Source organism: Gorilla gorilla, chromosome 2 (assembly GCF_029281585.2).
Source record: "Gorilla gorilla gorilla isolate KB3781 chromosome 2, NHGRI_mGorGor1-v2.1_pri, whole genome shotgun sequence".
NCBI classification, from domain to species: Eukaryota; Metazoa; Chordata; class Mammalia; order Primates; family Hominidae; genus Gorilla; species Gorilla gorilla.
In genome coordinates this window covers 76,800,431-76,872,519 of record NC_086017.1, presented here as the reverse complement: position 1 = coordinate 76,872,519, position 72,089 = coordinate 76,800,431, and the positions used below count along the sequence as shown (strand labels likewise).

At 38.1% G+C, this 72,089-nt stretch overlaps 1 protein-coding gene across 2 annotated transcripts; it reads right to left on the bottom strand.

The window, feature by feature from the left end:
• Positions 1–20,199: 20,199 nt before the first annotated feature.
• On the bottom strand, positions 20,200–33,202 carry KBTBD8 (kelch repeat and BTB domain containing 8). 2 transcript variants are annotated; one of them, XM_004035858.5, is made up of 4 exons: positions 33,063–33,202; positions 32,243–32,453; positions 27,127–28,241; positions 20,200–23,486 (listed from the first exon to the last, which is right to left on the bottom strand). In XM_004035858.5, the coding sequence occupies exons 1-4, from the start codon at positions 33,076–33,078 to the stop codon at positions 23,023–23,025; spliced, it is 1,806 nt and encodes a 601-aa protein (XP_004035906.2). In that variant the 5' UTR covers positions 33,079–33,202; the 3' UTR covers positions 20,200–23,022. The 2 variants fall into 2 exon arrangements, with proteins under 2 accessions (XP_004035906.2, XP_055237195.1); XM_055381220.2 differs by lacking the exon at positions 32,243–32,453 and having other exon boundaries at positions 33,063–33,135.
• Between the last annotated feature and the right edge of the window lie 38,887 nt (positions 33,203–72,089).

The following is a 72,089-nucleotide window of genomic DNA, read 5'->3' as shown; positions in this document are numbered from 1 at the left end:
TGATTGTTCCCATCTTTGTGTATGTAAGACATATTTTGATAACAATAAGCAGAGTATGGAAGTATTTGGAAGTAAGGGCTAGAATGGTTGGTGACTTACATATCACAGTGAAGAACATGTTTTCACCTTGGCTGAAAGGAGCCATATTTCAACACTTTTTGTCTCTACCCACTAGTGTTCAGTAAAATGCTTGTACCTCCTTTGGTAATGGTGGTGGTAGGAGAGCATGTGCGAGGGAAGGCAAGCGAGGAAGGAAGACAGAGAGGAGGAAAAGAAGGGAAGGGGAGAGGAAGGGAAAGAAAAGGGGTCTATTATTGATAGTGTTGTGTAGGACCAAGGGCATTGTTCACAGTAATTATCTAGGCACTATTTCTCATTTTAAAGGATATTCAATATAATGTAAACCACGGTAACCTGTCAAAATGATTTACTCTATGCAAATGCTATGCAAATGCTAGCATTGATAACAAGAAGTAACTGAGACACGGCACTTGCCTGGAGAATATATATAGGGGACTGTATTAGATTCACTAATAAGGAGCCACTGAAGATTTTAAAATCGGAATACTATAATTTCAGCTCTACTGTATAATCATCTGACCATGGGCATAGAATATACTGTGAGGAAAGAGGCATGTGGTAAGTTACCAGCTGAAACTACCTAGATAAGAGACATTGAGGCCCTGACTCTGGGGTTAACCGTGGGGATAAAAAGGAAGAGATCAGTGAGATATTTCCTAAGAAGGATTTCAGGGACATGATAAGCACTGAATTAGGTACAAGCAAGAAAGACTTGATACCACTCTGAAGTTTCATGACTAAACAACTTAGCAATTAAAGAAGCTATTAATAGAAATGGAGAAGGGAAGAAAAGGAAACGTTCAGTTCTCAGAAGGTAGAACTGTCACATGCTTGCAGGCCTCTGGGCAGAGATAATTTCTCTTGGGCCTCAGAAGAAAGCCTCAGTCAAGGTTATGCCTTTGAGAGTCTCTAGCATGGAGGAGAAGACAGAGAAGCCACTGGCATGGATGAGATGGTCTACTGAGTGGGGAAAGGAGATAGACTAAGGACATTTGGTTAGACCTATATTTAGAATATCTAAGTGATAAGGAGGAAATCAACCAAGGTCATGCTCTGTGAGAAAATTCAAGGCAGGCGATTTAAAAGAGAATGCAGGGAAAGCAAAACTCCTCTCTCCCTAAGAGTGAGCTGCACTTAGTGACTTGCTTCCAAAGAGGACAGTATAAAAAAAGGAAGGGAGGCCAGGCATGGTGGCTCAGGCCTGTAATCCCAGCACTTTGGGAGGCCGAGGTGGGCGGATCACAAGGTCAAGAGATCGAGACCATCCTGGCCAACATAGTGAAACCCCATCTCTACTAAAGCCACAAAAAAAAAAAAAAAAATTAGCTGGGCGTGGTGGTGTGTGCCTGTAATCCCAGCTACTCAGGAGGCTGAGGCAGGAGAATTGCTTGAACCTGGGAGGTGGAGGCTGCAGTGAGCCAAGATTGCGCCACTGCACTCCAGCCTGGCTACAGAGGAAGACGCCGTCTCACAAAAAAAGTAGGGGGGTGGGAGGGGAAAGAGGAGCTTGACAGAACAGTAACCTGGCAAACACTGCCTCAGCCAGGTAGGGGCAAGTTTTTTAATCTTCCAGCAAGTCTGTCCTTATCTGTAATGATAATAATAATACTACCTACCCCATAGGGTTGTTGTAAAACTTAGATGAATTCATGCTTTAAGGTCTTAAAATAGCATCTGGCACATGGTGTTCAGTAAATGTTAGATATTAGGTTTGTTTGTTTGTTTTTGAGACGGAGTGTCGCTCTGTCGCCCAGGCTGGAGTGCAGTGGCGCAATCTCGGCTCACTGCAAGCTCCTCCTCCTGGGTTCACGCCATTCTCCTGCCTCAGCCTCCAGAGTAGCTGGGACTACAGGCTCCCGCCACCACGCCCGGCTAATATTTTGTATTTTTAGTAGAGACGGGGTTTCACCATTTTAGCCAGGATGGTCTCGATCTCCTGACCTCGTGATCCGCCCGCCTCAGCCTCCCAAAGTGCTGGGATTACAGGCATGAGCCACCGCGCCCGGCCTATTCATTCTTACGTGTTTCAGGCATAAACTGAATGAAACAAATCAGGATGTGTAGTTTGTAAATGACATCAAACTAATGTGAATTACAATGCTCTGAATAACAGTAATACATTTTAAAATTCTCTTAATTTCTTTCCACAAATATTGTCATTGTTTTTTAGAGCTAGGGTCTCACTCTGTCTGGCAAGCTGGAGTGCAGTGGTGTGATCATAGCTCACTGCAGCCTTAAACTCCTGGGCTTAACTGATCATCCTGCCTCAGCCTCTAGAAAAGCTAGGATTACAGGTGCATGCCATCATACCTGGATACTTATTAAAAAAACCTTTTTTAAGAGAGGATCTCACGATGTTGCCCAGGCTGGTCTCAAACTCCTGGCCTCAAATGATCCTCCCCCCTCAGCCTCCCAAAACACTAAGATTACAGGCATGAGCCACTGTGCCCAGCCTCACAAACATTTTTGACACCCAACTATGTAATGAGGTGCTAGAAGTTGTAAGCAGAGATAGGAGTAGGTCATAGTCACTACCCACAAAGTGGTCTTTATCACTGTCCTTAGATGTCACAGAAATGGACTCATAAACTAACAAGGGGTAAGATAGAGGATCCATACGGTGTTCTATGGGAGCACAAAGGGATGGTGCTTACACTAGGGAGGATATGGGGAAGGCTTCCTAAATACAGTGACCTTTGGAGTTTGCTTAAATGACAAGCACAAGTACCCAGGTAGAGAAGAGGAAGGAGGATGCTTAGGTATTCAGGCATGAAAAAGCATAACAGGTTTGCAGGAATGTGAGTCATTTCTTGTGGCTGGAACTTAGAGTGTTGTGTGGAACTTGGTGGGCAAAGGCACTAGAAACTATGAAAAGAAAAGATTGCCTATAAAAATAAAATGAAATGCAATAGGAACAAGTGTAGAATACACTTACTTTTAGGGAAAAATTAAAGGAAGTAGAAGTGCTAAAAGTTAGCTAGAGAAGAAAAAATATATAAGTGAATAGAAATTCATACAGTCGTCTCATAAACAGGAAAGACCAAAATGATACCAGGCTTTATTAAAAGACATAAAAATACTGATGAGCTCTCCTTCTGTGGTCTATGATATTTGGCATGTGGTCTAAGAATTTCTCAGAATTCTTACCCTGTTAAACACTCAGTTTAAGATTAGCACACTTTTCAATCAATTTGGAGACGATCCAGCATGAGTTGGAAATTATTCAAAGGGGTCAAATATAGGAAAAGAACAAAGAAATGGCATAGTTATCCTTTTCAATTATGTGAAGGGGTCATAGAAAAGATATACTTATTAGATATTCTCCATGTCCACAAAGTCATCAATGAGAGGAAGCAGTCTTTTTGTCAAGGAGACCAGAATGTCACGCACATAGAGGGGACTTGGGTTCCAGGTGACGAGGCTTAGGAATGGACTGCCAGGGCATGACTATGCACTGGCCTTCCCCAGAGACCTTCAGCAGGAGAGGGCAGCCCTCTTTCTCCTAATTAGATATTAATTTACCTGAAGACTTTGAGCACCTCTCTCAAAGATTATACAAACAGCCATGATTTGCTGATCAAAGACCAAAATACAATTTCAAAATCATGCCTTTGTCACTAATGTAAAATCTGGTAAGAAATAGAAAAAGTAGTAGAAACTTTATCATCCAATTTTAAATGAATATAGGGCAACTGCTATATAATTGCAACAAAAAGGTTTGAAAGGCATCTCTGAAACAAAGTTCACAGGGGGAAAAAGTGAGAAGCCATTAACCAGAATTCTTCACATATTTTACTCAATTTTTTAACATTTTCTAACTCTAAACAATTCCAATTAGAGTAAGTTTGATTCTGCGCTAAGTATTTCTGAAATAGAGATATTTAATAAAATTCCCTGTTCTATTCATGCAGCTAGAATGGCTTCATTTTAGCCTGACCTCCTGGCACAGAAAGAACATAGATCACATATATATACTTCTAAGTTAGAAAAAAATTAAAGATTGTTTTAAAAACCTCTTCAGGATATATAGTACATTCTGCAAATACGAGACATTCATTTGCCAATGAGCTTTCCATCTGCTACCAAATTAGTTATGAATTATAATCACTAGAGTTATATCCAATTCTACCAAAAAGCTAATTGTAGAATTTCAATATGTTTAGGCCCTGAAAGAGGAGAATGATAACCTAGATGAACTAAAATAACCAAGAAGGGATACCTATCACAGAGTTGTTGACAAAGTTTTATTTCCTAATTAAAACAAGCATCTCAAATCCTCTTGAGATTCCACAATATAGTTACCCAAACAAAAGATTTAAAGTGATACTAAGATCTAACTTGAAAAGAGCTATTAGAGTATTCATGCACACTAACTTGCGTTTTCTCAGAATTCTTACCCTGTAATGTGATGAAAACACAGCATTTTTTTCTAACCTAGATAGAAAGCACCTGCTAGAAGGACCCAAATTCAATCTATACAATTTCAGGTTCACACCATCCTGGAGATAGTGGAGAAACTGTTTTGTTTCTGTTTTTGTTTTAAGCTACCATCTAACACGGTGATAAAAATATAACCACAAAATATGTTACTTTCTCTACTTAGATGTATGCATAAGAAGTTCAAAGTAAGTTTTTGATTTTTTTGTTTTGTTTAGTTTTTGTTTTTCATTTCTTGTTTTTTTGTTTGTTTGTTTGTTTGTTTGTTTTTTGAGACAGAGTGTCTCTCTGTCACCAGGCTGGAGTGCAGTGGCACGATCTCGGCTCACTGCAACCTCTGCCTCCTGGGTTCAAGCAATTCTCCTGCCTCAGCCTCCTGAGAAGCTGGGACTACAGGCGCACACCACCATGCCCAGCTAATTTTTGTATTTTTAGTAGAGGCGGGGTTTCAGCGTGTTGGCCAGGATGGTCTCAATCTCTTAACCTCGTCATCTGCCCACCTCAGCCTCCCAAAGTGCTGAGAATTACAGGTGTGAGCCACCACACTCGGCCTAGTATTTTTTTAATAAAAGATAAATGTACTCTTTTCTTACTATGGTCTCCTGAAAGAATTTGTTGAACGTTCTGCAGCCTTCTGGCAGTGACAGACTGTATAAAATTAAAAAGCAATGAAATTTGAAGGGGTGGGGGTGGGAGGGGATAAAATGGATAAAAAGCTAAAAGTGAGATAAAAGTTCTATATTTATTTTTTAAAAACAAGGCCAGGCATGGTGGCTCACACCTGTAATCCCAGCATTTTGGGAGACCGAAGTGGGAGGATCACTTGAGCCCAGGAGCTTGAGACCAGCCTGGGCAACATGGTGAAACCCATCTCCACAAAAAATACAAAAGGTTAGTTGGGTGTGGTGCTGTTTGCCTGTAGTCTCAGCTAATAGGGAGGCTGAGGTGGGAGGATCACCTGAACCCAGGAGGTCAAGGCTACAGTAAGGCTACAGTAACTGTGATCCCGCCACTGCACTCCAGTGACAGTGAAATCCTGTCTAAAAAAAAAAAAAAAAAAAAAAACAGATTAGTATGTCAGTACACCACAGTTTCTTCATTAAATTTGAAGGAAAGGAAAGATGATAAAATTGATATGGAAATAAATTTATTCATTTGAGTAGTAGAGAAGTATAATTTTATAAAACATAAGTTGGTAACCACTTATAAAAATATATCAAAGTTTATTTAATGTGATATTCCTAAAAATTAACTAGCAATAATAAAGTAACCTAGGGCAAATAATTTGCAACTATTCAACATGCACTTCTAAACTATAGCTAACACTTACAGAGTACTTGCTACGTGCCAGAAACTTTTTAAATGTTTTACATGTATTATCTTATTAATTATCTAACAGCACTATGTGGCAGCTACTATTATTAGCCCCATGTTAAAACTGTGGAAACCAAAACACTGGAAACTCAAGTAATTTGCCAAAGATCACACAAGCCAGTGAGTAGGAGAGCTGAGGTTCAAATTCAGGGACTTTGGGTGTTAGCTTCATTTAATTTATGTAATAAGTCATATATTATCTTAGCTTAAAACAAACAAAAATGAGTCCGAGCATAGTGGCTCACACCTGTAATCCCAGCACTTTGGGAGACGGAGGTAGGTGGATCATGAGGTCAAGAGTTCAAGATCAGCCTGGCCAGCATGGTGAAACCCTGTCTCTACTAAAAATACAGAAAATTAGCCAGGCATGGTGGTGCACACCTGTAATCCCAGCTACTCAAGAGGCTGAAGCAGGAGAATTGCTTGAACCTGGGAGGCGAAGGTTGCAGTGAGCCGAGATCATGCCACTGCACTCCAGCCTGGGTGACAGAGCAAGACTTCATCTCAAAAAATAAAAATTTTTTTAAAAATTAAAAAATTAAAAAACCCACTCAGAAACAAACAAAGCCATATAAAATGAAGAAATGAAGCAATAACAGCACTTGTCTAGCCTAGGCTCTGCAAGTAAACAGTATTGAGAATTTAGTGTAGGTACACAGATAGACTTAAGATACACGTGTGAACACAGCATTTCTATAAAAATGGGATACACTTATACAATGCATATTTTTTCTTAATATCAAAAATACATGTTTAAAACACATCTTTCTATGTACTATTTAAACACATCTTCCTATGTACTATTACAAATAATACAACAGTTATTTGTATTTTAAACACATCTTTCTATATACTGTTTAAAATAATCTTTCTATTTAAAACACATATTTCTATGTACTATTACAAATAATACAACAGTTACTATTCGTATGCCCATAAATGTTTTTATATGTACTGAATTTCTCCAGGACAAATTCTAGGACAAGTGATAGACTATCCTCCAAAAGGATTAATTAATTTGTTAACTGTCACTGGGAGTATGACTTTAAAATGAGATATTTTGTTGGCATGCCCAAGTTTTGATTCCTGTATTAACAATCATCTACTGTCTCTGCCTAACTCACAGAACTGTATAATTAGTTCTACCCTTTTCCGTTTGATTCTTTTAGATTTCTAGGTAGACAAACCAATTATTCACACATACACTTGTCTCTTTTTTGTCCACAAAAATCTATTCTCATTTTGCTAACTTGTCTAATTTTTCAATCATTAGCATTACCAGAGCAGGGATAAATAACAGTACCCCTTCTTCTGATTTTAATAGGAATACCATACAGTTATTCCAATACATATGCTTGGATACGTTTCCACTAAGATATTGTTCATTAATAGAGCAAATTTAGTTATGTTTCTGGCTTATTGAGTGATTTTATTCACTTTAGTTGTTGAAATTTATGTCTAACAGAATGAGACTATAGCTTTTGCTCTGGTGTAATTTTTTTTCAGAAGTCTTTCTTATTCCCCTGGCTCTGTTTTCAGCTGTCATTTCTACTTGAGCTTCTATTAATAAATACTGATTTCTGCAATGAATTGATTAGTTCCCATTTCTTTAGAGAGTTCTCCAGATCCATCTTGATCTTCTTTTTTGTCTCCTTATCACTTGTTGGATCTCTTTTTTCTATATAGTATTTATCTTCTTTGATATGAGAATGTCAGCTGTGTGCTCCTGAATAATACCTAACACAGAGAGTGTACTATTATGTGCCAAAAGCTTTACAAATGTTTTACATATATTATCTTACCAATCCTCTCACAAACCTATGACGAAGGCACTATTATCATTTCTTGTTAAAAATGTGGAGACACTGAAAATTCAAGTAATTTGCCAAAGATCCACAAGCCAGGGAGTGGTAGATCAAGGGTTCAAATTTAGGGAGCTTCAGTAATTAGTGTTGTTTAGTATGTGTCTGAAATTTTCTTTTGCTTCCTGGAGTAATTCTTTTAACATGTTTCTCTCTCTCTCTCTCTCTCTCTCTCTCTCTCTCTCTCTCTTCCCCACTCCCCACCTCTGTCTCTCTCCTTATATTATCAATGTATAGATCCTATGGATGTTTCTTTCTGCATGTTACTCTTTCATGTATATGTACAGTTTATCCTGGCAACTGTTTGACTCAAGAACACAGTAGGAATGGATTTGGGGGAGCAATTATCTGTTACTAGCTTTAATCTGGATAACTTGTTTTAAAGTACTTTCTCATCAAATCAGCTGTATCTTCTGACCTGGAGGAAACATCATCCCTCAGTTTCTGGCATTTTTCACTTCGGAGTAAGCATGACGTTAGAGTAGCTTCCTGTGTTACAAGCCCTTCTGTAATTGAGTGTTTACCTCTGCTCAGCTGACTTGGTCAACACATACAAAGATGATCATTGCTTCTCTTCTCCCCCACCAATCCTCTAGCAATTTTAGACATTTTTCCTAGGAAAGGCATCTAGTTCAGAATAAATACAAATGGCAAGCCATGCATTTTCTTTTCTTTTTTTTTAATTTAATTTAATATGAAGTTTCAGGATACATGTGCAGGACGTGCAGGTTTGTTACATAGGTAAACGTATCCCATGGTGGTTTGCTGCACCTATCAACCTATCACCTAGGTATTAAGCCCTGAATGCATTAGCTATTTATCCTGATGTTCTCCCTCCCCTTGCCCCGCTGACAGGCCCTAGTGTGAGTTGTTCCCCTCCCTGTGACCATGCACTCTCATTGTTCAGCTCCCACTTATAAGTGACAACATGTGGTGTTTGGTTTTCTGTTCCTGTGTTAGTTAAGCCTATGCATTTTCTTTCCCTACCTTTCATTCTCTATCTGCAATGGGGGTCCCATGATGATGTTTCCTTCTTATATCCCACCTGGCTTCCTTCTTATATCCCACCCTACACATCATCACCCCTTTAGAGGATCTTTCAAGCTACTTTCACTTACTGTTGAAGAAAATGTAGATATATCCAGCTAATCTTAGCATGGGATATTTGCTTGACTTCACATTTCTGGCATTTACCTGGGAACCATCCAAAGCTTCCCCTTCAAACCTGAGATGAAAGCTATATATTAGTGGCACATAGTCTGTATTCAGCCATTCAACTGCTGAGCTGAGAGAAAAGTGATCTGGGCTATGCATATCCACAGTCACTCAGTGATCTTGGCTACTCTGTACTTTGTCTTCGAATGTTTGGATCCCTTGTTCTACAAGTCAGCACTGCCAGATTGGATACTGTTTAGAACCTGTGCTAGGGAAACTCCGGAAATTTGAGGGTCGGGAGGCCACTTTGGTAAGAAGTTGGATTCGAATGGCAACTCATGTGTCTTAGATGGATTGACAACTATTTTATTCTACATATGTCTCTATACAGCGGTGTCCTGCAGCTAAAACACAGACAGACCCCCATATGATGCTCTCAGGCCTCACTTTCTCTGGCAAGGTGAGACCCAGAAGACATTTTCTGGCACACAAGGATTCAAAGAGTATACTATCCACAAACCTGTATGAACATATTGCTTGAAGACACAGTTGTCCCTTGGTATCCATTGGGGAATGGTTCTAAGACCCCACGGATACCAAAATCCACTAATGCTCAAGTCCCTTAGTAGTAGCATATGAGCTATGTACACCATCCTGTATACTTTAAATCATCTCTAGGTTACTTATTATATCTAATACAATGTGAATGCTATGTAAGTAGTTATACTGTATTGTTTAGGGAAGAATGACAAGAAAAAAAAGTCTGGATATGTTCAGCACATATGCAACCATCCAAGTTTTTTCAAAAATTTTTATCCACCCTTGGTTGAATCCCTGAATACAGAACCCATAGAAACAGAGGAACAACTGATAAAGCAAAACAATATAGAATAAAAAAGACAGGCCTGGCATGGTGGTTCATGCCTATAATCCCAGCACTTTGGGAGGCCAAGGCGGGCAGATCACCTGAGGTCAGGAGTTCGAGAACAGCCTGGCTAACATGGCAAAACCCCATCTCTACTAAAAGTACAAAAATCAGCCGGGCATGATGGTGGGCACCTGTAATCCCAGCTACTCAGGAGGCTGAGATCCAGGAGGCGGAGCTTGCAGTGAGCCAAGGTTGCACCACTGCACTCCAGTCTGGGCAACAAGAGCGACACTCCGTCTCAAGGACAACAACAAAAGAGACAGCTTTCTAATGGTCTTTAAACCAAGTATATATTTTTCCTCACCATCCTCAAAACTCTTGCAAATACATATGCAAATACTATATTATATATGCATATATATGCATATGCAAGTATATACACACGTACCATAAATGCACAAGAAAAATTGTGATAGGGGACAACTCTGAAAATATTTCAACCAAATTTGGCAAGATAGGAGAACAAAATGGAGGAGTAGCTTTAGCAGATTGGAAGAACCCATACCTGAAGAGTACACAGGGGGATATGGATGAGAAGAAAGCTGATTCACTCCACCAAATCCTGGAGGACCCTGGGACCGAAAGTGCCAAGGAAGGCAGAAGGCATTGGTGAGGAATGAGACTGAACACAGGACAGGATTGAAGATCTATACAGAGAAGAGACAATCCATTCTCCTCCACCTTCCTGACACACTGAATGGTAGCAGTCAGGGATCCACTCCTTTTCTTCAAAGCTTGGTGGGCATGGTCAGGAGTTTTAGGATTTTACTCTTAAATGTGAATGGGTAACTAGGAACTCAGACAGATGAGGTCAGCCTGGAAGATAAGAAAGAAATAAACAATAAAAGAAATGAATCTTGAAAACAATGGAGACAATCCAGAGCACAAGAAACAGAAATCTTTTAAAGATTGTTCATTGAATAAATGGATATGTGATTAAATAAATATATAAAAATTGCAGCATGTAATTATGGGATATAGGTCATAAGTATATTGATATTTACTATGCAATTCTTTAACATTTTTATGTTTGAAATTTGATATGATAAAATGTTGGAAAACAGGATTCTCAGAGAAATACAAGAAAATATTTTATGCATAAGAAAAGAATATTTATTAGATTGCCATAAAAAGAATAATCATAAAACAAAAACAACTTCTTGCAAATCAAAAAAAACAGTAGCTGAGTTATTAGAAGGGTTGAAAACTTCAATCAAGAAAATCTTCTAGAAAGTAGAAAGAGATTGAGAAACAGAGAAATATGAGAACAAACATATCTAAGAAATTCAATATCTAATAGGAATTTCAGAAAGAAAGCAAGCAAGAACACAGGGGAATAAATTATCAAATAAATGACAGGAGAATTTCCCAGTGCCAGTAAGTCACATGAAAAATCCATAAACCTAGGCATATATTGTGAAATTTCAGAATATAAAGGAAAATAGAAGATTCTATAAGATTCCAGAAAAAAAGTAAAAGAGAGAGGAAATTTACAAAGGTCAGGGAAACAGAATAACCTGCAACTTATCCGTAGTAGCACTGGCTGCTAGAAAGCAATGGCACAGTGGCTTCAATATATATTAGCAGAGATGAGGGAAGGGAGGGGAATGAGCATTTTTAATCACATGTGGAAGCCCATCTAGGAATCCAAAGGATATATATGCAGCACAAAGCAGGTTGCAAAGCTTTAATATTGTAACTCAGATGTAGGAGGGGAAATAATTTCATTATTTTGAATATAACCAATCAGGCCATCCTTTTGGGTCCCCACTCACAGGAAATTGATAAAATGTCTCTTTTCATTTAAGCTAAAGCAAAGTTTGATCCAGCAAGTTTAACAATTCCCTTTCAAGCGCCTAGTTCTCATTCCCTTCTCCAGTCTGTTAATTTTATCTTTCTTTGCCCTCCTCCACCATACATACATGATAGAATAGAATCAATGCAACTGCATCATTGTTTGAATGAAACAAAAACCTAAATTTTCCAGAGAGATTTGATAAGCCTGTCGGAAAAGTGTATGAAAACTCCACGCTGATAAATAGTCCACATTTACACCCAGTCCCCTTTTCAGTAGGAGACGGTATTTCTATGTCCTGACTGAGTGCTCATGCTCCAAAACAAAAGACAATACTCTTCCTAAAATCTGGTAAAACAGAGTCCAAGTGTAGCACAATAAGCAATGGTCTGATTATGTGCATAGCCGATGTGCAGAAAACCACCAGATATTTCCATCTGTCCATCTTTATCTGCAGCTAATTGATTTCACAACTTTTCCAGATGTTAAAATGCCAAGCCCCATATAAAAATGTTTGCCAATCACGGCTAAGCCTGCAAATGTATCTTTCCAAACAACGGGAAATATGGAGTCAGAGAGTCCCAGAGAGGAAAACTAAACCGCCGGAAAGCAGAAGCGGGATATTCATGCCATTGTTCCTTGAATTGGTTGAGGGACCCCTGTCTGCCAAGCACCATGATCCGTGCTCAGTACACACTCGAGATAAAGGGTCCTTGCCCTTGGGGAGCTTCAAATCCAAGCAGACGCAGACACAGAAGAGGAGCAGTGTCCCGTTTCAAGGTGCAGAAGGGTGAGCGGAGAGGAAGGCCACACTCATTAACAGAGGAAAGTTCCTCTGAGTCACTGGTTAGGCGGTGAGATGTTCCAGTGAATGAAATCATTCATATCACTATTCTATATGAAGAAACCATTTTTCAGAGTCCAAATTTAAAACCTGCACTTAACAGTGAACATTTGATGAACAAAAGGTTGAACTGAGTTTTCAGGAGCCGTCTTCATTCTGAACACCAAGTTTTCCCTTCACATGCAGCCTCTTTCCTTTCTCAAGGCTATGCTCCTGCTTCTCCCAGGACCTCTCTGTCCTTGGCTCTTTGAAATGCTCTCTTCCCCTTCCTTAAGGCCTCACGTGGGCCCTCCGACGCTTGGCTCTCACCCGGGCTCTTCTCTCCTCGTTCCCTCTGTAAGTGCCTTGAGCGCTGACCGGTATTTGGGTGACTGCCAACTCCACATCTTCGCCTGACCTATCACCTTCATTCAGTTTCCTGTCTCCACACCCATCCTGGCTGTTTCTCGGCACAGTAATCTATACATAGTGATCCTCTGTCACTTGAAACTCAGCTCTTCCAAAAGTGAGCTCACTCACTTTACATCCCAAACTGGCTCCTTGACCAGCAAGGAGGTCTGCAGTCCCAGCACCTCCACATTCTGCCTTTGAATATAACCATTCAGGCCATCTTCCTGGGTCCCTGCTCACTAGGGAGTGGGAGGAAATTAACAGGTCTGCTTTCATTTACAGCTAAGTTTGATCCCTAAGTTTAACAACTCCTTTTCTGTTTCTTTGTTTCTTCAAAAGTAAAAGGGGGACAATGACAGATGGCTGCAGCACCGGTAGTAGGAACCAAAAAGATAACAGATACCAAAGCATTTCAAAAACTAGAAAGTGATATGCAAGAATAAGATATTAGTCAGTGTCTCATAGATATTATTTTTCACATGGGTCGTTTTTATCATATATGTAAGTATGATAGATATGTTTTGTCATGCAAAACAGGATAGATATATTTTTTCATGCTAACATGGAAATCAACCTCACACAGGTCAGTGCCCAGTAAAGCGTAGATAGCATTTTAATTTTTGGAATAGTAAAATGTAGATTAAAAAGAAAATTATAACCAATTTCTTAGAAACCTTCAAGGATACACAGATACTGATGCAAGTATTTTGCTGTGTATCACATTTATATATGAATATAAAAACCTTGTGTATCCCAGAACTTAAATGAAATTTTAAAAAGGAAAAATGAGGAAAAGATATGAATAAACAATTCATATAAAGTGAAAAAAAAGCCTATATACACATATCAAAATTACTCTCCTCTTTTTTCTGCCTGCAGCTATAAGGTAGAGTTATAAAATAAAATTATAAAATCCTACCATGATTTTATAAATTGTGAATCAAAATTGCCCCAGGACATATACTTGTACAACTTGAGGTGAGATCCATGAAACTCCCCACTCACTGGGGCAGGCCCCTGGGTGATAAGTGTCATCTCCCTGTCATCTCCAGCTACACAAACACCATGTGAGAGGACCCTTGTCCTCTTTACTTTCACGTATGCATGCTCTGATTAGCTCATCCATTCTTCTGCCTGTTGACTCCTGCCATCACCACACCCACCACATACTTTAGAAAGCACAGGATAATTGAGCCCTTATCACAAACCAGATGTTTTGGGTCAGGGGTGGGAACCATATTTGGCTCTGGGGCAAAGTAGCAAGAAGTTGCAAAAACTCTTACTATTTTCATTCTTTTTCAGAAATGTAAGAGGCTATAGAAAGTGTGTCTACCTCTCTCTGGGTCAGGATTTTCTCTTTTTTCACTCTGCTCCTATTTCTAGGGGTTTGTCTTTCATCAGTCCTGCCTCTTTGACTGCATGTTTTTGCATATCCCTAATCTCTTTAACTTTTGGGGTTAACGGGTATACTGCAGAACTCTCAACTGGGAATAGTCTAGAAATGGAAGATATTTTGACTTTTTGCAGGGATATTTCTCATTTCCCATTTTTATTGAAAAGGCCTAAGTGTTCTGATTTTTTAAAAAATATTATTTCTCCAGCACCTCCACGTCTCAGAATCTCCTCACCTGCAGGCTTCCTGGGGAAGCACCTGCACTCTCACCCACTGACACCCACTCACATCCTCCACCTGCACCTTAATTCACAGCAATTGGTTTTCATCCCTTGCACTTGGCTAAAACCACTTTCTCATTTCAGATCTTTACATGGCTAGACCAGGAGCCTCTTACTCTCTGCATTTCATTTCTTCTCTTTGGATCTCATTCCTGAAGTTTTCTCCTGCATTACTACTCCTTTGTGATTCTCCCTTCTTTTCTGATAACTTTTCAGTTGACTTTCTTCTGCTCCTTCAGCTGAATTTCTTAAATTTTATTCTTAGCTACTTTCACTTCTCATTTTACAATTTATCTTTGCACTAACTCATCCATTAACTCAAATTCAACTAAAACCAGCTCTGTGGATATGCCAGACTCCTAAGTTCCATCGCTAACCTTGACCAAGCTCTTGAGCTTTAAGAACAGTTGTCAGAGAGCACCATGGATTTCTTACTGTCTCAGGTTCTCACTGATTACAAGGAAATACTCCCCTGCGTTGTGTGGGTTCCTGTTGGTATTTGCTCCTCAAGACTTAACTTTGGCTACTTGACATCCTAATCTAAGTGTTGGGATAAGATGTTTTGACCTTATCTTCTTATCCTTAAAGGATTTTGCAAGCATGTGTTTCAAGAACTGAACTATGTGACCACAACTCTGTTAAATCCTGCTGTGAACTGAATGTTTCTGCCAATTCCACCAAATTCATGTGCTGGAATCCTAACCCCCAATGTGATGGTATTAGGAGATAGGGCCATTGCGGGTGGTTAGGTCATAAGGGATCTGGGATTAGTACCTTTATAAAAAGACACTAGAGAGCTTGATTTCTCTTTCTCTGCTCTTCACCATGAGAGGATGCGATGAGAAGAGGGCCCTCACCAGACACAGGATCTGCCAGCACCTTGATCTTAAACTTCCAGCCTCCAGGACTGGGAGAAATAGATGTTTGTTATTTAAGCCATGCAGCCTATGGTAATTTGTTATGGCAGCCTGAACTGACTAGGACAGGTCCTTATCTCTGAATGGGAACAGAGAACAAGATAAACTCTAAGGACAGGCCCTTGTCAGTTCGTAAAAATAGACAAGCCAAAAAGCATTATTTTTATTTTGCAGACAGCGGTTACAAGCCTTGTATAAATTACTTTAAATACCATTGGTTTAATTTCAATCCTTTAGAAATGCACAGTCCAGAAATGAAAGTGAGAACTGTGTGACTGTAAAACTGTAAAAATTGTTTTCATGCATGGCTTATGAGCACAATCAGAGTCCAAATGGCTACACTTCTCTTTAATATATACTTTATATTAGCTATTAAGGAATATTGTTCTACAACGGTTAAGTATATCTAAAAGACTGCAGAATAGTCGTTAATGATTTCAACAAATTAATATTTAGGAAGTGTTCATTATGTGCTGTGATAAGGCACTGTGATAAGTGTTTTACATGCTTATTTGATCCTCAAAAAAACTCGATAACGTGGTAGATTATTAACCTGTTTTATGCATGAAAAAGTAAAGCTACAAAAGGTAAGTAATCTACCTGTGGTCACGGAAAACACTATAATTCATGTTGACCAGACCAATATAAAATATTTAGAAAATATATTCCACATGTTTTACTTAATATTATAGTGTTTGATTCACCAAATCATACAATTGTGCATATCCTTATGGAAGAGGAAAGAAAGGACAAAAAGGATCTATTAAATCTCATTTCTAAAAAACTAGCCAATAGAAAATATTCTGTCTATCCATGATAAGGATAATTTAAAATTATTACATTGTAATTTTCAATTTAGTTTTAGTAGCCTGGGAAAAAAAGTCTTAAAATGATTGATTTTTTTTAACTTATATAATTTTAACTTGGTCCAAGAAATATGGATTATTAGGTACTCAAGAGTCAACATTCACTGAACTACATGTCAAATAATCCCATGGCCATATAAATTATAAATAAAGGATACCTAAATATGATTAACTATATAGGTTTTTAAAAGTGAGACTTTTTAGCTTATTTTTTAATTGTGAAATACATTATACATATAAAAGATGGCATAAGATATTTATGCATAACTGAAGAATCATTCAATCAAAAATATGTATTAGAAGCTTATTATAGGGGATTCCACATTTAGCACTGAAAATGTAAAGATCCTGGATGTTGTCATTCCTAACCTTGGAAGAAAAAGGTATTCAAACTGACAATCAATGACTTTTATTAGATCCATCAGAGAAATTAGGCTGCAGGGCAAATGTTATCCTGGATTAGAGGTGAATTCAGAGTCACAGTCCAGATCTGCTAACCTTGACCAGAAGTAACCAGAGCCATAAACTGTAAGAACACTTAAATGGTCATTTTTGATGAATCGCTGAGGCTGAACATGGACTCCCATGAAAGTGGAAAACTCCTGGGAACTTCAGTCTTATGGGGCCCCTACGCTTCTGTGGATTTTACCAACAGGCACTCCACCAGGTTCACATGGCAAAGATCTGAGACAAACCTCCTAGTGGCTCTGACTAGGGGACAGGAAGAGTAATGATCACGAAATACACCCAGAACCTTTTCCATTTAAAAAGCATACTCTCCACGGAAAAACATTTTGGCAGAGTTCGATAAAAGCAGGGGGAAGAGCATTCCTCCCATCCCAAACCTCTCTAAACTTCTCTTCTCACCTAAAGGAAAAAGGATTTAATCAACATGGGTCAGGGCTTCAAAGAAATAAAATTGGGAATGGTGCAGCCAGAAAGAGGATGGAGAGGGGAAAACCAAAAGCTGTACCACTAGAGAAACACCTGTGAAGATCACAGCCCCAAGACACAGGCCCACCAAACGACTGATATTTAATTAGAAGCTACTCACTTTACAAAGTTGAAGCAAAACACCCACTAACCTAGCATTCTAGATCCAGCAAAATTATCCTTGAAACATGAGAAATAAAGACTTTTTCAAGCAAAAATCTGAAGGAATTCATGACCTGCAGACCTGTCTTGCAAGCAATGCCCAATAAAAGAAGTTATTTGGGCAGAAGAAAATTGAAACAGAACAGAAACTTAGATCTGCCTAAATAAATGAATACCGAAGGAATAAGTGAAGATGAAGTAAAATATCTTATTTTTTAAATATCAATTGACCTAAAGTATGACTTTAATTATAACAATGTATCGCATGGTTATAGCATAGGGATAACTAAAATGAATGACAGCAATGTCATGAGGGATCAGAGGGGAAAATTGGGAACTTTGTTCTAAGATACCTACACTACACACGAAGCAGTATAGTGTTATTTAAAGGTGGACTTAGATTAGTTTTGAAATGTATATTGTAAGTCTAATGCAACCACTGAAAAAAAAAATTAAAGTATAATTGAAGTGCTAAGAGGAGATAAAATAGAATCCTATATAAAATGCTCAGTCAAAACCAGAGAAAGCAGGAAAATAGGTGAAAAAAAGAAACAAAGAAGAAGGGCAACAAATAGAAAACAATAACCAATATGTTAAATATTAACCCAACTACATCAGTACTCACTTCAAATGCAATGCTGGTCTAAACATACCAGCGTTCTCACAGTGGATATTAAAATAAGTCCCAACTGTAAGTTGTCTACAAGAAAGCCCTTTTAAGTATAAAGATTAGGATAGGTTAAAAGAGAAGGGATGGAGAAACATAAATGAAGCAAACAGTAATTAAAAGAAAACTTGAGTGGCTATATTAATTTCAAACAGAGAAGACTTCAGAAAAAAGATTATCAAGGATAAAGAGAAGCAATTACATAATTATGAAAGGGTATATTCCCCAAGAAGACATGATAAAAATATTTTGTACTAAGAAAATGAAAATACTACATAAAATTTGTGGGATTCGACAAAAGAAATACTCAAAGGGAAATTTATAGCATTAAATGCATATATTAGGAAAAGAAGGCCAGTCACAGTGGCTCATGCCTATAATCCCAGCACTTTGGAAGACTGAGGCAGCCAGAACACTTGAGCCCAGGAGTTTGAGATCAGCTTGGGCAACATGGTGAAACCCTATATCTACAAAAAAAAAAAAAACAAAAACAAACGAAAAGTAGCTGGTCACAGTGGCGTGAGCCTGTAGTCCCAGCTACTCAGGAGGCTGAGGTGGGAGGATCTCTTGAGCCGTGGAGGCGACTGCAGTGAGCCAAGATTGCGTCACTGCACTCCAGCCTGGGCAGAGTAAGGCCCTGTCTCAAAAAAAAGAAAAGAAAGAGAAAGATGAGTTATTAATACTTAAAGCAACCAGAAGAAAAAAAACTATAAAAATTAGAACAGAAATCAATGAAACCGAAAACACAAAGCAACAGAGAAAATTCATTAGAACTAAACCTGGTGTTTTTTTTTGAAAAGACCAATAAAATTGGTAATCCTTTAGGCTCCGACTTAACTGAAAATTCATTTCTTCCCACAAGCATTCATTGAGTGCCTACTATGTGCTAGGCATCAATCTAAAGTGCAACAGTGAATTAAAATAAATCCGTTGCCTTTGTGGAGTGTACATTTCAATGGGGGAAGACACATATGGAAAATAAAGCAGAAAAATAAAGCAGGAGGTATGATGGCGGTGGGGTTGGATGATCTTATTTTACAAAATGTGATCAGAGAAGGCCTCTCCAGTAAGGTGATGTTTTAATAAAAAAGAAAGTGAGTGAGTTGTCAAGATCTATCCAGCAAAAGAGACAGCAAGGGCAAAGTCGCTGTGGAGGTGCTCAGCAGGTTTGAGCAACAGCAAGGTCAGTGTGGCTAAAATAGAGCAAGCCAAGTAAATGGCAACAAGGTTGGGAGGCGTGGATCATGTAAGTATGGAGTTTGGCTGTCATATGAAGGGAGATGGGAAGCCATTGGAAGGATCTGAGCAGAAGAGAAACATGATCTGACTTGTGTTTTAAGAGGATCACTCTGAGTACTGTGTGGAGAAAAGAATAGGTTATGAGGGGTCAAGGGTGATGGAAGACCAGTCAGTGGAAACTGCATTAAGTCAGATAAGATAGGCTGGCTTAGACTAGGGTGACAGTGGTGCAAATGGTATGTGGTCTGAGTCTGGGTGTATTATGAAGGAAGAAGCAACGGGACTTTCTGATGAATTAAACATGAAATATGTAAGAGATTATATAGTGTGGGTATTTGTCCCCTCCAAATCTCATGTCGAAATGTGATCCCCAGTGTTGGAAGTGGGGCCTAGTGGAAGGTATTTGGATCGTGGGGGTGGATTCTTCATCAATGGCTTGGTGCCCTCCCTATGGTAATGAGCGCATGTGAGATCCCGTTGTTAAAGAGACAGGAACCTCCCCCAACTTTCTCTGGCTCCCTCTCTTTCCTGCTCCTGCTTCACCCTCCGCCATGAGCTAAAGCCTCCTGAGGCCTCAATCTCAGGTATTCCTTTACGGTAATGCAAAGTGGACCAACACAAAAGAGTCAAACATAACAAAAGATTTTAGGCCAGAACAAACAGAACAAAGAATTTACCAATATAAGTGAACTAACTTGCTTTAGAATTTAAAAAGTATTATATACATAAAGTAGTTCATTTTTTACCAGAGGACAGGTATTCAATAGATTAAAATCTCATTCCATTCTATCATGACATAAGGTATTTCATGATTTTTTACCAGATTTTAATTCTGCAACACTCACTAGTCATATATCACTTTGCAACACTGGAAGTTTTCAATCAGAAAAGGTTTTATTATAAGAAACAATGACATCAGGTAAAAATGCAAAAAATTGTGCAAGTATGGCAAAATGTTTAAAAATATCTACACATTTGCCCCCACAGGACTACAGTACTTACTACATACCTGAGCACTGAACATTGAATTCCATTTTAAACTGCTTTACATAGGGAATCTGATTCCTTGATGATCACATCCATTTGTTCTCATGACCAATAAAATCAGCTTGATGCTTAAGCATCAACTTTGTGGAACAGAAAACAAAGATGGAAAATAAAGAATACAATTTCTACTTTCCTATAACATAGTTATACCCAGTCCAGTTTTCAATGTGTGAAAAATATATAGGAAAGTGCTACATACATTCTTCAAATGCAAAAACAAAGTTAAAGTGGAACTGGCATTATGTTAGACCTACATTTTAATTCTGTAGTACCCATTGTGCCTTTTACTTAAGGTCTTACCACACTATGAAAATGCACCTTAAATATCTAAACATAAACCCACACATGTCACTAATCTTAGTTTTCTAGGACCTCTTCTGAATCCATTTTAAAAGTGGCAAAATATCCCAGCTATATAATTTAAACAAATAGTTCTTCATACAAAATTCAATATATATTCTACTCCCATAACAAATCCTAAGCCTTGCTTTTGACACACTTAACTTAGATCGTACCCTCCATACAAATTGTTATAGCCAAAAGATCAACTGTTGTGCAGGCTAAAAGAATAAATCTACTGTTGAATTAGCCACAGTATGTCATTCTCTTATATAACATACAGCCCAGGTAAATTGCTAACTCAATGTTCTATGTCATGTTTTCAAGTAATACATTTTTCTAAATACACAAGATTGTCAAAAAGCGGCAGGAAATCTTATTCAACAAAGCTTTCAAAAATAAGTTACATGAACATCTCTTTCAAAAAAATTGTTTTTTCTCTCTCCTCAGCAATGCAAAACTGTAAAGAATGATTTTTAAAATACACAGTAATAACTCCAAAACATCATGATGATAAAAACAAAAACAAAACAGAAGATAAAACTGGGGAGGTAAAAATGTTGACAAAGTTTATACAGAGATTACAGACATACTATTAACACCAATCAGAAGAAACCACATATCTAGCTAAGACTAGATTTTAAAATGTTAATTCTAGAAATGCTGTCCATTTTAACTTCTGCTTCAGAAAACATTCCCTACTTGTAGAGGTCTATGTAAAGCAGTTTGGAAAGTTTCTGAAAAACGAGGTATGTGATGCAAAGAGGCAATGTTTTCAATTTGTTTCACAGTATCACATTACAATTTGTGCAAGATTTTTAAAATACGAACCATGCCAGTTTGCTTTCAAGTGAATACAAATATTGTGATTGAGGGCAAAATCTGTCCTATGCTTATACCCTTTATGAATTACGCTAGGCTTAGTAAAACATGTTACTGATCCAAATGCCTGCCTTAGGTATACAAATAAGTTGGTTTGTCCTTCATGTTAATATTCCTAACTGATTGTTAGAAATTTCATCAGTTAAATGCAAAAAATGCTTTAGTACCTAGAAAGCTATGGTTCTGTTCACTCACTCTTTTCCTTTTCAATCACCTTCAGCTAGAAGGAGGATTCCAATGTAAAAGTATTCATCACTGTTAAGTGCAAAAATGGAAAAAAAAAAATGAGGTTTTAATTGTAATATGAAACTTAAAGACATTAAATTAGACCACTGCAGGAATTTTGTTTCTGGAAAGCAGAATTTTAAAAGTAGGTATAAAACTTCACATTATGCTCTGTGCAGAAGAGAAATAAGTTACCTTTCCTTGTACCAATAATGAATGGACAGGTAGATGGAAGAGAAGGTTGGGCTACAAATGGCCCATGTTAGTGCAAACTGGGTATAATGTTCCTACTATTCTAAGATTGAGTCCAGTTAGATGAATAACTGGCCATACCCTCCTATCACATAAGTAGAGAATCTTGTGAAATCACAAGAGTTCAACAGGTAAAGTACTATGGCCATGAAATCCACACCAATTTGAAAGATAGGCATAGGCTCAGACCATTTAAATCCATCTAGTTATACACATGAATTAAGTTAGACTAGCACCAGCCACCTGTGAATATGAGCACTTTTCCAGATTTTCACAAAGGAGACAGTGTTAGCACTTGAAAAAGTCATCGACAGAAAACTGCCACTTTAAAACTTTAGCTTAACTTAAAATTACATGGGAAATGGAAACAATCAGACTAAAAGCTCTTTCTGAGACTAATTTTTTCTTTGATCTACTCTAATAATAGAACACATTTAAATCTCAGTACACTTGAAAACAGTACACAAAAATAGATACATATAAATATTAAGAATGAGGATCTAAGTTAGTGCTTCTCTGTGTTAGAGAGGTCACAGCTAAAGTCCTAGTGATATTGCCTCAGATTGTTACCCGTATTTAAAATTAAAAGTCACATCAAACGAGTTTAGATGTCTTTACCCAATAATACCCTAAATGCTCTTATAAGAGTGCATAGTTGTCCTGATTCATCTGGTACCTCAGTTACTATTTATCACAAAATTATAAAATGAAATGATTAATTTTATGCCAGGAAAAAAAAATGCTGATAATTGCACTTTGTTATCTTTTCCTTACTGAAATGAAATGTCACAAGGACGAAGGAAAATCCCTCCCTACCCTGCAATCTTTAAGCATACCCATTTTCCATGTATAAAACTCTCTCAGCTTTCTGAAATACTGTCAGCACTCTTTTGTATCAAAGACAAGTTTCCTAAGAATGAGATGCCAGTGATGCACTAAGGCCTGCTACTCATTTAGAGTACTTTCTGAAGACACTGAGGATACAGTTTAGCAACAGCACATTCAAAATGCCGGCCAAGGTCCCAGAGCCGATCTGGGGTCTCATACACTTTCATCCACTGGTCAGCAATGTCATCATATTGGTAAAGGGAATTTTTTCTGCTGGTTCTGAAGACGTGTTCTTCAACAGTCACTTGAGTAGCTCGAACAAATAAATGGAGTTTGTTCTGGAAAAGTACCAGTTTAAGGTATGGATTTATGGACTGATCACATGGAAAGTCTTTCTTACGAGTCCATTTATTTAGCTCAATATCATAGGCTTCTACAGTAAACATACGTTGATGATTTCCACAGGTTCCAGCTATGTAGTAGATAGAGTCCTTGTATACAGCTGCTAAGCCCTGGATTCTAGGCACAGTCATGGGGGTTAAGAAACCCCAGTAGTCTTTTTGAGGCTCATAGAAGAGGAAAAATTCTCCTAAAAAAAAAAAAAAGAAAACAAGAATATGTAAATTTTTATGTTTGGTTTTTGGTTATACGTTGTAACTACAACCTCTAAAGATTAAAGGGCATAATTTTCTATATATTTCACTTTCTAAAACATTTCTTTTATAATCTCCTGAGATACATTCATATGGGTTACAAAATACCTTAAAACTTTGTCATTCCATGACACAGTATAACAGATAATATTATAATCAACCTGAATTGGAAGGTTTGTATTGGGAAGGTACAAGGAGTTACTTGAGCTTGATGGCAGAATTGTTAAGAGCTTGATTCTGGCCGGGCACAGTGGCTCACGCCTGTAATCCCAGCACTTTGGGAGGCTGAGACGGGTGGATTACTTGAGGTCAGGAGTTTGAGACCAGCCTGGCCAACATGGTGAAACCCCATCTCCATTAAAAATACAAAAATTAGCCAGGTGTGGTGGCAGGCACCTGTAATTCCAGCTACTCAGGAGGCTAAGGCAGGAGAATCACTTGAACCCAGGAGGTGAAGGATGCAGTGAGCCAAGATCACACCACTGCACTCCAGCCTGGGTAACAATGTGAGACTCCATCTCAAAAAAAAAAAAAAAAACCACAAACTTGATTCTATTTGGTCTATCCAATTTGTGTGTTTATAGAAAATTCATTTTACTCTAGCTCTAAAAAAGCATTATTAGTAATGTTCAGCCAGTAAGACCAAAATGCATACATGTAACATCATCATAAATATGCCATGATAAATGTGTATGCTATTTAATTAGAAGACAGCAGATGGAATTGTGCAGATTTATGCTTATGGGTCACTGATGTGCTTACCTGAATGTTGCTATAATGCAAAGAGAAATATTCAGCAGGAGAAAACATGACTTTAATAAGATAGAAAACACATACGTGGTTTGTGACGTTGACTTTGAGTCAGTTTCTATTTTGATTTGATAATAAAAAGGTATGCTGAGTCAGACTGCCAATATGAAAATGTCTGAAAGAATTAAAGTAGTGAAGATTTACAATAGTTTTGCTAATTATAGCATTTGTTTAAAATCTTTGTAATAAAAATCTGAACACTTTATGAACAGATTAAATGATACTTCAATAGCCACAGATAGTACAACATAAGCTTCTGACTATGCATGTCAGGTTTATTTATGTAAAGAGGCTTTGTTTAGATTAGAAATACCAGATTCTAAATTGAGCTTCCCCTTGAAAACTGTTTTGAACTAGGGTTACTCTTATCTACAAATTCAACTACCTACTTCATAACAGTGATGCTTTGCCTTCAACTAACTTAAAATAGCCTGTAAAGCTCCCAGATTTGCTCGCACATCATCTGCCCTTATTGCCTAACTTGTAACAGGATTCTTGATAAATAAGGTAGGAAATTTAAACTTTGTAATGTGTGCTACTTCTCTATAAATTTCTTATAGATAAGAAAGTAAAGACGACACACCAAAGAAGTTGAATGTTAAAATCTAAAGTACTCTTTAATAAAAGTTAAAGCTAATAATATGCAATTAAGAAACCCTTAGGGCTTCAGAGTCCTCTTATATAAAATATAACCTCAAATTAAATGATGTTAATTCCAGCCCTGAAATTCTATTAATTCATTGCTAGTTTGCTTTAGTATTTGCATTAATATACAAACTTCACATTCCAAATAGGAATCTAATTCTACCTCCACCAACTAACAGTTAGGCAGTAAGACCAAAATACACACATACACAGACAGCTTCATCATACTGGATGACATAACCTATCCAAGTATACTGGACGGATCATACATCCATTCTTATATTCCATTTTTCCGCAAGACAGCAAACCCAAATCATGGCCTGTGCTTCTATTTAACTAAAATAAGGAACCAGAGAGTACAACTCCTTCTGAGGAATTAACTTGACACTGAACTTAAACAAATGAGCTCGGATATTACTAGGAAATTTTTAGTTAAATAAAGGATTAGAGCAAGGAACACAATTTTAAAAAAAAAACAATGGTGGGAGGCCAAGGTGGGTGGATCACTGCAGGTCAGGAGTTCAAGACCAGCCTGGTCAACATAGTGAAACGCCGACTCTACCAAAAATACAAAAATTAGCCAGGCATGGTGGCAGTTGCCTGAGACTGAGGTGGAAGAATCATGTGAACCCAGGAGGCGGAGGTTGAAGTCAGCCAAGATCATGCCACTGCACTCCAGCCTGGGTGACAGAGTGAGACCCTGTCTCAAAAAAAAAAAGAGAAAGAAAGAAATGAAAGAAAAGAAGAGAAGGGGAAGGGGGAGGGGAAAGAAGAAAGAAAGAAAACAATGGGATAAGGGCAGTCATGCATCAATTAATGACAGGGACATATTCTGAGAAATGCATCATTAAGTGATAGTTGTCCTTGTGGGAAGAACATCATAGAGCATACTTACACAAACCTAGACGGGAGCTTACTACACACCTAGGCTACATTGTAGCCTATTGCTCCTAGGCTACAAAACTGTACAGCATGTGACTGTACTGAGTACTCTAGGCAACAGTAACACAATGGGAAGCATTTTTGTATCTAAACATATCTAAACATGGAACAAGTACAGTAAAAATATGCTATCATAATCTTATAGGACCACCATTGTGTATGTGATCCATCATTGACCAAAACATTACATGGCACATGACTGTATATCTTCATAGAAGCTGCTCCTTTTCCTTCAGTAGTAGTGTGAGAAAAACATCAATTAAGAGACACATACGAGGAATAAGGATGTTGCTATTATCTACACTGCATTAAACATTCAAGCAACTAAAATGTCTAAGAAACCAAATAAAAGGAAAATATTAGTTATCACAAATCAGAGCCTTGAATCAAATGTCTTATTTACTCTGACTCAGTCACTCTACCTCTACTGTATTTTTGCCAAAGTAGTAGTCCTTAGCAGTTAAAAAAACAAACAAAAAACAAAACAAAACAAACACTACATATATCAGATAGTCCCACTTAAAATGGCAAACCAAAAAAAAAGGGACATCTCAAAGTTTTCCGGTGAAAAAAATTGAAAATGTATTATGAAAGGCAACATAAACAGCAGTGAAGGTGAAACTTGAAGACTATACTTCCAAACTCTTTGTAATTAAATTTCATAATTTTTGCAATAATAAGGCTTATATAAAACTCTTCGGTAACTAAATAGTATAACTTAATTAATGCTTTGTTCTTTTCTCTTTTAAACTAATCCAGTAAATTCCATAGAATACCAGTTGCTACAACATCTCAATTTTACTCAAGAGCAAAAACAGCCATGTAACAACCTTGCTATTTATTTCAAGTCCTACAAACTACTCTGAAATAGTTATCCCAAAATGCCGAACTATTATTTATTGAAGAATGTTTTCAAAAATAGTTATTCTACATGATATCAAGACACAAAATCATTAAAAAGTATAGGATTATTTTAGTAATTTAACAATACCTGCCTTTTTTTAATTCAAGAGTTTATTTTCTTTATAGCTCTTTACAAAACACACTGTTCCAATAGTTTGATAAGGAAGCTGGAGGTATTCCTCAATTAACGGGAACACAACTGTTTCAGTATAATTAAGTAAACCACCACTTGATGTGTTACCCTTCCATGAAAAACTAAATCACTTAGGCACCTACCCTGTAAAACATAGATCTTCTCTTTGTACTCCACAGCATTATGAAATTCCATTGCAACTGGCATCGCGCAAACAGTCGTCCAACAATTCTCTCTACTGTCGTAGCACTCAACAGATTTTAGTGAGTTTCTCCCATCACCTTCATAAACACGACCTCCGATTGCATACATTTTACCACAGCAATAGACAAGTTTGCAGCCTATTCTGGCTCGAAGCAAGGATGGTTTGGATAGCCATCTATTGGTGGAATGATCATACATCCAGAAATCATTTTCTGCCTTATGGTCGATGGAGACCTCACTGCTGCTTGGCCTGTATCCTCCTGCAATGTAAATGTCATTATCTGGTGATACAAGAATCCCAACTTCTCTCAGGTCATTTGGTGGTTTGCATAGTTTAAACACCCTTCCTGTGACTATATCTAGACAAGGCACTGTTTGCTTCTTTCCTGAGTGTTTGTGGGCAGCATCAAAACATATGATCATTTCAGAAGCAGTCATTCCAAGCCTCTGTGTACAGCCATTGGTGTTGGATGGTCCCTTTTCTACACAGCTTTTGGCTATAGCCTGTGCAAACTGAGGTGGAATTTTCTCTATAAAGGTATCTTCCATCAGAGGAAAACGTATGCATTTAGCAAAAATTTCTGGAAGGTGCACTTCTCTTTCATTCTGTTCATGCTCAAACCACCTTATAATGCTTTCATAAACATGCTCTTCTCGGTCTACATTTAAATCGTCACTGTCTAGTATACTTATCAGTTGGTCTTTTGTCAACTGGAGAAACTCTTGTTCTTTGGTGACACACAGAAACTTTTTACGAATGTATTCTTTTGATCGATCTCCGAGTTCCTGATGACCATAATGATCAGCAAAGATAAAGACCCCAATAGAATTCTGTGGGTCCAAATGACTGATCATATACTTAGCACATTGGTCTTGGATGGAAGGAATCTGGAAGATGCTAGCTGCAGTGAACAAGGCTTGAACATTGGCCTCTGTGAGAATAACTCTGGAAGTGTAGGCATAGTTCAACACTAAATCCATCGATTCAGCTTCAACACCAACTATTCGAACTTCTTTTTGAGTACTTTCTGTAAGGCCGCTAGTGAACATGGATCTAAGAAGGAAAGAGTGGTTAATATTACACGTATGCTATAAATCAAAATTATTGTGGCAAGATTTTAAAAGTACAAAGTTACCACAAAGATAACCTTTTGAAACAGAATATTTCCTAAAATAGTCCCTGATATTCTGAATAGGAGTAAAAATTGATAATGTATCAGAAGGATGTAGTCTGGCTAACCTCAAAACCCATATTCTCAGGGCTAGCCCGCTGTGTGCCAACTATGAAAAAAGGAGAGTACACCTAAGTAAATGCAAATCAAAAGGTGACACACATTTTCCAGGTCACTTTATTTTCCTAGAAGCCCCTATCTAGAGTCCTGGTCAAGTTGCCTTAGGGACATCAGATCTTAAATTGGGCCATGCCAGTCAGAAAGCTTAAGAATACTGGCCCAGTGTGGTGGCTCACGCCTGTAATTCCAGCACTTTAGGAGGCCAAGGTGGGTGGATCACATGAGGTCAGGAGTTCAAAATCTGCCTGGCCAAGACGGTGAAACCCCATCTCTACTAAAATAAAAAATTAGCCGGGCGTGGTGGCACATCCCTGTAATCCCAGCTACTCAGGAGGCTGAGGCAGGAGAATCGCTTGAACCCGGAAGGTGGAGGTTGCAGTGAGCTGAGTGCCAGCCTGAAAGACACAGTGAGACTCCATCTCAAAAAAAAAAAAAAAAAAAAAAAAAGAATACCTATAAAGGTATCAACATGATACATTAGCATACAAAGATACAGCCTAATAAAAACTTTTCATGTCCTGGTGAAAATTACAAGGCAACTTGTATCCAAAATATATCTTTAAAATGTTCATCTTAGAAAAGCAAGAAGTTCTTTAAAAGTACATATTCTCCACCTACTCCTTTTTAAAACTGTCATCTTTTGAATGCTGCCTTAACCATTATAAGTAATATAATAATCACTTCACTTACCCTTGGAAATTTTGAGAACATTTGCTTAAAAGGAAATACTTCATTTTCTCAAAGATACCATATTTTACCTACCTAAATCTAGACATAAATAAAGATTATGGTAGAGTCAATATATAATGCCTCTTTTAAACAGAGTTTAACAGTTAACTGATTCTTTGAAGATAATGGTTTTTAAAACCCTAAACTTTTACCTTCGAGACCGAGTTGGTTTTTTCTATTATTAAAATATTGTTGTATTTATGGGATTTTCTTGACCGAATCATTAAGCAGCCTGGCTCTTTAAGTATTAGTCACTTGCAAACATCATTTGCCTTTCTTTTCGCTCCTTTAAAGTTTCATTCTAGATGATCCAGACTCATCCTATTTAATTTTTGTGATGTTATGAAAAATGAATTGCAAAGATTTCCAGTCACTTAAAAAATATCTCTCAAATTCATGGAATTAATTTTAAAATGCAGTATGAGAAACACTGGAGGTACAAGGACTCAACTTGCTGCCCAGGTTAATCATTTTTGAGTCCTGTTTTCACTTCTACAATGTACATTTTAATTTAGTATCACACTGACTTTTTTGATGACTAAAAACTAGATGTTCCTACGTATGTGCTGGTTTTCAATTCAGGTGCTGAAAGACTCACCGATACAGCTACCAATTAAAAAGAAAAATAAAGCCCTGCATTAGGGAGAGATTAACTCCCAAAGGAAGACATTACCACATATCCCTTTATCATGGGAACTACTGCTGACTTGAATAGGCTCATCTTACACACAGGAGTGGTCTCACACTTCATGAGTTTTCCTCTGTTCTAGTAAGTTCTTCATGTAAACTCAACATAAATGAAGCCAGGGCACTTCCTCACACAAAATCCAGAGCAGCAAAAAATTTCTAATAATCATACAAATTTCAATTCTGATGAGTTACTGGTATCATGAAACAGCCATTCCAGATTTCCAGCCGTTCTAATTCTTCCACTAGTGATGCAAGATGTAGAAACATTAAGTATGATTTTCTACATCCCACACAGGAAGCAGCGCTGGTACCAAGAAACTTCGGTACAAAAACCTCTAGCAAGAGATCAAATTCTAATCCTTGAGGTTTCTAGCCAAATATCTTTATTTCAATGCACATATCGTATCCCCAGAAAATTTCTCAAGTATTTTTTACTCCTTTTAAAAATTGACTTAACAAAATTAAAGAATTTAAGATTTTAAGGAATCAAGAAAATTAGGAATCTATCATAGTATACTTCTTTTAAAGTAAAATTTTTTTCTAGGTCTTCAAAAATAAAAAATGAAACTGCAAGGTGAAAATGTCATACTTATGTAAAGTTACTAAGTATACTTATTAAGTATTATACTTAATAAGTATACTTAATATGTATACATATATCATATTTATTATGTATGCTTACTAAGTATTATAGTTAATAAGTATACTTAGTAAGCATACATAAGTATGACATTTAAATGATATAATCCAGATTATTAAATTTCAGTAAGATATAGACATTTTTACTTTGCACTTTTTGTTTTGTTTTGTTTTGTTTTTGTTTTTACTATTCAAAGGCAATATACAATAAAAATGTTTTAAAGGAAACTGTACCCACTCTTGTTCCTTAAAAGTCATATGGCTACTAAGAAGCCTGGCTCTGGAATCAAATGTAGCCTCTGCCATTTACTTGTTGGATAGATGATTTAGGCAGGTTATTAAAACTCAATCTCACTGAGCCTCAGCTTCTTCATAAGTAAAATGGAACAACAACTATGCAGAGATAGGATTATAAAGATTATATAAGGCAATACATGTAAAGTAAGCTTAGCCTAGAGCTTGATAAGTAGTAACTGTGACATATATTTAAACATACAAATGACCTAACCATATCTAATAGATAATCTGGGTAAGTGAATCTCACTAGAAGTTTCCATTACCAGGCCAAACTTCATACCTTCTGCATATGTGAGTTTTTTTTTTTTCCAGCTCACTGTCTTGCGATGATTAATACTTAGTAGTCCAATGACCTACCCTAGGCAAGTCTAAACGGTTACATCACAAGCATCAGACTGAAGTGACTATATTTAACCCAGTATTCTGAGAAAGAGGAACCAGAAACTACTGTTGGAACATTATATGGTTATGTGCCCTATAAAGGTAAGCACCTTCAAAAGGAAAAATCACATTCAGAGTGTGGTTGATAACTTTACTATTATTTATGCACCACTTGTGAATACTGAAAGGCTTAAAGTGAGCATTTGACACAAAAGAAGTTAAGCCCATGCAGAAAACTGCCTTTTCCACTCATCTTAAAGTAGGAAGTTATTTTTCAGACCCAAGTTTTTAAATTTTACTTTTAAAAGTTTTATAGTAAACAATATAAGTAAAAATAAAAACTTCGTTTAACATACTTCTAGAAATCTTGGATATTATTAATTTGGGGCCTTAGGCACAAAGAAACTATATTCATTCTTGCTTTGACCCCCATAGCATTTAAACAATCTATTGAGTGGTAATTTGTTTTTGAAGGAACATGCTACATGTTTTAAACTCTTTTATAAAAGAGTCCCATACACTAAAGAAACATGCATTATGGATAACTTTTTGAAAGAAATTCTAGATCAGCACTGTCCAATAAAATTGTCAATGATGAAAATGCTGTATCTCTGTGCTGCCCAATATGGCAGCCACTAGCTGCAGGTGACCACCAAGCACTCAAAAAGTATTTAGTGTACCTGGGGAACTAAATGTTTTATTTTATTTAACTTATAATTTAAGTTTAAACAGCCACACATGGCTACTGGCTTCCATACTGACCAGCACAAGTCTAGATTTTCTGGTCATTTACCTCAAACACACACACACAGGCCCACTAACTTAAAAACCAATCACCCGAAATCTAGAAGAATCCCTCAAGTCAAAAGAAGGTCTTAGTAAGAGAGGACCTGTTTTCTAGTCTCAAGAAACAAAGTCATTGGTTTCATTTCATTATAGCATCTCAATATAAACATCAAGTGGACAATACTGAGGGGGAAAGGGAGCTTGGTGCAGATACCAACAGAAGTTCCTACCATCATCATACCTGAAGTAAGGGCTGATTGCAGCAAGAACGTTTCTATGACAGGAAAATGTTTTCCCGTGATCCACTTCCACTACAATGTCTGTCAACTGTCCTTCATCGTACATTGTTTTGAGTTGCTTAAGAATACTGCAAGCATGGAAGGGGTCCATGGCATCGCTGGCTGGGTCTGAAGATGGAATCCCATTCGGTGTTGGGGAAGACTTACTTAAATCTAGGAGGAGAAAAATCGTACAACTACAAGAAGTGCCGAGCCAGTTACGGCATCGCGGGATTTTTCTGTTTGTGTGTCTGCTTGCTAGGCTTTTTCCCCCTACAAGATATATACAAATGTCTGTGGATATACACACGACCTCGTGGGACCGCGAGTTTAGGATCTGGGAGACAGAGGGCGGAGCGCGATCGGCGGAACAAGTTCAAAGGCCAGCCTGCTCCTGCGGAGCCCGGCGAGCCCGGCACCCGTGCTCGCGGAGGGAACGCGCTCGCAGCCCAGGAGAGGCGTCTGCGCGGACTCCGCCGAGAGCCGAGGGCAGAGCCTCACGAGGGAAGCTCGAACAACGGCGGCCGCCGGTGCCCCCTCAAGCCGCCTCCCGCTGCCTCCTGGGGCGCAGCGCCGGCGGGTACCCAGCCTCCCCATCCCGGTCCCGCCGGACCGCCCACCGCCCTCCGCACCATTCATCCTCCCTCTTCTCATTCCCCTCCACCGCTTCATCCTTCCCTCTAGCTCCGCAATGCTACGTCCTCATCCCACTGCCTGTGGCCGGCCCCGGCCCACCTTCCCCCTCACCTCCCTCCACGCCGCCCTGGCCACCACACGACCCACCTGCCGACGCGGCCATTTCTCGATGGGGCCCCGGCTCCAGCTATTTAAAAAGGAAATGTCATTTCGCTTCTCTAGCTCCCGGGTTCCGGCTCTTCTAAGCTTCCCCTGGCCAATGGGGTGTCCTGTGCATCTGGCTCCGCCCCTAGCTTCCGAATTCCTGGCGCTGATTGGCCACGACGCGAGCACATGCGTGTCGGGAAATGTAGTTTGATTGCCCCGGCTCCCGCGTGGTCCGGGTCGGGCGGAGGCCCAAGCCGGGAATTCCTATTGGCTGATTCGGATGGAGGTGGAGAGCAGGGAGCTGGCCAGCCTGTGGCCGTCGAGCGCGCAGTGCCTGCCGGGAGAGGTAGTCTTCTGGCGGAGGAGAACTGTCATTCTGAGGGGCTGGGGTAGGGAAAGCTCTTCAAGTGCGAATTTCCCCATTTTAGGCCTGTCTCCTGGCCCCCGGCACATTTTTTTTACCTTTTTCTTCTTCCGTAAACTTCCTGCCAGTGACTAGCTTCCGGTATGAAATCAAACTCTGCGTGAGAGCTGTAAAACCAGAAAAATGTGGAAATGGACAGGAGGGCTGTTGTCCAAAAATGCAAAGGAAATCTGACGTCCCACCCTGAAGAAAAATATCAGAAGGCCCAAAAGCAAGGCGTCTCTGATGAGTCACCTATGACACCCAGTTGAAATAGCATCGCCTTGGCCGGGTGCTCTGGTTTCCACAGATTAACTTGGTCTGGTTACAGCGGCTGCTTAGGATCTTTAACTCCCACTGGTGCCTTGCTTTTGTAGCACACCCAGAGAACACCTGTTCCTCACGTGAACATTACAGGGGGATCCAAGATGCTTTACTTTTTGCTCTTGGGAAATGGAGGGGATACAATACTAAGTATTCCGGAATTTCCTTTGAAAAAATACCGGAATGCCCTGAGCCCGGAGCCAGGGATGATTACTGAAGCCCTGGCTCTTTAGTCACTGTATGTGAGAACTGACATAAGATCTTTCAACCCCTGAGCGCTTAGATCCTTCATCTGTAACGTGAAGTAATAGTAATCCGTACTCCATGGATTTCATAGGCTGCAACCTTTTGGAAAGAAAATCAAAATTTTACTGTTGACGAATTTTTATTTACTCATCTTGTGTTTCTAACATCTAACGGGGTGCCTGGCACATTATAGATGTTTCATATTTTAAAAATAAATGTAAGGTGCAAATGAGCTAACATTGGGAAGGCTATTTCTAGCATGTTAAAATATAAGGAAGTATCAGCGAATGGGAAGAATTTCTAGTAGACATATAGTTAGCCCGTGTGCATAAATTTTCTAGCACTGAAAAGATTAAACCGTTGAACTTCTTGATAAAGAAAGGATCTTGGAATTTAAATTGTGATTGAGAAAGAGAAATAATTATGAAAAACAATTCAGTTCTGTCCTCTAGGTCTGCTGAGAAATTTAGAACTTAAAATACTATAATCCCATTCAAGTTAACAGGAAGTGGTGTTTCCTCATGACTGGGGTTTCTGCATATCCATATGCACTTATAATTTCTTCTTTGTGAATGTCCTGTATGCACGTTTCTGGATAGATGAAACTGACTTAATTTTTGTTACTCATAACTTTATTTTTTCGTTTTTATGATGTTGCTTTCTAATTTATTAAAATGGTAGCACTTTATGACAATATGGTTAGTATTGAGGGAAAAAATGGCGTTAATCCTTAGGGTTTGACAACATCTGACGATATTGCAAATAAAAATACAGGGCATGCATTATTTGAGAAATATTTAAACTAAAATATCATTTGTTGTTTATCTGAAATTTAAATTTAATTGGGTGTTCTGTATTTTATCTGGCAACCTTTTCAAATCTCTTAAAATAGAGGAGTTTTGTTTGTGCTTTGTTGTTGTTTTGTAGCCATCTATCTATTTAAGCCTTAAGAAACTTGGCCAATTTTTTAAAAATTCAATTCTCAACTTAGTAACAAACAGACTTGACAATATAGTTTGATTTGTTAGAAGACAGTGTTCTGATTCTTTGACCGACAAAGATTTATAAATTGGAGATGGAGCAGAATACAAAGAACAAAAGCCAATCTAAAAATAAATAGAAAAAAAATTATAGGTAAAAAGTTGCCATTTATATGACACTGTAAATGGACTCCATTCTACTGGGCAGATGGCATTACATAGTAAAGATTTAATCATCACTAAAATGCATTTTTAAAAAACACAGAATAAGTAGGAGGATCTCGAAATTGAGACATTTGTACCACAACTATTCTTTCTCAATGATCTGTGAGAATACTGGGGAGATTCCTTTTCGGGATTGATACTAAATAGCCAAAGATTACAGCTTTGTTTTCAAACACCTCTAATTTGAATTTTAGTAAAAACCTCCTGAATCTACTGCACATCTGGAAAGAGCAGCAAAAGTAAACCAGTTTTCATCTTAAGGTATTAAGTACTATATTGCAGTTTACTCCTATATTTAAAGTTTAAAGTAAAATCAATTAAGGATGGAAACTGAAAAACTGAACCAGAATATTTGAAGGTCCTATATTTAGTTCAAATTAGACACTTAGAGCTTTATTATTTTAATATTTTTTTACCTAGGAATCACAAGCAAAGAGAATTGCTATAATCATGGTTGCTTGAGAGAAGAAAAGTTTTTACATTTAAATTCTAGCAAAAATGAAGGATTATGAAAGCATCAAATTTGGAAAATGAGAAATTGAAGGCTCCTTGTTTTTTTCTGCTTTCATTTCAAGAGAATGACTTTTAGCAATTATCAGCTATACCGAGGCTACTCTCAATAATACCACACAACACAAGAATGATAGCAACTCTGATGAAGAAGGTGTAAAAGAAAATAGAACTTCACTTCTGCAAATCAATTCTGCAGTTTTCCAATTTCCCTGTTCAGTACTGGTTGGGGCTGTGAAATTGACCAGAGCTATATAAAATGAAAGTAAAGACAGAATACTTGAAACTCATACCTTTTAGCAACTGACATCCTTATATATTTATACTTCTCAGCCTACAGCTACAACCTTCTTGATATTTTCAATGTGACTTTTTTTTCTTGCTGAAAACTTCTACATTGGCTAGATAAATGAAACAACAAAAGTGATTATTCAATATAAATTTAATATGACATCAGATACACAAAGTTTTTTAAAATTTCTAAAACTTTATATATTGCCCATGATTTAGTTTCTTTAAATACAAAACTCTAAATAGATATTAACATTAGGTTTACTGATTGGGCAGCACTGGGCTTTGTTGTATTTTTACTTTTTTATTCCCTTTGAGGTTATATGAGGATTCAACATGGTAATAACTAGAAGATTGCATTTCATGAATCACTGAATTTGATCATACTGGAAGATATTAATGTGCATTAATTTTTAAGTATTTGGAATTTAGCATATACATGAAAAAAAGACTTTGAAGCTAGTGGCAGTAATATTCAGTTCCTCAGAAATATTGATTGCCTCCTCCCACAACCTGCATTCTAAGAAAGCACTGTCTGAATCAATGTTTCCTATACAAAACTAGATAGATAGATAGATAGATAGATAGATAGATAGATAGATAGATAGATAAAGATTAGATGGATGTAGAGATATGAGATTCCTAATCTCAAGGATCTTATAGTTTGTCTGTGAAAATAAAACTTATTCCCATGAAAATCAACTAGAAAATGAGAACTAAGGGCAACCCCTAGTTAGCATAAAATAAGTATTTCCAACAATTAATGTTAAGGATTTCGAAAGAGATAAGGAACTCTGTTCAGCTGGTGTGGGATTTAAGCTGAGCATCCAAAGAGGATACACCACAGAACTATTTGCAAAAGTGATGGAATACTTTCTTGCCTAATTGCTTTATCTTGGCTTGACCCAGAAGGTAAAGCATTCACTTTAATATTGATAGGGCTTAATTTAGGAATAGAACAAGGAAAAGGAATTAATGGTTGTGTTACCTACTTTATTGCACTTAATTTCACCTTTTAATTAAATTTTCTAAGAACAAAATTACGATGAAGTGACCAAAGCCTTGAGAATTTCAATAACCTGCCCGTAGTCTTTTAGGGGTCTTTGGCTCAAAAGCCAACTCTCTTTTGATAACAGCATGTAAAGGTCTGGGAATAAAATGGAGTACTGAAATTGAAGTGTAGGATTTTCTCCCTATTGAACATGTCTGGTTCTTTGTCAAACACAAGGTCAATCAATATCTGTCATGAATGGACAGAATTATTGGTATAGGTTTGAGATGGTTTCATGCCCCAAGAAATAGAAAAAAAAAAAAAGGAAAGACTAGAGGGATATATGTCATACCATTAAACTAATTTGACTTTGTCAAACCAAATTTATAATTTTAGACGTATAGTGATTTAGCATGTTTTGTCTGTTCACTAAATAATGAAAAGAAATCGCTAAAATATATATGTGTGTGATTAGCCATCAATATTTATTACGTTGACACTGCTTCACTGTTCTACTGAAAGATTGAATTCTTGTACCAGATTGGAGATCCTGAATAGAATTACTCTACTGTACCCTTAATTTATTCAGTAATATTCAAACTTAGAATGATTGCATGAGCCAAAGCCACTGTCAAAATGTGAGACATCAGCACTCTTCTCTGTTTGAAGATTGGCTTATAACCCAAATAGAACTAATGGAATTAAACAATGATTGTTGATTCTTTCTAACCCCAATTATGATTTTATTTTTTTTAAGTCCATGGAACCACTAAAAACTCTAAGTGTAAGGAGAATCAGGGATCAGTAATCGTCAGTGTGTAGACACAGGAACTGAAATTCATGAAGAATAGGCATCAGGTGTTTGGAAAGGAATTCCTTAAACCCAGCAGAGAGAACATAGAGGATGAGTAGTTGATTATATTTTAATCCCCCAAATAATCAAATATTTATAAATCAAATCTATTGACATGTCACAGTAATTTCAGGGATTTTTTTCTGGTTGTTCTACACATGGTTTTTCTTTATCTCAGCACTATTGGCATTTTCAGCTAGATAATTCTTTGTTGTAGGGGCTGCCCTGTGCATTGTCAGATACTTAGCAGCATCTCTGTCCTCCACCCACTAGGCGCCAGTAGCACCCACCTCTCAGTTACGAAAATTAAAATGGCCCCAGACATTGTCTAATGTCTTCTGGGGGAAAATCATCGCAGTTGAGAACAAGTGTTCTACAACATCCTGCTTCTACCTGCTCTGTGGTCCTCTGTGCTGTATGTTCTCCCACTTTGTTAACAGCACTATTAAAGTTTACATAAGTGTACTTTGTTTATTATTTAAAAGTAGTTTGTTTTCCTTTTAAATATCCATTTCACAGTGTAGAGTTATACTCCTTGGTTCACAACACAATATTATCTTTGGTCCATATGCCCCATCTCTTTTGCTACATATGTACTCTTGCCTTCAATCCCCATTCTTTACTTCCATCCTCTTCCAACTTCAAATACAACCATTATAATGGGTTTGATGTGGATCCTGTGTTTCTGTTCTTGTAAAATATGTATTAATGTATTGAATATGTGTTGATTATGTGCTCTTATGATTCATATAATGGTATCATGCTATGGATCTCAATTTGTTTCTAACTTTTTCACTTGGTACCATGTATTTAAGGTCTATGCATGCTGCTTTGAATGCATGTAGTCAATTCTTTATATTCTTTACATTTCTATCAACTAGCTCACTGTTTGATATGTTATGTATCAATAAATGCTTACATAATTAATTGCATAAATGAATATATTGAATGGGAATGGATGTAGTGAACAGAATAATGGCTGCCCAAAGAAGGTCACACTCTAATCCCCAGAACCTGTGACTATGTTATCTCACATGGCAAATGAGACTTTGAAGATGTGATTAAATTAAGGATTTCAAGATGTAGGGGTTATCCAGGTGGGCTCATTGTGATCACATGGTCCTTATAAGAAGAGATGTGATTACAGAAGCAGAGGCTGAGTGACATGCTTTGAAGATGAAATAAGGGGTCGTGAGACAAGGAATGTAGGCAGCCTCTAAATGCTAGAAAAGGCAAGGGAATGGATTCTGCCCTAGAACTTGTGTGAGGAAGGCAGTCCTGCCACCACCGTGGTTTTGGACTTCTAACATCCAATACTGTAGGATAATTTGTGTTGTGTTAAACCACTAAGATTGTGGTAATTTGTTACAGCAGCAAAAGGAAAGTAGTACAATGGATAAACAGTAAACTCTTATGCAGTAATTCATCCATCATAGTAGTACTATATTACTGCATGAAGAGTCATTCATTTATTGTACTATTACAATGGATGAATTACTGCATGAAGAGTTTACTGAGCTTTCCAATAGTTGAACTCTACGTTTCATGGCCTCAGTTTTACTTCTCTCTGCTGTCTCCTCCCAGTCTCTCCATCAAATGTTTAATACTAATAAAAATGGAGAGAATCTTAACATTTAAAAGAACTCAAATAAATAATACTTTAAACAGAAAATTGCAAGGTAAACAATCACCCCAAATCTATCTGTAAAGTATATATTTTTGTTGCAGGAGGGGCTCCCTGGGTCATCTTGTGAGAAGAGTGAGATTCAACATGGGAGGGAATTGCAAAAGGTCCTGAATACCAGGAAGTATGGTTGTGTGTGAGCCATATTTGGAGATAAGCCAACTTACTGGCTGTAAGACTTAAAGGCAGGTTAATATAATAGAGACTTTAAGCCTTAGTCATAATTGTGGCTGAATGCTGTATATATATCTGGAAACAAAATTATAACACTAAGTAGATTAGTTGTGACACAAGGCCAAAGAAGCATCTTAAGAACAGATGTTTTACATGTTGTTCTCTTGCATACCCAGTTTAATCCCTGAGAAAGAAATATATTCACTTAATTACAGTAGATTTGAGCGACTCGGTTTACCATAATCCAGGGAGAAGAATCAGCCTTTAACTGATCTTGTGCCAATTCAAATATATGGCTGTTTTCTCCAACGTTTCTCAAGACCTGTTTGTTAGAGAACACATAGCTCTAACTTGTGTCTATGTCTGCACAATACATACGTACCTGGTTTTCTGGGGTATCAGAGTGAGAATCACTCTTTAGGAGGTAGATTCTCCTAACTGTGAAGAGGCACACACTCTGGAATCAGACTACCCAAGTTCAAATCTCACTGAAACACTTTCTAGCTATGATGCAGAGGAAGCTAATAATTTCTTCATGCCTCAGGTTTCCCAGCTTTAAAATTGGGCTAAAAGAGCATTAACCTTACAGAACTATTATAAGGAGTAAAGGAGATAATCTATGCAAATATATGCAGAGTGTTTAGCTCAGCCGCTGGTACAGAGAAAGTACTCAGTAAATATTAGTTATTACTACTTGTGGTAGTACTTGAATAGTAAAATGAAAATTCCATTTAATTTTTCAGCTTATTATATAGCAATTAATTTGTTGTTCTTCATGGTAAATTAACCAGTTTACAGATTAATCACAGTTAAGCTGGAGCAGGAATCCAAGATGCAGCTGTCTTCTCAGCTCAATGTGGTGGCATAGGCTCATCATCACTGGTCATTCCTAACCTTTCTAAAGTATGGAAGAAAAGGAACCAAACCACTCATAGGCGCTCTGAATTCAAATGTCTGTGACACTGAAAACATATCTTAGCCTATCATATTGTTAGTTGTAACTAACACATACTGTTACTTGTAACAAACAACCCCACACTTTCAGCAACTTATATCAACAAAATTTTGTTTTTCACTCATGCTTATATCCAAGTCAGATCAGCAGGGGGCTCTACTCTTTGCAGTAACTCAGAGGTCAGACTGAGAGAGCAGCCATCTTGGCAAATGTGCTTGGTCACCATGCCAGAAAAAAAGGAAACGTGGTAAAATGTGCATTGGCTCTTAATGTTTCCACCTGGAGAAACACGCATCACTTCCAGTCCCATTTCATTGGCCATAACAAGTCATGTGGCCATCTAAAGTGGAAGTATAATAGGAAGTCCTATTCTACCATTCCCAGAAGGAGAAAAGCTAGAAACATCTGGGAATCAGCACCAATCACAGACATATTATAAGAGGACTGTGCTAGACACTGTTAGTGACGCAGAGATAAAGAAAACCTTGTGACCGTGCAGGTAAGTAGACACTCTGTGGCATATTCACATATGACTAAGACAAACCAGCACTTTCTAAGATTGGTTTACTTTGGCCACATGGGAAAATAAACCAAAACAATTTATTGCAGGGATTCTCCCCAAGGGTGATTTTTGTCCCTCAGGGAATATTTGGGAATATCTAGAGACATTTTTGGTTGTCTCCTTTTGGGGTGTGAATGTTGATACTGGCACCTAGTGGATAGAGGCTAGGATGGCTGTACCTCAGCAAAGAATTATCTGGCCCCAAATGTCAATAGTTAAGAACTCTGGGATCTTATAATTTTCACGCTTTTCTCACACACATGCCTTAATCTATTGAAATGAAAATTATGCCTTCGAAATGTCTATAGTTGAGACTATATACACCAATACTCATGAAGTCCCACTGTGCTCTATCACTGCACATTTTATGTCCAGGCATACGGACTTCTATTAAGTGCAGATTTAGTATATTCATTTTGAGCTCCAAATGAAAGAGTTGACTATATTTTCAAAAATATCTTGTAATTGAAACTTAAAACACTGCCCTTCAAAACAGTACCATAAATATATCCTCCAACTTGATGAAAGCAGCAGTCTGTCCCATTGGAAAAACAACACGGCATGACATAATCGGACACTGACCATTGACGATAAGCTTTATATGAGAGCTATTGTGAGATCTTTTTTACAAGAGCACATTTTTCTAAGAGCAGTCTCTGCCACGATAGGAGCAGTCAGGAAAAGATCCACTGTAAGTGACCAAGGAAAGGGGTGTGTTTAAGCTCAGAGGTTCTAATTGAGTTTGTGAGACAGGCTTTGTCAAACACAGTTGAATGCAGAGGCGAAAGGCATGTGGAAGGAATTTTTTATACTTAACGGTGGGGAACTATTAGTAAACTACACTGAGGAATCTTTGATCTTTCAGCATCAAATTGTGTTAGAATTTAGGTTTAATGTTATTTCCCAGAGGGTAAGTTTTGTTTCCTAGTCTGAGCCTCAAGCCTTGCAGAAGAACTGACTCCGGAACTGACTACCTGGCAAAAGGATATTTGTGGGTTGTTAATTTGTGAATCAGAAGGCAAACCCTAGCCCAGCAGTATGTTAATCCTGATGGCTGAGAGGGAGCCAATATGATCACAAGAATGCACACAGTTTGGGGTCTTAGAAACAGCTTAAGAAAGCTTCAACTATGTTTGGAATGTACCGAATCAATAAATTGCTAATTTTTCCACCTGTGTGTTAGCCTACTTACTCTTCAGGGAGTTGACGCTTGTAGTGCAAATACAATCCAAACACTTTATTAATTGCTCAGGCTAAAACAGGTCAAAGGAGCATGCCTAAGCTCAGTTTGAAATTCTTTTACTTACAAGGTTCCTGCAGTCACAGGGGAAATTTAATTGCTGTGCAAATTCTTCGTCAAAAAATTGGTCCCTTTTGTATCTGTCCTTGGTGAATACCAGCCATTTCTTCCTTTCACCCTCTAGGCCCTGTTTATTAGGTAAATGCCTTTGTTCTAAAAGAATACAAGCTAAAGTGAAGGGCCATGATTTCTACTACTTATTGTCAAGCAGTTTGGCACTAATAATAAGTATAAAAGTACATATGCAGAAAATAATATAGCAAAAGTGGTAAAATGTCAACCTTTTGGTAAATTAAAGACTTTGTGGGAATTCACTGTACTCTTGCAGGTTTAAACATTTTCAAAAGAAAAAGTAAAGAAACAAAACTAGTAGAAAGGAGGTTCTACTAAGCTTGAACTGTTGCAATGAGATGACAATAAAAATTATTTTGTTTTTTCCTTAAAGAAAATATGGCAGAAGTATGAATGTTTGGTTTTTTGTTTGTTTTGAGACAGGGTCTTACTCTGTTGCCCACGCTAGAGTGCAATGGTGAGAGCACAGTTCACTGCAGCCTCAACCTTCTAGGCTCAACTGATCCTCCCACCCCAGCCTCCCAAGTAGCTGGGATTAGAGACATGTGCCACCATGCCCAGATAATTTTTAAATCATTTGTAGACACAGGGTCTCACTATGTTGCCCAGGCTGGCCTCGAACTACTGGGTTCAAGCAATGCTGGACCCTCGGCCTCCCAAAGTGCTGGGATTACAGGTGTGAGCCACCCAACCTGGCCAGAGTGAGTGTTTGGTTATGATGGAAAGCAGTACAAGTTGAGTATTCCTTATCACAAATGCTTGGGACCCATGTATCTGACTTTGAAATGTTTTGGATTTTAGAAAACTTGTACATATATAATGAGATATCTTGGGGATGTGACCCAAGTCTAAACACAGAATTCATTTATGTTTCACATATACCTTATATACATAAGCTGAAGATACTTTTAATATATATACATATAATACTTTTAATAATTTTGTTCGTGAAACAAAGGTATGACTGTGTGTTTGACTGCAACCTGGAACATGACTTCAGATGTGGAATTTTTTTTTTTTTTACTTTTTTTTAATTATACTTTAAGTTTTGGGATACATGTGCAGAACGTGCAGGTTTGTTACATAGATATACACGTGCCATGGTGGTTTGCTGCACCCATCAACCCGTCATCTACGTTAGGTATTTCTCCTAATGCTATCCCTTCCCTAGCCCCCCACACCTCAACAGATATGGAACTTTCTACTTGTGGCATCATGTTGGCACTCAAAAAATTTGGTATTTTGAAGGATTTCAGACTAAGGATGCTCAACTGTATTGAGATCTTTGTTAATGAATAGAAGTTGATGCTGCTGCTCTCCTGGGTATTTTTCCAATAGTGATGATAGATGATTCCAGATTTTGCCACACAGTGTCAACTGGTTTCTCTCCTTAACGGAAAAAAAAAGGCGTATGGATGAAGGTGAAAATAAAGGTATGCTTTTTTTTTTTTTTTTTTTTTTTGGAGACAGAGTCTCACTCTGTCATTCAGACTGGATGGAGAGGGTGGAGTGGCACAATCTTGGCTCACCACAACCTCCGCCTCCTGGGTTCAAGTAATTCTCCTGCCTCAGCCTCAGCCTCAGCCTTCTGAGTAGCTGGGACTGTAGGCGTGCACCACCACACCTGGCTAATTTTTGTATTTTTAGTAGAGACAAGGTTTCACCATGTTGGTCAGGCTGGTCTCGAACTCCCAACCTTATGATCTGCCCGCCTTGGCCTTCCAAAGTGCTGGGATTACAGGCGTGAGCCACCATGCCCGGCGAAGGTATGCTTTTTTGTGATGATTTAGTCTGAAATGACTTTGATTTATCAGCACCAGGCCCTAGGCTGCCTGGCTCACTTGCTATACATTATGCTGAGAGAAAGTGCTGAATTAGCACTTGGGTGCATATGAGGCCTAACACTGCGTTGTACCAGATTGCATCCTTGGCGACTTCCTTGTTGATTGCTACTGTGTACTGAATTGTATCTCTCCCAAATTCATATGTTGAAACCCTAAACCCCCATGTAATATTTGGAGATGGGCCTTTGGGAGATAGTTAGGTTTGCATGAGGTCATAAAGGTGAGGCCCTTATGGTGGTTGGTACCCTCATAAGAAGAGATATCAAGGCAAATTAAAACCAAAATGAGGTATAACATACTGCTGGGCCAGGGTTTGCCTTTTGATTCACAAGTTAACAACCCACAAATATCCTTTTGCCAGGTATCATAGCTGACATTCTGGAGTCAGTTGTTCCACAAGGCTTGAGGTTCAGACTACAAAACAAAACTTGCCATCTGGGATATAACTTTATAGCTAAATTCCACATTTTTTCACTGGACTAGCTTCATACCTTTTAGGATATCTATTATCAAAAAGACAAAATATAGCGTTGGCGAGGATATGGGGAAAAGGGAAACTTGCACACTGTCGGTAGGAATGTAAATTTGTACAACCATTATGGAAAACAGTATGGCGGTTCCTCAAAAAATTAAAAATAGAACTACCATATGACCCATCAGTCTCACTACTGGGTATATATCCTAAGGAATTGAAATCAGTACGTCAAACAGATATCTGCACTTCCATGTTTATTGCAACGCTATTCACAATTGCCAAGATATGGAATCAACCTATATGTCCGTCAACAGATGAGTGGATAAAAAAAAAAATGCAGTATACTCTCACTGCTTCAGTGGACTAACCTGAAAAAAGAAAAGAAAGAAAAATGTGGTATATATACGCAATGGAAACTATTCAGCCATAGAAAAGGAAGAAATCCTGTCATTTTCAACAACATGGATGAACCTGGAAAACATTTAGTGAAATAAGCCAGACACAGAAAGACAAATATCACATGTTCTCACTCAAATGTGGAATCTAAAAATGTTGATCTCATAGACATAGCAGACTGGTAGTCATCAGGGACTGGGGTATTTGGGTGGGGCAGGGTAAGAAGATGTTGCTCAAAGGATACAAAATTTCAGTTACGCAGGAGGAATAAGTTCAAGAAATCTATTACACAACATGTTGACTATGGCTAATAATATACTGCATTCTTGAAAAATGCTAAGATAGTGAATATAAAGTGTTCTCACCACAAAAATGATAACTTTGAGGTAAGGTATATGTTAATTGGCCACATTTAGTTCTTTCACAATGTATGTATACTTCAAAACATCATGTTGTACACAGTAAATACGTACAATTTTACCTGTCAATGTAAACAATAAAATTAATAAAATAAAATACTGTAAAATAACCCCCACCCCCAATAAGAGATACTAGACAGCTCTCCCTCCCTCCTTTTCTCTTTTTCTCCCTCCTTCTCTTCCTTTCTCTCTTTCCTTGCCATAGGAGGACACAGCAAGAAAGGAACTGTCTACAAGCCATGGAGAGAGCCCTCAACAGAACCCGACAGTGCTGACACCTTAGATCTTTGTTAATGAATGCATTAACATTCATTAAAATCCATTAATCTTGGATCTCTAGCCTCTGGGATTGTGAGAAAATACATTTCTGTTGTTTAAGCCACTCAGTATACAGTATTTTGTCATGGCAGCCCAAGAGGCCTGAAACAATTGTCAAACATTTTGTTACAAGGGAGAGCTGATAGGAACTGCAGGAGAGAAGTTCTCTGTTTCTCTTTTTTTTTTTTTTTTTAAATTTTCCTTACCTTGTTCTTATGCCTAGCCCATGTCCATTTATATTAAATAAACTGTACTAACTGCTGTTTTTGTACATCTTTATATGGCAAAATTTAGGGAGTCTAACATTTCTGCATCTAGAATGTTGCCACAATTGTATTATAAATATCTGGGAAAGGTGATGTCCCAGCCAAGACCCAGGACAGAGGAATCAGTATTGTGGGACTCTCCCATTTCTTTAAGGCCCTTCTGCCGTACCATTTCAGTCTATTTTCAAACAAAAGAGAGTCGAAATAGAGCCCTCTTACTTTAGTAAAAAGTCTGTTAAAACACAATGGAGCAATAGACATTGGAGACTCCAAAGGGTGTGAGGGCAGGATGGGGGACGAGGGTTGAAATTTTTCCTATTTAGTGCAATATTCATTATTCAGGTAGTGGGTACACTGAAAGCCCAGACTTCACCACTACTCAGTACATCTGTGTAGGAAAATTAGACTCGTATGCCCTAAACCTATGAAAAAATTTAAGAAGAACAAAAAAAAAAAAAAGAGAAGGAAAAAAACCTGTTAAAATCAAGAATGATTATTAAAAAAAGATACAGAGTTTGGACTTTTAATTTGAATTCAAAACATAAACGATCATTCTCACCAGTATTTTGGTGTAAGACCAAGATGTCATCTTGGACTGAATCTGCTGACCAGAATCCTGCACTATTTTCCTTCTTTATATAGTGTCTGTGATTGCACAGTCTATGCTTTCTACTTTTAATATCTTTAAAGTAGAATGAGAATTTAAAGAGTTTTGAAATGATCTGTGTATAGAATCAGTCTAGATTTCTAGTCTCCCATAATATTTTATATTTGTTTTACCTATACTTAATGTGGCAGGGTTTTTTTTTTTAAGCATCTTTGTGGGAAATGCTGTTGCACCATCACACCTATCATGCCAGCAGGGGTTGGCAATCTACTGCCCATAAGCCAGAGGCTGTTTTTTCAACAATAAGATGGGAAGCTGAAAATGTCTACTATCCGACCCTTTAAAGAAAGTCTGTCAATCCCTGCCTTAGGCCATCAGAGACCTCTTCTGGATCCTTTACAGAAGCAGCAAGAGAGAACAAGGAGAATTTTAAGTGCTAAACCTCAAAATGGTATTCATTTTTGCCCACTTTCCATTGCCCAGAATTCAATCAAATAGATTTCTCCTAACTGCAGGGGAGGCTAGGAATTGTTTCATTGTATATCCAGAAGAAAAAAAAGATATGCTGAAGAAATTATTTGTCTCTGCCATATAGAGTCTCTTCCAATAATCTGACTTCAAAAAAAAAGCAAACAAATACTGTCTTTCTTTGTGTCACATTTCATTGGATGGCATGATATTTATGTGAACTACATAATTGCAAGTGCAAGCGACATTAATAGCTTTGATGTACAACTGACACTTGATAAGCCCATAGCTCAACTAATGGGATCAGGAGAGCATGGGCATCTTGGAGGGTTCAGCAGGCTGTGGTTATCAGGCATTCTGTGTTCCTGATGGATGAGAGCAATGGTTCTCCACTAGGGGCAATTTTGCCCTCCGAGGGACATTTGGCAAAATCTGGAAACAAGTTTGCTTGTCACAACTAGGCAAATGCTGCTGGTATATTATAGGTAGAGGCCAGGTATGCTGCTAAACAACCTGCATTACACAGGACAGCCCCCACAACAAAGAATTATCTGGCTCTAAATGTCAATAGTGCTGTTAATAGGAAAACCTGCAATAGGGGGTGATCATTCATCTGGCAAGTTGCTAAGTCTGAGGTTTGTTAAGGGAGCTTCTAATACATGTATGTAAGAATTAAGTTCGGCCAAACTTTAAAAGAAGTCTCGGAAATTGTGGAGGTTTCTAAGGAAGCAAATTAATTCAGTTACTCGCCCCCTGTCTGGATCCTAAACCAACTGAAAATTAGGCGTAGAAAGTAAACAGGGATCAATACAATAGCTTTATAATCTGGCCAAGCCTGATTGGAAAGAATGACATGGACAAATGGCCAAAGGGGAATTCTAAATGCTTTCCCCCAAATCTGGGTGTAGAAAGAACTGTGTTTGCCCAGCACAACCAGAAGTTCAGGTATGTGGAGAGAACAGAGCCATGGGAGCAAAGCAATGTTAAACCTATCAATAGCTTCTAATAGAGAAATACAGATCAGAGTTTTTGCCATCTCATCAGCCAGATAATTCTTTTCTCTTCCTCTGAGAAGTGTTGAAGAGGTGATAGTTGCAACCTTTCAAACAGAATGGAATTTCTATTTTATTGGCTGAAAGGTCTATTGACGAAAGGAAATGTTGGTTCTCCCTCAGTCATAGTGGAAAAAGCCCCTTCCCTGCAGGAGGCTCCTTTCCCTTCCTCTTCTAACTTTCCCAAATGTAGGACCCTGAGCAAGTCACAACCTCTCCGGGCCTCAGTTCCCTCATGTGGATAATGATTCAGATTTGTCAGAAGGCTGAGGCCTGGCTCAGATAATCTATGGAAGTCTCTTAAAATCTTAAGAATATTCCTAAGGTCACACTGATGGTTTAAAGACAGCACAAAATGTATGCATTTATGAAATCTTGATTGTGAGGTCAAATGTATAATCTCAGTCTTCTGAATGATTAGAAATTGGGCATGGGGTAAGGCTGTTTGTTTCCAGTGTGAATCGAAAAGATATGGGTATTTTAGGGCATGATTCTGAGCTTTTCTAGGCACAGTGTCTTCCCCGGCTGAAGTGGGAACTGCACCTGTGTTTGGGAACTTGTTTATTCTGTTCCTCCAATTTTTTTCTGGTGCCTTGGAGTCTGTGACAGTTCTGACATAGTTTTTTGTCATTTCTTTGCGTCTTCCATCTACTGTAACTCTCATGTCCAGAGAATCTTTGAAATGGCACTAAGATTTTTAACAGTCACCTTACGTATTTCTGTGATTCATCTTTGTGGCAGTGAGGTTAATAAGCATACAGGAGTTGAGATCCAAAATAGAATTTTCGTTCTGATACAACCCCTTGCTGACCTGGTGACTGAAGAGAAATCACCTGATGCTTCTGAGCCTTCATTGTTTTATCTGTAAAATGGGGATAAAAATAGTGCTTAACTCTCAAGGATCTTCTAAAGTTAATGTGTATGAAAACAGAAGCATGCTCGAGTGCTAGGTGGTGTTTTTAATTCTTCATTTCCAGCCACCCTTGGAGACATTGCTTTGAGGAATAAACATGCAGGAAAGAAAGTGTCTATTTACCCGATAATTAGGTTGTGTGGTGAAGAACAGATGGGGGTCCCTTTCTACTGAATGAAGCATCAAAATGTGTTTGCTTAACTTATCCAGATGTGTTCCTGAGGGTTCCATCTCAGCATGACCACATGAGTACAGCAAAGAAACCCTCAGTCCCACGTCGCTATGTACTGAGTGGTAAACTCAGGCCCCTAAGGACACTATTTGATTAGTGGCCTCTTTCTAAGCCATAGTGGTTTCTGACAATAAAATTTAATGTTGCAGAAATGTTCAATGCTGTAATACTCTATCTCTTTAAGCCTTGGCTTCAGAACCTGTTTGACCTCGTTAGAAAAAAAATGACGTGAAAATGTGTTTCCCCAAAAAGTTTTCTTTCTCTTGTTTATTAGAAAACTGTCACACATCAGTCAGGTGTAAGAAGTGGCAACACTACAGTTTAGCTAGCATTTCTAATGCAGATCTCTAAGATATAACTTCTTGATCCAGCAGAATTCTAATGAGTCTTCATTGAGCTAAAAAGGTGGGCCCTAGCTCAGAACAACCCTTTATGTTTGCACATTAGGCTCAGCTATTGCTGGCAGTAGCGGTCACAGTAACATCGCCATTGCTACTTCCTTATTTGATTTAATTAAATTCAGAATTCTATCCCTTGACCCAGGAATTTGGCAATATGCACTTAAAGAGCCACAAAAAGTCCATTTCTTTGACTTCTGGTTCACCTTTAGGAAAATGGTTGTCAGTTGTGGTGTATGCATTCAATAGAATATTGTACAATCAACAAACATTATAGTTATGAAAGCTATGTTGAAACATAGAAATGTTTATCATATAGGCCAGGCATGGTGGCTCATGCCTATAATCCCAGCAATTTGGGAAGCAGCACTTGAGGTCAGGAACTCAAGACCAGCCTGGGCAACATGGTGAAACCCCATCTCTACTAAAAATAAAAAAATTAGCTGGGTGTGGTGGCTCACGCCTGTAATCCCAGCTACTCAGGAGGCTGAGGCAGGAGAATCACTTGAACCCAGGAAGTGGAGGTTGCAGTGAGCCAAGATCACACCACTGCACACCAGCCTGCACAACAGAGTGAATGAGATTCCATCTCAAGAAAAAAAAGAAAGAAATGCTTATCATATAATATTAAGAGAGAAAGAATTTGCAGATGTTGGTGCATTTTTGTAATAACTATGAAAAAATATGCCTGAGAGAAAAGACTAGAAAGAAATTTCCCCAGAATGCTATTATCATGCTATTATCCTGCCATTATCATGTGACAATCGTGAGATCATAGATGCTTTAAAAAAATCTTGTCTTTCAAATAATGAATAATATTTTTTAAAATAAAATGGATTTTTAGAGATTTCCAGCCCTCAGACTTGCTCTTGTCCTCATTTCTCTGTCTAGTGCATGATGTACACCTACTTCATATTTGTGGAATTAATAGATAATTAGAGTAAACTTGGAACCATAAGAAATGATTAATGATTACTGAAGAAATGCTATACGTCCTACAAATAAAAGGAAGTTTCACAAAGACATGAAAGGAAAAAAATGTGGAGAAGAGTAGGCCACATTAACATTATTTTATGGGTTCTAAGTGCTCTGTTTTACTTCCAGGCTTGGAGAAACAAATGTCTTTAGGAGAACAAACTTTTTGGGAAGGAATGACTGCCATGCAATGCTCTGAGCACATTTGCCTGGGTCCTTAAAGTGCAGCAGGTGGCAGGGCTCCTTTGGTGGGAAGGGTCCTTGCGGGAGAGTTCGGAGACTTGGATCCTTACTCTGACTCAGAGCTCTGCAACTTCCCACATATACTTCAATCTCTCTGAATACTGTTCTAGAATGAGGGCAGTATAATCTCTAACCTCCTTTCCAGCTCTCAACTTTATTCAGTCATTTATTCAGCACATATTTATTGAGCGATCACTGCATTCCACACACTGTGCTAAGTACTTGTAGAGGTATTAATAAAAACGAAACAAAATCAGAGTAGGACATAGTTCCTCATCTGAAAATAAACATTTGAATCCTATTGGGGGTGAGGAAGGGGTAGGAGCAGGACACTGTTAAGGAAGCCTTTGTTTTGAATCTACCTTTACAAATAGGTATATAAATGTGTGTGTGTGTGTGTTTGTGTGTGTGTCTGTGTGTGTGTGTTAAAATCACATTTCACCTAAGACAGCCAAAAGGAATATTATCACTTTATTCATTGTGCTGATACTATGTTTAGCACATTAAAAAGCAGTTACAGAGGCCGGGTGCAGTGGTTCATGCCTGTAATCCCAGCAATTTGGAAGGCCGAGGCAGGCAGATCACTTGAGGTCAGGAGTTTGAGACCAGCCTAGCCAACATGATGAAACCTCGTCTCTACTAATAATACAAAAATTAGCCAGGCATGATGGTGTGTGCCTGTAATCCCAGCTACTCAGGAGGCTGAAGCAGGAGAATCGCTTGAACCCAGGAGGCGAAGGTTGCAGTGAGCCGAGATCGCACTACTGAACTCCAGCCTGGGTGACAGAGTAAGACTATGTCTCAAAAAAAAATCATTTAGAGAAATATAGTATCTGTCTACAAGAACTCATAAGAATTTGAGTGAAATAATGAATATTTTTACATGTGTAGGGATGAGGACCTAGTTGGGGGATAAATTTCCTGTGTCTCATATTTGAATCCTTTATTACATCTTGGTTGGTCTCTGTCCTTTTTTTGCTATGATTGTTTACATTTTTATTCCCCAAATGGACAGAGTGTAATTCTAAGATTCTTAAATTCCCTTGTAATAAGAGGGAGAGAAGAATGTTCACAGTCTCGCCGAGGCTTCCCACCAGGTGCCAAAACCCAAACCTTCAATTAATGTTGACATAAAACTAGACTGAGACACCCACTAGTCAAATACCATAATGTAAACTTTGCCAGTGCTTTAAATCAGTCTGCAAATTTTTAAATCCTAATATAGTTTCCTTTCCTTCATTTATTACTGAGTCCTTCTGTATTCATAGACCTTCTCTTAATAAAAACAGCTAACACGTGCCAGACGTTTGCTGCATGCCAGGAACTTCGTAAAGCACCTTCTATACATTACATAACTTGCAATCCTTACCAAATTACTAAGAGAGAGGCACCATTAAATAAATGGGAAATTAATTGTCTAGGGCAACATGACAATAGTAATAGGGCACATACCCAGGGAGGTGGCAAAGTCTATCGTTTTGAAATTATGTAACAATAAAATATAAAGTTTCACTTTATGTACATCTGAAGTCACAACAACCTGGCTTGCAGTACACAGGGTATCATTCTGCTGAGATGCCCTCCTTCAGGCCTTATTTACCCACTTGCTGGGAGTAAAATGGGCTGACTAAGATCAGTGTCTCTCCAGATTTTTATCAGCTGAAGAGAGCTGCCCTGCTGCAGACCATACCTCCTTCCCTTCAAGAACTGGAAGAACTGGTCAAAATGGGTATGAAAACCCAGTGCCTTTGCCTTAACATTGGACATCCTAAAAGAGATATCTCAGCTTCAGAGCATCCTTCAGGGTTGACTGGAGCCTTTGTTTTAACTGCATCCTTTTCCCTACCTGTAAATATCCCAACACCACTCCTTAATAAGCTTTTTTTTTTTTTTTTTTTTTAAGAGGGAGTCTCACTCAGTCACCCAGGCTGGAGTGCAGTGGGGCAATCTCTGCTCGCTGCAACCTCTGCCTCCCGGGTTCAAGTGATTCTCCTGCTTCGTCCTCCCAAGTAGCTGGGATTACAGGTGCACACCACCACACCCAGCTAATTTTTTGTATTTTTAGTAGAGACAGGGTTTCACCATGTTGGCCAGGCTCGTCTCAAATTCCTGACCTCAAGTGATCCACCAGCCTCTTCCTCCCAAAGTGCGAAGATTACAGGAGTGAGCCACGTGCCCAGCCCTTAAGCCTCTTGAATGCTCATCTCTACGTAGTATCTGCTTCCCAGGAACCCAAGCAAACCCAGCCAGGAATCCAAAATTTGTCAAGAATCATATAATTTCAAAGCTTGGTTAGCTAAGTGTTTATAAACTATGTGAATGAATGAGTGATTGAATCAGTGAACTGTCTACAAGGAAGTCTGTCTTTAGCCAGTAAATGAAACATGTTTCATCCTTTGCCTGGGTCAGTCTTAGAGTATCTGAGGGCTTTAGGAACATACTTCTTGCATAAAATGTGTTCACAGTGTTAAGAGTTTACATACATTATCTCATTTTATTCTTATAACAATCCTATGAGGAAGGTACTGTTTTTCCTCCATTTTGCACATAAAGAAACTGAGGCTAAGAGAGGTTAATATCTTATCAAAGATAAGAAAGTGAAATCCAGAGCTGGAATTTGAACTCTAGTCATTTTGGCCTTACACTCCTTGCTTTAAAACCACCATGCTAGGCCCAGTGTGGTAGCTCACACCTGTAATCCCGGCATTTTGGGAGATCAAGACAGAAGGATTGCTTGAGGCCAGGAGTTCAAGGCCAGCCTGGGCAACATAGAAAGACCCTGTCTGTATAATTTTTTTTAAAATTAGCCAGGTGTGGTGGCACACACTTATAGTTCCAGCTATTTGGGAGGCTGAGGCAGGAGAATTACTTGAGCCCAGGAGTTTGAGGCTGAAGCAATCCATAATTGCACCACTGCACTCCATCCTGAGCAACAAAGCTAGACCCTATCTCAAATAAAACAAACAAACAAGCAAAACAACAAAAGCAAACCAAAAAACCCACCATGCTATGTTATCTCACAGACTAATATATCCTGGCTTCTTCTACAATCCTGTACATATAGAAATAAATATACATGCTCCTTGACTTATGATGGGGTTATGTCCTGATAAACCCATCAAAAAAATATTGTAAATCAAAAATGCATTAAATACACCTAACCTACTGAACATCATAGCATAGCATAGCTTACCTTAAACATGCTCAGAACCCTTACAGTAGCCTACAGTTGGGCAAAATCATCTAAGACAAAGCCAATTTTATAATAAAATATTGAATATCTCATGTAATTTATTGACTACAGCAATGATGTAAAAAATCAGAATGGTTGTGTGGGTACACGAAGTATAGTTTATACATAATGTTGCTGACTTTTACACCGTTGTAAAGTCAAAAAATTGTAAGCCAAACCGTTATAAGTTAGGGTCTGTGTGTAAATGCTTTTTACTTGATTCATTGACTTGACAGTGCCTGTATTAGTTCATTCACACATTGCTATAAAGAAATACCTGAGACTGGGTAACGTATAATGAAAAGAGGTTTAATTGGCTCATGGTTCTGCAGGCTGGATAGGAAGCATGGTGCTGGCATCTGCTCAGCCTCAGGAAGCTTACAATCATGGTGGAAGGTGACGAGAAGCAGGCAAGTCACATGGCTGCAGCAGGATCAAGAGGGAGAGCCAATGGGGAGGTGCAACACACTTTTTAACAGCCAGATCTCACGAGAACTCAGTCACTATTATGAGAACAGCACCATGTGGAGGGTACTAAACCATTCATGAAAAACACATCCATGATCCAATCACCTCCCACCAGGCCCCATTTCCAACATTGGGGATTATAATTCAACATGAGATTTGGTTGGCATACTGATCCAAACCATATCAGTGCCTAAAACAAACTTTTCCCATAAGCATTCAAAAATGACCTTCGGCCAACTGGAACCCTGCATGGAAACTCTACCAATTGCTCTCCTTTACCTGAGATACACATACAGTCGAGGTTCCACCTGTTCCCGAGGTTCCACGGGAACCTCGACTGTACGTGTATCTCAGGCCCAGAAAGGGAACAGAACATCATACTACAAAGCATTTCCTGGTCAATTGAGTGGGTAAGAACAGTTTTTTCAATTAAAAATGTTAATGGAAAAGAGAAGAACACTTCCTTACATTTACAGAGGATTATTATGTGTGTAGATTTCCCAATCAATATTTTACAGATTGACTTTCCATGTCACCAGAAGAATAATTACTAGACACACTGACACCTGATGTTCAGTTTTGAACCGAGATGAATTGTAAGTGTCAATTAATATTGTATTGTATAGAATCACAAGCTTTCAACTTAATTCAATACATATTGAGCTTATATAAGACATAATGGAGATAAGATGGTGAAGACCCAATCTTGACATTGAGGAGATTATATTGTAAGATGATGAGGACACTCACATATATTTTTAACACAGATACAGTGTGGTAAACAGAGAGGGAAGATATAAACCAAGGACTGTGGAAGGAACAATGCAGAAGAGACTTATTGGGCAAGGATGAGAGACAAAACCTTTGTTTTGTAGGCTGACTGCCTGAAACACACTTCTGAATAGTCACTCCCCACCTCAAAAACTTTCAAGAGCTTCCTATTGCCTACAAATACAGCCTCAACCCCCTCACATGGCCTTTAAGACCCTTGTCTGTTGAGCCACAATTCTTGAAGCATAGTGATATAGTTTGTATATTTGTCCCCACCCAAATTTTATGTTAAAATGTAATCGCCAGTGTTGGAGGTGGGGCCTGGTGGGAAGTGATTGGGTCATGGGCGCAGATCCCTCATGAATGGCTTAGTGCTGTCCTCATGGTAGTGATAGTGAGTTCTCAGGAGATCAGGTCATTTAAAAATGTGTGGCACCTCCCCCACCCCACTCTCTCCTTTTCTCACTATGTAATGTTGCCTGCCCCCACTTTGCCTTCTGCCATGAGTACTAGTGCCCTGAGGTCTCCCCAGAAGCTAAGCAATTTTGGTGCTATGCTTTTACAGCTTGCAGAACTGTGGGCCAATTAAACTTCTTCTTCTTTTTTTTAAATAAATTATCCAGTCTCAGGTATTTCTTTACAGCAACACAAGAAAGGCCTAATGCATGTAGGGTGATCATCTTATCCTCCTTTTCCCAGGACTTCCCCAGTTTTTGCTGACTGAAAGTTCTGCTTCCCCAGAAAACCCTTCAGTCCCAGGCAAACCAAGACAAGTGATTGTTCTAACTACACATTTTAGTGTGTGATGAGGCCAGACTGAGCCAAGCCAGAGTAAGCCACCCTCTGTTCATTCTGACTTTGTCTTCTTTCTCACTTCTGAGCTGTCCTTCCTGCCTCATCTCCTTCCCCCAGCCGTGTATTGAAATCCTACTCATAACTCAAGAACCATTCAATGCCACCAGCACCAAGACTTGGTGACAAGATTAGCTATATTAACATTATTACTACGAATAAGACCTAACCTTTATTGAAATTTCTGTCACATTTTAAGTGGATTTCTGTATGTAACGATCACTTCACCCTCCATCATGTACACTCTACAATTATCTCTGTTTTACAGATGTAGAAACTGAGGCTCAGAGAGAATATTATAAATTATCCAGGCCGGGTGCCCTGGCTCAAGCCTGTAATCCCAGCACTTTGGGAGGCCGAGGCGGGCAGATCACGAGGTCAAGAGATCGAGACCATCCTGGCTAACACGGTGAAACCCCGTCTCTACTAAAAATACAAAAAATTAGCCAGGCATGCTGGTGGGCGCCTGTAGTCCCAGCTACTCGGGAGACTGAGGCAGGAGAATGGCGTGAACCCGGGAGGCGGAGCTTGCAGTGAGCCGAGATTGCGCCACTGCACTCCAGCCTGGGCAACAGAGCGAGACTCCATCTCAAAAAAATAAACAAATAAATTATCCGAAGATATCTAAAAAGCAAGTGGTAAAGCTCAGATTTAACCCCAGATCTCCGTAACCCAAAACTTCATGCTGCTAACCGTAATAGTACATGGTACACATCGTCTCCCTTCCTAGATTCTTCTCAAGTTAAATTAACACCTTTTTTTTTTTTTTTTTTTAGAGATGGAGTCTTGCTCTGTCGCCCAGGCTGGAGTGTAGTGGCGTGATCTTGGCTTACTGCAACCTCCACCACCTGAGTTCAAGCGATTCTCCTGTCTCAGCCTCCTGAGTAGCTGGGATTACAGGCATGTATCACCACACCCAGCTAATTTTTGTATTTTTAGTAGAGACGGGGTTTCACCATGTTGGCCAGGCTGGTCTCTGAAACTCCTGACCTCAGGTGACCCGCCCACCTCAGTCTCCCAAAGTGCTGGGATTATAGGCGTGAGCCACCGCGCCTGGCCAAATTAACACCATCTTTAAAATAAATGCCTGTTAGGCCACTTAGTACTCTACATTGCTCTAAAAACTTTATACACCTGACTTATTTCTGCTGCCAGACACTCAGCTCCTTGATTTCAGGAACTATGTCAAATTCATTTCTTAATCCCCCAGAGTATGAAGGAGACACAAGAATATGTGTTGCATGAGAGAACGGACATATAGACAAATGGAGATTTTTAAAGTGAGACTTTAAAGAAAGCAGCTTTAGATGGGGAGGTTATGCCAGGCAAAGTTAATAGTGATACGAATACTACTAATTGCAGCTAACATTTGGTGAATTCTTCCTCTGCATCTGACAGTACACCATCTCGTTTTCATAAATTACCTGTGGAGAAAAGTCTTATTACTTTCCTAGTTTTTCAGATGGAGAAACAGAGTCTCAGAAAGGTGGCAATTTGCCTAAAATTGCATAGCTGGTAAGTGGCTAAGAGGCAGTTTTCAGACCCACCTTTATCTGATTGCATAGCATAAAGCTGTGGACACTATGCTCTACATACTGAAGAAACGGGAGAAATTCCAGGGTGTGCTTGCAAAAACACCGAGTCTACCGGCTGAGAGGAAGCATAGAGGGTGCGAGGAGAGTGGGCATGAGGCTGCTCTTTGTTTTACAGAACCTTCCCATTCCCTGTCTCATTCTGCAGGGGTAATAATGATAGCTAACATTTGAGTATTTTTTTGACAAAGCACCATACAGAGCACTTTTCATGGGTCAGCAATCTCATTCACTCCTCACAACCCTTTAAATAGATGCTGTTATTAACCTCATTTTTGTAACAGAAAATGAGGCTTAATGGGCATGGGTGGATACTGAAGCTAGAGTTCTTCAAAACCTCTTCTTTGAGGTTTGCAAACACTAAGGAGAGTTGATCATGGCAATAGCATCCGACCAGACATCTCCTCGGAGTCTCGCCCCCACGTGGAGCTCCAATGAAGCTCGCGGGCTGTTTCAGCTGAAACCTCTTCCTGCGGGCGCGCCAGAAAGACAGGCGCCATCTCAGAGCTTCCTGCAGGACTCAGCATCTGTAAGTAGTTCAACACTTGGCACCCCCAGCGTGTTTCTTATATTAATTTGGGGTTATATTTTGACATGTGATCTCCTAACCTGAAGAACAGGGTTGTATAGTTAGGCCCCTTCAATGTGGGCTTAATTCCACCAGTTAACTAAGCTGCAATTAAAGGTTTGAAAGAGCGGTATGTATTCAGCTCACAGCAGTTTCCCCTGTAAGGAAGAGGCCGTCGGGACGGCCTCAAGGCTTCTCTTTGACACCAGAGAGAAGGTGAAAGTGAGAGCAGCCAGGCGTTAGCGTCAACCACAGCTGTCCAGGACAGCCTGGACGCATAGGCGACTCTCCTCTGCCACCTAGCGCTGGAAAGAAAGGTCTCCTCTTTCTGACATTCTCAACAACCGTTTCTCTTGTGTGGACAAGGAATCTAGTCGTCCTTTGCAAGGGGTAATTTTGTGGTATAGAAAAGGTTATTCATCCTCGGCTGCTTTTCTCTTTTTTTGAAATTTGGAGCATCTTGATCTTTTGGAAAATGAGTTTTGATATTTTGATGTGTGGAGAAATAAAACTAAACCGAGGTGGATCTTATATATTTATGTGAATGTGCACTTCATGGAATCAATTTCAATCTCAGAGTCGGCCCTTTGACAATATAATGCAGGTTTCTTCTCACCCGTGCTCCCTATCGTCTGGCTTTTCAGAAATTGGTCCTTTTATACAATAAGCATGAGGTTGGACAAAAATGAAGTCTGAAAGCTCCAGAGCAATTTTTGAACTGTGACGTTTAGTTTAGAAATCTAAGTTTAGTGAGCCTTTTTAGGGGAAAGATGACATGCTGTACTTCAGAACTTCCTTAGGGGAAATAAGGAGACTATTGCTCTTCCTGTTTACAGATGCAGAACAGCCCCTGACTTGCCCTTTCCATCTTACTGCAGTGCCCTTGAGCTTCTGAATGTTGTGGGTGTCACTTAAGTCTCTAAAGTCTTGTTTCCTTGACCTCCGAGCCTTGCAAAGGAAAGAGTTTATGTCTATGTAATTATTATGATGATTCGTGTTACATATTTATTTGGGAACTAAATTTTATTTATCCTAGGTGTGCTAAATCTTTAGCACACCTGAAATTTATTTGGGAAATAAATTTTATTTATTTTAGGTGCGCTAAGTTTTTAGCTCACCTAAAAATGTTATAAATGTGTTGAAACCAAATAAAAACAGCAAAAACCCTGTGTAAATCCCTACCTTTTGAATCCATTTTTCAGATAGTAATTTTAAATTGGTAAAATTAAATCACTAAGTACTATAACTGTCTTCTGCACAAACCTACATGTATAGAAGCTTTAAAAAGAAGTTATCTTTGGAACTTTTAAACTCATTTTTTTGTATTGACACTAAACTCCGTGAGATATGGTGGGGCCTTTTCTCATTATCCCGTAGAGCTCAGTGGATTTGGCGTAGCTATGTGGATGGCGGTTGAAACAAAAAACCGTGATAGGCTATGGATCTTCTAATATTCACAAAATTTTATTGAACAACTTTGTTGAAATAGATGATTATCTGCTGTTTGTTGGGGAGAAGAAAAGCTTTTCAAATTATTACATTTTGATGTTGAAGAAAAATTTTAAATCACATGCAGATGCCTGTCCAGAAAGGTTAATTTTAAAACGATAGCCTTTGCAGATTCTCATAGGGCCGGCAACAATCACAGTTTCAAGAAGAATTCAGACAAGTTATGCTATCTACTACATAAATGGCTAAAACTGGAAATGATATTCAATCTTCTATGTCAGGGGAAGCCACATTCTATTTCTTTTCCTACAGCTATATTGTTTTTGTATATTATGTGCATATAGGAATTGTGAAAACAACAATTTTAAATTTCTATGTACATTTAAAGAATTAAATTGTTTTTTAAAATCATTCAATATGGGCCGGGCGCGGTGGCTCACGCCTGTAATCCCAGCACTTTGGGAGGCCGAGGCGGGCGGATCACGAGGTCAGGAGATCCAGACCATCCTGGCTGGCATGGTGAAACCCCGTCTCTACTAAAAATACAAAAAAAATTAGCCGGGCGTGGTGGCGAGCGCCTGTAGTCCCAGCTACTCGGGAGGCTGAGGCAGGAGAACGGCCTGAACCTAGGAGGCAGAGTTTGCAGTGAGCTGAGATGGGGCCACTGCACTCCAGCCTGGGCAACTGAGCAAGACTCTTCTCAAAAAAAAAAAATCATTCAATATGCTTGTATTAAAAGACAATGTTTAGAGCAAGTGATAATGAGCCAGTCACTGACTGAATCCCTAAGTAGTTTTTTAAATTTCTGTTTTCGTGAGTTTATCAAGATACAGAGTTTTATGCTTTTCTTGAAAGAATTAATTAAGACCTGGCAACACTGGTGCTGAATTTCCTCAGGCAGCAATCAGCTCCCTGGATTAGATGGGGCTGTGCTCTCCAGTTCATAGAAGCCCTCACTGCCTTCAGCTCTCTTACCTCCTTGGTCCCTGTTGTCACTTGCTCTGGGACTCCCGCTTTATTTAAAGACCTGCAGAAAAGTAAGTTAATTTAGCAGCAAAGATTTATGAATTGGAAGTCTCCAATGTGTTAAAATTTGGTATATAACACGTTTAGTTGTTTGCGTGGTTTATTGCTTTGTTGTCTTTAAAACAGTTAAAAGGATATAGAATAAGATATTTTAAAAGTTTGCATGGAATGCTGAAAACAGATGCATGAACCCTAAAACATGGATTCAAAATTTTGAAATAAATAATAAAGTTCTCCCTCACACCCCTCAGTAAAGCAGATATTCTCAAGTGTTTTGTTTGCATGCAATTTCCAGAAGAAATAGAGAAACACAAGATTGTAAGCACAGGTGCAGACCCCAACTCACCCAGCCACCCCTAGACCTTTCCCACACCTTGAGAGCCACCCCCACATCTGCACATCTGAACCACAGACTGAGCCCTGGTCCTGACTCTGATATTGACTTGAAATAGAACCTTAAGTCTCCCAGCTTTTCTCATTAATATAATAAGGGAATTGGTCTAAGTTACTTTTTTTTAAGTCTCCTTCTTGCTCCAAGATCCTATTATTCTGAAGTTACACTATCTTCTTTACATCTCAAGAAGAAAAAAAGTAGCAGAATCCTCTTTCTTATCAGAATTTTAGATCACAAGCAAAAATCCTAAACCTTCTTCCAAGGAAAGTCAGACTAAATTGAAATATAACAAATTAAAGTGCTCAGAGTTAAGCCTATAGGGTTTAAATGAGCACCAGCAGTACCTGAAGAGATATAAGGAATAGAGTTGTCATGGTCCATAATGTTACCCACAAGATTAAGTCTTCTACTTAACATCTTAAAAATATAGTTGAAAGAAAACTCTGGAAAATTTTGAATATGTATGAACCTCCTAATGAAGATTAACATTTTGTTTTACCCAACAACCCTAGTAAGCAAAAAAAAAAGTTATTGTAAACTACTTGTAATTTCCTTAACTGTATTAGCTTTGTTCAAATTTAAATTGATTGCATAGACCTAAATAATTTTAATTTCATAAACTTGATTTTCTTATACTTAAGAGGAAAAAGTGCAGAATATATTTGCTTTATTCTTAGCTTTCTGTGGGTTTTGTTGTTTTGAATATAAAATCTCATTGTCCCTAAGACAATGAAAATATTATTCTTTTAAAAAAAATGCTTTCTATTGTGAGAAAATTGGATGAACATCCAGAATAGATTAGGAACTTGATAACAAAATTCAATATATACTTATTTTCAGTATAGATAACCTTTTCATTAACTAAGAAAATTATTTTAGCTTTAGCTTTCAATTGAATTTTTATTAAATTTTCTTAAATTTAATAGAGGAAAAGAGCTTTTCACTGCCAAGTTTTTGTTATCTTGTTTTATATTAATGGAAAATAAGGGATAGGGAATGCAAATAAGGGAGAAAAAAGGAATGATTTGAATACCTATTAATTGTCAGGCCTCCTCCAGACATTATCCCAGGTAATGGTAAGTATGGTAGGTATCACAATCCCTATTTTGCTGAAATGAGGAGACTAAAATGTGATCACTACCTCACATCTAGGCAGGATCTGATTTTAGGTTTGCATGGTTCTAAAGCTTGAGAGCTTTCTATTTTATCATCGTGTATATAGGAAATATATTTCTGCCTGTGCACTGTGGCTCACGCCTGTAATCCTAGCACTTTGGGAGGCTGAGGCAGGCAGATCACTTGAGCCCAGGAGTTTGAGACCAGCCTGGGCAACATGGTGAAACCCCGTCTTTACTAAAAATACAAAAATCAGCTGGGTAGGGTTGTGTGTGCCTGTAATCCCAGCTACTTGAGAGGCTGAGGCAGAAAAATCACTTGAACCCAGGAGGCAGAGATTGCAGTGAGCCAAGATCGCGCCACTGCACTCCAGCCTGACAACAGAGCGAGACTTCCATCTCAAAAAAAAAAAAAAAAAAGAAAAAAGAAAGAAAGAAAAGAAAAGATTTCCGTGCAAGTATTGTTTCCTACTTGTCTTCCCTGTTAGACTGTAAGCCCTGTGAGAGCAGAGATTGAATTTGCCCGGTTGGCTATGCTGCTCTCTGTCCTAGCAAGTTTCTTGGATACTAACTACTCCAGAAATATGAACTGTGTGAACAAACCAATGAAATAATGAACTAGAAACATAAATAATTGAAACTAGATACAATGAAATGGAAACTTATTTCACTTTCCATGTTTTGAAACACTTATTTTCAGGCTACTAAAGAGGATGGTTGGAGAAGTTTGGTGTTAAGTTCAAGATTGATGTTAGTGAATATACTGAAAGGAATATGTGACTTGTGACTTGCATTTAAAATAATTATCTTACTTTTAGATCCTTTATTGTGAAAGTGGAAAATACATGTTACAACAGCTATTTAAAAGAATTGCAAATAAGATATTTTGAACCACAGTCTGTTCTAGATGGATGTCAAGTAAACTCCTAATAAAGTAATTTGCAATAGACTGTCTTCCCAAAATAGAGCATTAACTACATGATGACAGTTTTGTTTGAATTATCCCGAAAAACAAAGTCTCCAGTTTAGTCTTAGCGATCAAAATCAGCAACCAGTGATTACTCCCTGTCTTGAACACATTTATTTTAAAATCTTTGCACATATGCCAATGCCTTAGAGTCAGAAACTGTTCTTTATACAAAGGTTCTTGAACTGTCTTTGGATAGAACACTTTCACATCTTCTTTTATATATTCCAAGCTCATTCATTTTATGGTAATTAGCTTGGGGACTTCGTGTCTCAGTAAAAGTATGCCTGCTTTATACTTGGTTACTTTTAAGAAAAAAAAAGTCTTGAAATGAACTGCTTAAATATATGCAAGTTAAAATAATCCTCCTGTACTCTTTACTGATTAAGTGCAAAATAACTTTACAAATGATTACTTTGAAGTTCTTTTGTAAATAGAACTTATTTTGTGATCAACAGCATTCCCTTGTTCTAACTTTTAGACCCTTGTCCACAAACTTCTGAAATAGACAATTCTGCCTTTTCTGAGAATTGTTGATTTCTATTTCATGCTTAATCGGTGGAAAAACAGTACTGAATTTCAAATGTAATATCCTTCTGTTACGACTTAATGTCTTCATTTGATATTAAATAGCTTTTCAGTGTCATAGTGTTTCATACAAATGTACACAGAGAAAACTGAGGAATTGTATTAAAACTGTGGTTCTGGTTGTATTGAGGAGAGTAAATATGTTTTACTCTATTCCTCAGAAGAAAGAAAATTATATTTCCCATCTCTCAAGTGAGATCTTCCTAAACTTCATATTTCTAATACATAGCTGTTAAAATAGTTTATTTTCATTTTTCCTTTTTAATCCTAAATTAGAACACTGAAAATAACAATTCCAGACCGTAATTGTGTTCCTTTTTGCTGATTTTATTACTTTCAGCCACTATTCAGATATTATACACTAAAGGCACTAGAATCCCCTTTGAGAATTTCTGTTAGAGCTTTAGAGTTTTAGAGTCACCTTTGATCTTAAATGGTTAATCTTTCTTTTAGTCTTTTGTTTTCATAAGTCTACCGTATTTATTTTCTCTCATCCTTTTACTTATATAAAAGTAATTCATCATTGCTGCTAAGTCCTTTTTGACTTTAATTCTATGTTCTGAGTTAATTTTGGAAAATTGAGTTTAGATCTCGTGGAGAACCATAAGACATGATGCACATTTGGGTCACTTTTTAAGATACTGTTGCCATTAAATGTTTATTTTTCATTAACATTTTAGCAAATCTTTTATTCTCAGTTTCATATACATATGGCATACCTCATTATTTGGCATTCTTAGATAGAACTGTATATGGTTAGAAACTTTTCTGCCAGGCAAAGCATAAATTTTTCCATTTCAGGTATATCAAAAGATAGTGGTGGGACAATCTGTGGTTCTAAGATTTATTTTTATTCCTTCCTTCCTTTTTCCTGTATCTAATATTGGTAGAGCGTCATATATTTACCAGACTCTGTGTAACAACTAAGGACCAGAGGTGAATAATATCCCTTTGGTCCTGGTTCTCAAAAAAACCGACTGCAATTAGTAATGATGGATGGATGCAAATGCAGGTAATGAGGAGACCATGTGATAAAAGCAGTGACAGAAAGGTGTTGAAAGTGCTATGGGGTCCAGGGGCAAGAAAGGACCAACCCTATATACTGTAGCCATGGAAGAGTTCAGAGGAAATGAAAATCCAGGTTTTTCTTTAAGGAAGCAGAAGGTTCTAACCAGGTGGTGAAGGTGGAAAAGAACATTCAGGTTGGGAGCTCTTCACCACCAATAACTCTGAGGCTTGGAGATCAGATCATGTCAGGAAGACAGGGCCCAGGTCAGCTTCCTCTCCACCACTTAGTGGTTCTAACCCTTGCTTAAGCCTCTTAAGGTGCTTGAGCTTCAGCCTCCTTATCAGCTGGATGGATTAAATAAGATCAATGTCAAGCTCAGCACAGTGAGGGATACAGCATAGATGCTCATTAACATTAGTTTCTTCTATTACTTGAGTGTTCAGGGATGAACAATAGCTCCATGAAGTTAGAATATAAGGAGATTACTGGAGAGGAAGGACAGCGAGTGACCAAAGGTAAAGTCAGAAAGATAGGCTGGGGACAGTATTGTGAAGACTCTTCTATTTCATACTTGTGTTTTATCTCATAATCAATAGAAAGCCAAGGAAGTAGCAGAAGAGTGACATGATCAAATCCACAGTTACAATTGGATTTCTTGGGGCATTCCGGAAGATGGACTGGAAGAGAATACTACATGTCCTTCCAGTCCATCTGGAATCTATTGAAAACTCATTTTGGTTGTCTGGGCCAGAGAGGATGAGAAATGGATTCTAGCTACTGGAAAGATAAGAAACGATGCCAGGTCTGCCTGTGGTGGTGACCTGAGGCACAGTGTATCCCCAGAGCTGTGAATAGCTGTGGGATGGTCTCTGAGGCCTAAGGAGGCTTAGCAAAGGAGCTCTTGGCTGAAGTAAGAAAGAAGGATGCCTATTTCCAAAAGGTCCATAATGCTCTAGGGAAGGAGCAACTGCCTCAGTAATGCCTAGAGACTGAAGATCAGGGAATTGTCCCATTCTCCTGGACCTTGCAAGACCAGAATAGCGCAAGAGAGCTACTCTCAACCTTGACAAGTACAGCTACAGTTAGATGTCATTGCAATAATATTTTTTAAATATGGCTTTATGTTTTTGCACTCTGAGTGACATGATATGATGCAAACATGTTCAAAAAGATTTAAAGAACAGAGATGGCTTCACCTTGTCTCTTTCTCTTAATTATGCCTACCACTGCCTTTCTAATCTCCCTGGAAGATCATTACTTTCTCTTAATTATGCCTACCACTGCCTTTCTAATCTCCCTGGAAGATCATTCTACATTTACTCTCTGTATTAGCAAGCCCACTAGCAGGAAACAGTCAGTACACTGGAATTAGGATAATTCAAGGATGGTTTAGCAAAGAAACTATTTATAAACATGGAGGCAGGGCACACGGAAACCACAAAGAATAGTGCAACCCCTTGGGGCTGCTATCACCTTAAGAATCATCAGAAACTTGAGTTGGTGTATTTTAGGATTGTAAAAAATTAACTTTAAAATGTCTCCAGGTTGCTATTTCTATGATGTGACACAGGAAGGATCCACTTCAGATGTGTATTAAATACTTTTTAAAAATTGTCATGTATCTTTTCTCATAAGATGAGGACCATTTTAATTTATGTTAATTTGTTAAATAGTTTTGTTGTGATAGGGATTTCTTTCTTGTGAGGATGTGCCTTATATTATATTCCTATGTTATTTTTCCTTCTATATTTAGTTGAGACAATCATATGATGAACAACCGCTTAATGATTACTGCAATCTGAATGTGACTACTCAGTCTATGATTTAAGAGATTTACTGGGAAATAACTTGACACCTCAAAGAAATATTTAAGTTAGAGGAGGAGAATAAGCCAGTGATTTTGCTTTTTCTTTTTCCCCTGATATGCCTTAGTTTTTCTTATTCCATATTTGATTTGGGAAAATTATATACCTCTTTAAGCCCCCAATTTATCTATTGTATCTTCTGTACCCTGGTAGGCTTTTCTCAATTCTCAGAAGGCAATTTTCCCCTTTGAACCGCTTTTGCCTTGTTTGCTTTTATTTTATTATCCTCTTCTCTGGGTGGCTTCATATTTAAGGTCTCATTTTCAGTTTTATCTTTATCAGTCTTCCTCTTCCTTGTTGATCTTGTCTTTCATTAAGTGTGATGTATATGGGGATGATGAAGATAATTAAGGGTTGGAAACAGAGTGATTAATTTAGCATGGGAAGACAAATAGAACAGGGGCAAAATGTTTAGCTTGACTCCACCTCCAGGGCACTACTTGTATCAATGAGTAAAAGACACATGGAATTCAATTGCTTCTGGGCGTGTAAGTGATGCAGTCCCAGGTAGAACTGCAAATGATATTAGGAAGAGGATCGCCTCCTGGAGGTTGGAAGTTTGCTCCTGTGGCATTCACTTCTGTGTGGGCCCTCGCTCGACTCATGGGTGCTAGCTCTGGTTTTGTTATTAAATCGCTTGGACTTTGTTCTTTAAGTTACCTCATCTGCTGTAAAAAGGATTTTAGATAGACTCTAGTGTATGGACAGAATCATCTGATTTTGCTCTTTGAACCCTACATTTTATGACACAAAACAAATTCGCGGTTAAGATAAAATACAATGCCTTTTAAGTAGTCTGCCTTTTATATCCTTATTTATTTGAACTACTTGATTTTGAGATTAAATAAGTTTCTAAAAGTTGAAAATGTGATGAGAAACATACCCAAAGATATTTCTTCAAGGGCATACATTACAGCATTGCTTATAAAAAGAAAATATCAGAAACAGAAGCCTAAATGACCATCAGCGGAAGACAGATATCCATTTATAATTCAAACAACAAAGCTATGCAAATATTAAAGTAGATGCATTGTGCTGCCATATGAAGACCTCCAAAATACATTTAATGGGAAAAGAAAAAAGTGGCAGGCCAGTTAACATAAGCCCATCTGTGTTCAAAGGGGAAAAAAGGGCTATACTTACATACGCTTGAATATGCAGACAAATCGAACTAGGGGTGGGCTGGGGAAAGTAAGCTCTTTGGAACTGCCTGAATTTTCATTAGTTGCATGCATTACTTTGTTTTTTACAAAAGCATAATGAAGACTTCCTTAATATTTCCTTGATTACAACTGAAATTTTTATCTTTGTTTCCCTTTACTTTCCTTCCTGAACAATCTCGAACAAGCAGTTAGGTAGGGCACAGCAAGGTAGGCTTTGCATGAAGGAGTAGCCTGATGTAGGGTGTTGAAGACCAAGCAGGGCAAAGAGGGCATTCGAGTGAGTGTGGGAAGGCATGGGGACTCACAGCCCAAGCAGGATGGGGAGGGCATCCTTACAGAGAGTCAGCTTGGTGTCAGAGCCCATACAAAAGAGGAGATGGCTCTACGGGAAGCAAGAGCCTAGGTGGGGTAAGGAAGATGTCCATACATGGGAGTGGCCAGGCATGGGGTGTCAGAGCCCAAGCTGGGTGAAAAGGATTTTCACACAAGAGGGTTGCTCAACAAGGGGAGTCAGAGCCCAAGCGGGCTGAGAAGATATCAACATGGGAGAGATGGGTTGGGAAATTGGTTACAGTGATGAGTAAATACAATTATTATGGGGGCCTGGTTCCTTAGTCTTAGAAAGACAATACAAATACAGAAAGGGAAAGGACTAGGATGGATTCTGTGATGTTGGATTAAAAATCAGATATATTGGTATGAATTCATGAATTTCAATATATAGATAGAAATCAATGTCTATTTCTATAGATAGATATAGAAATCAATATATGTAGAGATAATTATAGTTGTCTAGATATATGTGGATAGGTATAATTATGTGGTTATCTATTATATGTATACACAGACTTAAATTGGTACACATATAGATATATGTGTGTGTGTATATGTGTGTAGTTGTGTGTATGTGTTCCCTAGAACACACAGTATCCACTGAGAAGGCTTGTGAGCAACAACACCCCAATATCAATGAGCACATCTAGCACCCAAATCTTGGCTTCTATATATCGTCTCCACTAGAAGGTTCACGGTTTCTTGGAGGATTGACTGATTCCTGGGCTAGGGCAGTGAAAGAAGAAGGTGAGCCTGGAACATCTTGTGCCAGAAAGCAAGGAAGTGCTCAGAGAATGATTGGCACATGGCAGCACAAAGGCACTTCTGCCCACATCTGGGACAAGTTAAACATCAAAGTCAATCATGTTAGTGACAGATTTTAACTCACTGAATAAAACAGGAAATGCGCGACCATGACAATATAAGTAAATTAATGAGTAAGTTGATGGTTTGATGAAGAGTTGGACAGTTACATGGTTTCAAAGTATCTCTCTCACATACTTATAAATTACAAAAGGGAAAAAAAGCAAAATTATGGTAGAGAAATCTGGTACATGGCACCTCATGCTAGTAATCAAAGTGAATATCATTGGTAATGGGACACAGAGAAATCATGTGCCACCTGATTGGATGCAATGGGAACACAACATCCCTTCTGTGATTTTCTTGCTAAAGATTCAACACCTGAATCTAGATGTGAAGAAACATTAGACAAACACAAATTAAGGAAGAGTTAACAAAATAATTGTTTTGCTATCTTAAAAGTATCAAGGTCATGAAAGTTTTAAAACTGCAGAGAACTGTCCCAGACTGAAGGAAACTGAAGAGACATTACAACTAGATGTAAGTTTGGTTTGTAACTGGATCTTTTCACTATAAAGGACATTACTAAACCAACTAGGGAAACTTGAGTAGTGTCTGATAATTAGATATTGCATAGTAATATATCAATATTCATTTGCCAGTTCTAGTGTATGTATTATAATTATGTAGAAGAAAGTCCTTGTTGATGGGAAACACAATCTGGGGTCATGGGTCTCGGGTTGGCGATTTATTCTCAAATGGTTTAAGAAAAGAAGTTTGAGATAGTTTCATAACAAAAACTAAAATTTATAATGTGTAATATTGCATGAAAAGACAATTTTTATTTCTGTAAGCTTTGGAAATTTTCATTAAATAGGACTTTGTGTAAGTCTAGAGAGGTTTTAAAGAAAGAAAAACATTTCTACTGACTATCTTTTGTTATTTTAATGATATTAATGATTAAAGTCTAGAAAAATAAATGCTAAATTGTCACTTCATATATAAAAATAACTAAAGGCTCTCATTATTTGGCTTTAAAACAAGACTATAATATACTTAGTCATTTTGGAAAAATGTTCCCCTTATATAGCTTACCTTTATATACAATATTACATTTTTATAGAGCAAATTCTAACAGAATATCTTAATATCAAATTCATATACACATATGAGATTTGTATGTTTATAAAATTCTAAAATAGCTGCTTTCCCAGCTGAATCTGCCAAGGATCCTACCTACTCTTTCCCCATCTCCACCTAATACTCTCTACCTTGCGCCCCAATCCCCGGCCAAATTAAATAGAACCCAGATGAATGAAGACAAGGTTGTTTCTGCTAAATGTGAGAACATGCAGGATATTTTCCTTGAATTGACTGTAACTACATTATTGAGCAGCTTGAGAATAAAAATGTATATGACACAATCTCTGTCCTAAAGGTGTATGTAGTCATTGTCAACAACGTCAGCTGGTGGTTTGCCTTGATGAAAGAGTGAAGTAAACAAAAATATATTTCATTTTCCAGAGTCAAATGAAGATCACCCCAAATCCTCAGGTGCTGTATGCTGTACCCTGTTTTCAATACCCCAGATCCTCAGCTGCTGCACCCTATATTTAATCTAAAGGTCTTTTTGAAGTAACCAGTGATTATCCCAGAGTGGATATTGAAATAGAAGAGCAATGCATTAAATTGTAGAATGTTCTTCCCTGCTTGCCTCTGAATGGTTTTGAATTCATCTTCAGTACATTATTTTGGGCCTTTTATCACTGCAGTTTTTAACATAACTGAAGTCAGAGCTCACAGAAACCTTCTCTATATAATCATAAACTAAATATTTATAATGAGCAAATGATTTGTTAAATTTATCACTTACGTTGTTAATTTTATATGTATCTGAGTGAAACTGAGAGGTAAATCGGAAGGAAGAAAAATTAATCACTATATTCATTTTGCCTAAGTCTTAAAATCTTATCAGATAACATCTACATTTTGCATCATATGAATTAGGTTGGCTCCTCAACGCAAAATGCTCTCTAGAACAATAGAGGGCTGCAGAATTAGTTCTACCCTGAGTCTAGTGCAGAGCAAGCCTGACCCACTATGCTACATGGCACCTCTTGAACCAGAGGGCCTGAACTCTGAAAGTGGAACAGACCAGGGAAACTCTTTCCAAGTCCAGGCACTGGTATGTGGCGGTTTCAACAGTAAGTCGATACAAGAGCTCGGATGGGGAGCTGTTTGTAACCCATAGAAATATCTGCAACATCAATGAAGAGGAGGCTTATTTTAAATACATGGAAGAATGCAAATCAGACTTGCAAAAGATGGTGCTTGAATGTTTAAATATACATTTTATACCTTTTGTTTAAATTCATAGGGTGAAAAGCAAGATTTTACTTTAAGTGTGTGCATCTTTGTGTTTATTTACATATGCAATTAGAGAGCGGTATGTGATACATACAAAGTCATCTAAAGGGTTATTCTTGAACAAATCAAACTGGAATCCTGTCATGATTCTTTACCTTAAGTTTAAACCATTTTTAACAGCTTAACACCCTAAATGGATTTTTAGAACCTCAAACAGTCATTTTAAGTCCTTATCTTACTATTGTAACGTTGATCATCGTACATTTCTAAACATTTTAAAAAACATAT

Excerpts from the sequence above, each read along its gene's own strand:
- KBTBD8 (XM_004035858.5), bottom strand. Across the intron at positions 28,242-32,242 it reads GCAATCAGCCCTTACTTCAG|ATCCATGTTCACTAGCGGCC; the intron begins GTATGATGATGG and ends TTTCCTTCTTAG. Across the intron at positions 23,487-27,126 it reads GAAGATCTATGTTTTACAGG|GAGAATTTTTCCTCTTCTAT; the intron begins GTAGGTGCCTAA and ends TTTTTTTTTTAG.